The sequence below is a fragment of the Aegilops tauschii genome, chromosome 7 (assembly GCF_002575655.3).
Source record: "Aegilops tauschii subsp. strangulata cultivar AL8/78 chromosome 7, Aet v6.0, whole genome shotgun sequence".
Lineage (NCBI taxonomy): Eukaryota > Viridiplantae > Streptophyta > Magnoliopsida > Poales > Poaceae > Aegilops > Aegilops tauschii.
Window position 1 is genome coordinate 627,818,501 of NC_053041.3, and position 68,563 is coordinate 627,887,063.

The window sequence follows — 68,563 nt, forward strand, 5'->3', positions numbered from 1 at the left end:
CCCCCCTCTCTCTTTGTTCTGGTGGTTTGGCAGCGGGTCTAGTCGAGTGCAACCCGTTTGGCCGCTGTAATATTTACACAGTATTTTCTTAAAAGTCCTAGTAGTAATGCCACTGTAATATTTACACAGTATCAGTGAAGTTCTGTGTAAATACAATCACCGATTATCTATAAGTTCCTGTCATAATGTCACTGTAATGTGCAAACAGTATGTATGTAAGTACTGTGTAAATACACTGTAATTTTTAAGAAGTTTCAGTGCTAATTTTGACTTAAGTTGTGTGTATCTAGATTGTAGCTCTTAGGATACACTGCAAGTAGACTCTAAGTAGACTATAATGACAGTGTAATTATCACTGTAATTTTCTCTCTCTCAAATGACAGTGTAAGTTCCGTGTGAATCCACTGTGATCATTGTTTTCATACTTTCTGTAAGTTCCAGTCATAATGTCACTGTAATAATCACACGGTACGAGTGTAAGTTCTGTGTAAATGCACTGTAATTCTAGAAGTTCCAGTGCTAATTTGACTTGCAAATTTTGTCTATTAAGACTTCAACTCTAAGTAGACTGCAAGTTACCAGCAGATTGTAATGGCGGTCTAATTATCACTGCAATTTTCTCCCAAATGACTGTAAGTGGACTGTATGTTGACGCCACTGATGCCAGACCTACAAACAATAGGTTGATGGATCTGTAGGGCTTTTTTAGGCTCACATTTGTTTGAAACCGGGTCCAGTTCCAACCCGGTTAGGATTGGCCTTTTAGCATTGACATGCACATAGCGGAGATACACAAAAAGGAGACGCACAAATACGTACAAGTGTCGTCCTATTATTGGTTGGAAAACTTGACTGATGCCCAAATGATTTTCAGTCAAACGTCAAATAGACACTCCCTTTTTTTTGCCCTTCTAAACGTTGAGAAATCAACCTCAGATGAAAAAAAAGAAAATTACTAGTTTAACACCATGTTTGTTCAATTTTGCACTCTAATATAACTTTGTACTATACTAGCGACAAGTAATATGAAAAAGAGGGAGTGTATCATCGTAATTTACATCTTAGTTTGTGATGCATTATGCATCTTCATTTTAAGTTTTTGGTGTACTGGCCACAACCCAACAATTTTATTTTTCTTTCAAGCAATTACATATTTTGTCTCCTTTTCTCTCTCTTCCATCACCCACGAGTCTAAAAAATTATGTTTGGCCAGTAAGAAAATAGAAGAGTACACGTATCACACTAGTCCACTGTGTCGTCAGGTGCTAACCAAATTGGCGTCAGGAATATATGTCGTCATTATGTGGCCATTGCCAGCCACAGCCATAGCTCAGTCGGAGCGCAGAGCAGGCGATGTTGTCATCTTGGCAACACCATGATCACCATGTGTTGTTATACCAGCGAAGCCTATTACATGTCGCTTTATCATCCCTCCAGGATGGACGAATGCAAAATTAATCCATGGTGACAGGCATGTGCGACCTCCCAGCGGACTGCCTGGCGCTGGTCGCCTCCCTGACATCCCCCGGGGATGCGTGCAGGTTGGCGGCCACCGCCGTCGCGCTCCGGGCGGCTGCCGACTCCGACCAGGTCTGGGGGAGCTTCCTCCCGGCAGACTGCGCGGACATCCTCGCGCGGTGCAGCACCCCCGGTGATGGGCGCTGCCTCGAAGGCGAAACGAACAAGGAGCTCTTCTCCCGACTCTGCGACTGCCCCGTCCTCCTCGACGGCGGCAAGCTGGTAATTGCTATTGTTACATAATTATTAGCATTCGAAAGTGCATGTGCATATCAAGAGATCTCTTCTGACATTGGCACCAATCGTCCGAGCAAGAAGAGCTTCTCGCTGGAGAGGCATAGCGGCGCCAAGAAGTACATGATAGCTCTGTGGCACGGATTTGGTGGCTACCAGTACTACGGATTGGAGGACTCGTCCAGTCACACTTTCACCTTCACTCCAGGTTTTGCTTTCGTCCTCCCACCTGGCATAATTTTACGGTTAAAAATCCAGTCATTTCTATAAGCCTTGTAATCATTCTCTTCCCCACCTAACATGAAATCAGGTGATTGAGGTCTAGAAAAGTTTCTCCGAACTTAATGTTCGCAAACGGACATTATAATTTAGCTTCTTCGCCGACGAGTCTACTTTTACCTTCTCTTTCGTTTAGATTTGAGATACGGTCTAGGGAACAATTTAGGCTGCGTTTAGCGTTGTGGTGAGTTAAGATTTATGTGAATTTTGTTTGCCGAACTTATATTTGCTTATTGTAGTGCTTATTTGACTTCCTTTTGCCTACCTGTGTGGCTAATTCTACAAAACATATTATTTATAAACACAACACAGTTCAACTGAACCCCTTTGGGTTCTTGGTGTCAGTGTGCAGCTGCGCTCTAGGGAGGTGAGCTTCGAGCCAGGGCGAGGAGTAGGGGGCTCCTTTCGGCGATGGAACTGGATGGGGATGACATAGCTTCCATACACGGCTGGCCTCCCTCGGGAGGTGGCCTCCTTCGCGGCGTCGGTTCTTCAATCATGTTTTAGGGCTCCAATGTCTAGTTGTCTTTGCTTTTTGGGCATTGTTGCTGCTCCTGAGATCCCTTATATAATGCCGGAGTTTCTCTTTTTTTTTCTGTGTCTTTCAGTGTTGTGTTGAACTGAATCGTTGCTTGTAAGGGCTTCATTTTTTAAAGCCGGGCGCCATCCTCTTTTCTAGAAACTGAGCCTTACACTTTCGTCATGTAGATTCCACGAGGTGGCGCCTCACTCGTACCTGTTGTGGGTGACATGGACGTCATCATGAACACCAAGAACCTCTCGGGCGTCGATAGAGGCTATGTTGCCTTTCTCATATACAGGGTGCATTGGTTATACATTTGTACAGACACATCTCAGAACCAAAACCAAGAAGCTGTAGGAGTCCTGCTTCGTCATTTGCAACATGATTGCAACCATCTCATGCCTCATAAGCACTTGTGATCTCTGTTATGGGACTGGGTTGGGAACTCGATGGATGATCATTGGAGAAGAATCAAAGTTTGAAGCAGCAGTTGAGGCCTGATGGAGCGAGCATGAGGAGCGATGGATGATGAGCAAGAGATTAACATAGAGCTGGACGAGCATTGTCTGGAGAGGAAGGGAAAAAAATGTTTCCATTGTGTTTAGAGGGTTCACAAGGTCATGTAGATGCCAGATTACCATAGAAGGGATCGAGATTTTTTTTCTCGAAAAAGAGAACATATTAATATCGCGAAGATACCAATTACACCCGGCAAGGGATCGAAATAAGGCCGAGAGGAATGGAAAGTTGAAATCATGTCTAAATGTATTAGATAGACACAAATTCACCGTATGGTTAGGTCTGTTTACGGGGATATTGCAATTTGCAACTATGGCGTTGTGTTAATTTTGTGCTACTTTCCTAGTTAATTAATTTATCTAGAAATGAAACACGAGGTCTGCTTAGAGGTTTTGCATGAATATTAATTTCCGGAAAGTATTTTGCATGAATATTAAAGCGCATCAATGGCTCTGATTAGAGGTTTTAAATGACCAGCTTAGTGAGAGCAAACGGTAGTTTCGTCCTTTTGTCCCTATCAATATTTAGTTCCAAAAAGGTGGCCCCTTCAGTTTCCAGCGAAGCCACGATCTCTCCTCGACCCCTCCTGTTCCTCGCCGGCAGCCCGGGGTGCTCCCACAACCCCCTCCCTCTGCTCGCGCCTCCCATCCTCTTCCTTCCGCTCGCGCCTCCTTCGTACTCCCTGGAGCCGCAGACCTCAGCCGCCGACGCAACCGTAACCAAGTTTCCTCACCGCGATCCCCTCCACGTCTCTTCCTTGCCGGCAGCCCCGGATCCTCCTGCAGCCCCTTCCGTGGTCTCCACCTCGCACGCCTCCGGCCGGTCTCTCCTCGCCGGCAGCCCGGGGTCCTCCTGCAGCCTCCTCATCTGACGCTGCCGGACGTTCTCTTCCTCGGAGGCCGCCGCCGGTGCGCCTCCGACTTTCGAGCTGCTGGCCCCGTCGCCGGTCTTCCATGGACTCTGACAGGTGCGTTTCTTCTCTCATTTAGAATTTCTGCATTTGGTTAGAGCTTGGAGCGATACTCTGTAATAGAGAAACAGAGTGTTTTCCTCTCTTGTAGGATAAACAACCCTGTAGTGAAAGTAGATGTAGCTAGTAGTACTTGATAAGAATTCGTCCACCAGAATAAAACACAACATTAGTTGTTTCCATCAGTAGTTTTGTATGGCTATTACTGTATTTTTTTTTCCATGAGCAATTTTGTATGGCTCACAAAATCAGCGAGTGGTTAAGACTTGAAATTAAATAGCCTAGATTGATGCTCGACCACCAGAAGGTGTGTGGTACTGGGTTTACAAGAGCTTGAATAAGTTGCACATCAGGCTCTCTTGATAGGAATTCCAGTGAAAAGTTGTTAACAATTTGCACCCTGAAGGCTTAATCTTTCCTCTGTTTACAAGCTCTTTGCAAATCATGAAATAACTCTTGGTAGGGACGGTTTCAACTTTACAATTACATGAAGTGCAAAATTTGACAATTATAAAAGCTGATGGAAACAACTAATGGAAACAAAATTTCATGTTGGGAAATGAACGAACATTCGAAACCTTGATGTCATTGCACAGCAGATTTGAGTGTACCCTTTCTATGAGCTATACATCCTTTGCATTATGTAGTTCTTTGTTGTCTTTTTCATATTTTCATTTTTGCTGCTATTAGTGAAGATGTGATGGATGATTTGCATGGTGATTTATTTGGATACAATACGTCTGACGGCCACTACATGGAGGTTAGATTGTTATGTTATAATTGGTTTACTTATGTTGAAGTTTATGTGTGATAGGGATAGAAATCATTATGAACCACTAGTAGAAAAAGGGCCTTTAGTCGGGACTAAAGGCCCTCCACGTGGCCGCTGCCTAGAGGTCCACCTTTAGAGGTTGGTAACACGAACCGGTACTAAAGGAAATTTTTTGAATTTTTTTTATTTTCAAATTTCTAAATTATTTTAACCTCTAATCTCTAATCACCCCTCATCACTGCTCAATTTAACCTCTAATCTCTAATCACCCCTCATCATTCCAAATCATCTAACTTCCCGGACGGTCACCCATCCTCTCACTACTCCAGCCTGAGCACGCTTAACTTCCGGGTTCTATTCTCCCTCGTTTCCAAGTCTGCACTTGTTGTTTTCCTGACAATAGTAAAATGTCAATCCTATTAACCCTCAGGAATTTAGTTTGAGCATGAAGTCACACATTTCACTGTTTGAGTTTGAAACTATTGTTCTAAAAAACAATAATTATTTAGTAACACTAGTATTTCTTGAATAAGTAGTTTGACCATAGTTTGACCACAGTTTGACCAGATTTGACCAAAATTGAAAAAACTGAAATAATTATTTCGTAACACTAATATTTCTTGAGTAATTAGTTTGACCATTGTTTGACCACAATTTCACCAGATTTGACCAAAATTCAAAAAAACTGAAATAATTATTTAGTAACACTAATATTCTTGAATAATTATTTAGTAACACTAATACTTCTTGAATAAGTAGTTTGACCATAGTTTGGCTAGATTTAACAAAAATTAAAAAAACTGAAATTTGAGCATAACTTTTTTCCCTTTTAGAATTTGAGGACTCTAAAAGTTTGCAAACAGGCCGTAGGCGGTCAAAATCGGATGCGGATTTTCGTGCTGAACATTTTGATATATTATACGTTTGCCGTTTTACATTTTGCCTACACTTTTTGCAAAACATGTCCAAATTTAAGTTTTTAAATTTTCCTAACTAGTACATGTAGTAACATAACTACATCTGGAAAGGTTTTAATTTTTGAAGTTTTTATCATTTTCTTTTGCTTTTTACAAAACTGAAAAGGCGATCGGGGGGGGGGGGTAGAGTTTGAAAATGGGACCTTTAGTACCGGTTCGTTCCACGAACCGGTACTAATGCCTCAAACCCCATTAGTACCGGTTGGTGGCTCGAACCGGGACTAATGGTCTAACCTTTAGTATCGGTTGGTGCCACGAACCGGTACTAATGGGCATCGCACCCTTTAGTCCCGGTTCGTGGCACAAACCGGGACTAAAGGTCCCATTTGAACCGGGACTAATGCCTGTACGGTGCCCTAGCCGCTCGAACCGGGACTAATGCTCACATTAGTCCCGGTTCGTAATGCAACCGAGATTAATGCTCTTTTCTGGCCAAACCATAGCCCTGTTTTCTACTAGTAAACTGAACTGATAGGTAAACTGTTTATATTTTATTATAGGAAAATAGCAATGTGATAGGATCTCACGAGTCTGAAGCCATTCATGGCATGTTTAGTAATTTGGGGGCAGAAAATGAGGCTCTAGATGAGTATTGGAAAATTGTCCAGATGACCTTTGAAAGTGAAGAAGACTCCTATAACTTCTATAATGCATACGATAAAAAGAAAGGGTTCAATGTTAGGAAGGATATTGTGAGGCGGGAGAAAAAAATAGGAGATATTTTCTATAGGAGATTTGTTTGCTCAAAGGAAGGGATTCGTGATCCAGCCACAAGGGACATCAAGGACCGAAAAAGAAGGGAAAGAGTTGAGACTCGAGAGTATTGTGGGGCTGAACTGAGCATTAGACTTGATAAGCAGCGTGGAATCTGGTTTGTGGACAATTTTGTAGATGACCATAACCACATATTAACAACTCCAGATGAATCCCAATTTCTTCGTTCCCATGGGAAAATCAAAGACCATCAGAAATTAGAAATAGTAAGGATGGAATCGATGGGCCTCCGTAAGCATCACATAATGGATGTCTTTCAGTGCATGAGTAGTGACAGAGCGGACGCTGGATTTATCGATAAGGACCTGTACAATTTCTCATCTAGGTGCAAGAGGTCCGGTATTGTAGATGGAGATGCAAATGCTACAATACGGGCGTTGAAGGCTAGGAAGGATAAGAATCCAGAGTTCTTTCTTGAGTTCCGAGTTGACAAAGAAGGTCATCTGAAGGACCTGTTTTGGTGTGACGGGCAGTCCCAGATGGATTACCGGTCATTTGATGATGTTGTCGTGTTCGACAATACATACCGGATGAACAGGTACAAGATGCCTTTTGTTCCATTTGTGGGACTTAACCACCATCGCCAAACCACCATATTAATTTGGATGTTTGTGTCTGATGAGTGTGCTGACTCGTACATTTGGGAGCATCATACTTTTTTGAGGGCGATGTGTTAGGTGAAACCAAAGTCGATAATAACAGACAGTGACAATGCAATGATCAAAGCGATCCGTCAGGTACTTCGAGGAACAAATACTGGTTGAATAGAATGTATAGAAATACGAGGTTGTGGGATGCGGCCTTTTGTGCGACAAGTATCTCATGTCCATGAAAACTAACCAACAGAGCGAGAATCTGAATTCGGTTTGCATCTACATCTCAATGGTTACATGTCCTTGTTTATATGCTAGAACACTATAAGGTACGTGTTTCGAACATGCGTCGTACAGAGGCACAATCTGATTTTGTTGCATCATAATCTTGGGCTGTTGCTGTTACGGATAGTTGTGCACTTGAAGAGGCTGCAGCACGTATTTTCACATTTGCTAATTTTCAGCTAGTTCAAGAACAGCTACAGAAGGTACACATGTTTGATGTTGGTGAGATAATTCTTGAGGGAAACTATACGAGATATAATTTGATTTCTAACATTGTACCTGGATGGACATTCTCAGTTGAGTACACATGTCTTGGGGATGATTCCGACATCAAATGCAGCTGCTGAAGGATAGAGCATGATGGCTTACCTTGCAAGCATATTTTCCATGTGCTAAAGCATGTTGGGATGCCACATATACCCAAGTGTTGTGTGTTGCAGCGGATGTCCAGAAAGGCAAAAGGTGGCCTTCCTTAGCTTAAGCATAGTGATTTGCATATTTGGACACAGAAGCAAGTACAGTATAATGAGTTGAGATCACTAGGGTCTGAGTTGTTTGACATGGTATCCAACAGTGATGATGACTTTGTGGAGGTGAAGGACTATCTTAGTCAGTTGTTGAAGAAGAAAAGCTGTTCCAAACCAGCCAATGATGCCCGAGCACATGGCAATAAGAATACTGGAAGTGGAGTTGTTCCCGAGCCTGGAGGTTCGGTCCTAGATCCCTTATGTGTAGTCACCAAGGGCACACCTAAAGGAAGAATAAAATGATTTGATGAAGGCCCAAAACCAAGACTATGCGATCGATGTCTCAAACCTAGTCATGATATCCGTACGTGCCCTGATGCAATGTAGCAACGGTAAGTTGTTGCTGCAGATTGAGTTATATCAGGTACGAATTTGTATTTGCAATTTTTTTAATTTATTTGTTGCGCAAACATTGTGTAGCCTGAAGTCTCATAACTTGCATATTTCATTTTTTTGCCTTCTTGAAAGATCACTTGATAAAAATAACTGAACATGTGGGAGAAAGGCCATCATTTTTTACCGATACAACAGAATATATTCATTCTGTCCAAGCGGTAATTGGTAATGGCATCAGGGACAACATTTCTGTAAGTGCTGGGCTCTGACTATGCTATCATTATATTATGTTTTTCTCTAGATGTTTTGAACATGAATGCACCTGTGACTCTGACTTTGCTATCGTTATCTTTCTTGTTTCGATGTTGTAAACATGACTGCATGTGTGACCTGGAAGAAACAGAATGGTGGCTTCCCAATCTGGGCTCTTGATAGACTAGTAAGAAATGTACTTTTGTGGCAAGATGTCTCCCTTTTGATCTTTGGTAATAATGCAGATGCGGGTCTTGAAATCTGTTTTTTTTTAGGACAAGGTTTGCTTGACCTGACGGATGAGAGAGCAGAGTTGCGTACCATTAGGCTGTGCAAACGAACATGGCAGTGTGTTGTGCAGGTGCGGACGTGCGGCATTCGGCGTGCCGGCTGGAATGGCTGGATACACCTAACGAACGCTATCTTTTTTTCAATTCTGGGAGGTAGGCTTGAGCATGTTCAAGCATGTCCCCATCCAGTAGATTCACGTTGCCAGCATAATTTTTTAAAGTACCACCGTACCACAACAGAATTTTTTAAAGTACCACCATACAACCCTTTATTTTCTGGGAGCAAATCACAGTCCATATCCACCACATCACATTGCTAACAGAATTTTTTAAAGTACCATCGTACCACCGTTTTTTACTACGAGCAAGCACAGTCCTTATCCACCACATCCCGTTGTTGTTGCTAACTAACTAACAAATTGAAGATAAATACACTATCCAAAAATCTATAACAGAATTTAGAGGTTGTTATATATTGCTACACCCCGCGCCATTATCTCATATTTCAGGGCATTTAGGAGTCCTATCAACTTTGTGGTTCGGCGAAATCCTCAGCAGAACCTCGGACGCCGAGCAACTTCCCATATATGCACTGTAAGTTGTCTTGAACTTCCCTCCCTTTTATCATTTTCACCTCGTCCATCTCCTTCTACCCGATGGAGTACATGTTTGTGACAGACGAGAGTAGGAAAGTATGTTAGCGATCGATGTGTCTTTGCTAATAGTTAACAGACTGATGTCATATTTCTCTTTCAGTCCAATTTCTGATGATATGGAGTTTGCTTGTTCATCGAAATCTCTATGTGAACTCATCAAAAAATTGACCGATTCTCAAATTAAAGTTGTTAAAAATCTAGGTTTTGGATGCATTTTAAAAATTAGAGAAATTAAACTGCGGCCATGTTTGTTGAAGTTTATTATCACTTCGTACAATCCAGCAACTTCAACTTCCAAAATTGGGGATGCGAGTTTAGAAACAAACAACAATGATGTTTACTGTATCCTAGGTCTCCCTTTTGCTGGAACGGTAGTAAATAATATTAAACCACTACCCGCTGATAGTGCTATGGTCGAGAAGTACATGAATAGAAAAATAAAAAATAATGATAAAATATCTGGTGAAAGAAATATTAGACAATAAATGTGCAGACGAGCACTTCATCAGGATGTTCATGTTAGTATTGATGGGAACAGTTTTGGCACCTACATCCCACGAAGAAGTGCCGGCGTTGTATTTGAGTCTCCTAGAGAATACAGCAAACATAAAAAACATTAATTGGAACGAGTTCACACTTAGATTTCTGATGGACAACATCAATAGTCTGGCTACTGGACATGGGAGTGATAATGTACTTCTCGACCATAGCACTATCAGCGGGTAGTGGTTTAATATTATTCACTACCATTCCAGCAAAAGGGAGACCGAGGATACAGTAAACACCATTGTTGTTTATTCCTAAATCCGCATCCCCAATTTTGAAAGTTGAAGTTGTTGGGTTGTACGAAGTGATAATAAACTTCAACAAACATGCCGCAGTTTAATTTCTCTAATTTTAAAAATGCATCCAAAACCTTGATTTTTAACAACATTCATTTGAGAATCGGTCAATTTTTTGACGAGTTCACATAGAGATTTCGCTGAACAAGCAAACTCCATATCATCAGAAATTGGACTGAAAGAGAAGTATGATATTGATCCGTTAACTATTAGCAAAGAGACATCGATCGCTAACATATACTTTCCTACTATCGTCCGTCACAAACATGTACTCCATCGGATAGAATCGAGATGGACGAGGTGAAAATGATAAAAGCGAGGGTAGTTCAAGACAACTTACAGTGCATATATGGGAAGCTGCTCGGTGTCCGAGGTTCTGCTGAGGATTTCGCCGAACCACAAACTTGACAGGACTCCTGCGTGCCTTTGAAATATGAGATAATGGCGTGGGGTGTAGCAATATATGACAACCTCTAAATTATGTTATAGATTTTCAGATAGTGGATTTATCTTCAATTTCTTAGTTAGTTAGCAACAACAACAGGATATGGTGGATAAGGATTGTGCTTGCTCCCAGTAAAAAACGGTGGTACTTTTAAAAATTCCGCTGGAAACGTGATGTGGTGGATAAGGAATGTGCTTGTCTCCCAAAAAAAAGAATGATAGCTGGTACTTAAAAAATCCTGTTGGCAACGTGAATCTACCGGACGGGGACGAGCTTGAACAGGCTCAAGCCTAACTTCCAGAATAGAAAAAAATAGCGTTCATCCTATTATCTAGCTTGTTGCATGCCGGTTCCTTAGCCCTTATGCGCGTTAGGCATAGCCAGCCGGCACGCCGAATGCCGCACGTCCGCACCTGCACAGCCTAATGGTACGCAACTCGCCTCTCTCATCCGTCAGGTCAAGAAGATTTCTAAACCCTGCCTTGAAAAATGTTACCTCTCTTACTAGGCTAGCAACAGCCCAGGTTGGGAAGCCACCATTCTATTTCTTCCAGGTCACACTTGCAGTCATGTTTACAACATCTAAACAAGAAAGATAACGATAGCAAAGTCAGAGTCATAGGTGCATTCATGTTTGTTCAAAACGTCTAAACAAAAGCATAAGATAATGATAGCATAGTCAAAGCCCAACACTTACAAAAACATTGTCTCCCTAATGCCATTACCAATTATCACTTGGATAGAATGAACATATTCTATGGTATCGGTAAACATTGATGGCCTTCCTTCCACATGTTCAATTATTTTTGTCAAGTGATCCTTCAAGAAGGCAAAAAAATGAAATATGCAAGTTATGAGACTTCGAGCTACACAATGTTAGCGCAACAAAGAAATTACAAAATGAAAATACAAATTCGTACTGTTGACCTGCAGCAACAACTTACTGTTGCTGCATTGCATCAGGGCAGATACGGATATCATGACCAGGTTTGCGACATCGACCGCATAGTCTTGGTTTTGGGCCTTCATCAAATGATTTCAATCTTCCTTTAGGTGCGCCCTTGGTGATTACACATAAGGGATCTAGGACTGAACCTCTAGGCTCGGGAACAGCTCCACTTCCAATATTCTTATTGCCATGTCCTTGGGCATCATTGACTGGTTTGGAACAACTTCTCTTCTTCGGCAACTGACTAAGAAGATAGTCCTTCACCTCCAATAAGTCATCATCACTGTTGAATACCATATCAAACAACTCAGACCTAGTGAACTCAACTCATTATACCGTGCTTGCTTCTGTGTCCAAATATTCAAATCACTATGCCTAAGCGAAGGAAGGCCACCCTTCACCTTTTTGGACATCCGCTGCAACACACCACACTTGGGTATATGTGGCATCCCAACATGCTTTAGCACAAAGAAATATGCTTGCAAGGTAAGCCATCACGCTCTATCTTTCAGCATCTACATTTGATGTCGGATCAGCCCCAAAACATGTGTACTCAACTGAGAATGTCCGTCCACGTACCATGTTAGAAATTAAATTTTATCTCGTACAGTTTCCCTCAAGAATTACCTCGCCAACATCAAACATGTGTACCTTCTGTAGCTGTTCTTGAACTAGCTGAAAATTAGCAAATGTGAAAATACGTGCTGCAACATGCCAAGATTGTGATGCCACAAAATCAGATTGTGCCTCTCTACGACGCATGGTGCAAACACATACCTCATGGTGTTCTAGCATATCAAACAAGGCCATGCAACATTAAGATGTAGCTGCAAAAGTAAATTCAGACTCCCACTCCGTTGGTTAGTTTTCAAGGACATGAAATACTCGTCGCACAAAAAAACCGCAGCCCACAACCTCCTCTTTCTATACATTCTATTCAACCAGTCTGGGTTCCTACTAGTTCGGTACTTCCCAACAAATGTGTTCCACTTGTCCTCAAAGACATCAGGTGAGCAAACCTCGTATATGAATGACCTAAATAAGTCGAGGTATGAAAAGTGAAGATGCTTCTTGATTCCCTTCTCGATATGCCAAGAGCATACACGATGATTTGTTCCTGAAAGTACCTGACAGATTGCTTTGATCATTGCATTGCACTGTCTGTTATTACCGACTTTGGTTTTACCTGAAACATCGCCCTCAAAAAGGTACGAAGCACCCAAATGTACGAGTCAGCACACTCATCAGACACAATACCACATCGAAATATGGTGGTTTGGCAATGGTGGTTAAGTCCCACAAATGGAACAAAAGGCATCTTGTACTTGGTTCATCCACAAATGGAACACGACAACATCACCAAATGACCGGTAATCCATACGGGACTGCCCATCACACCAAAACAGGTCCTTCAGATGACCTTCTTTGTCAACTTGGTACTCAAAAAAGAACTCTGGATCCTTATCCTTCGCAGCCTTCAACGCCCATATTGTAGCATTTGCATCTCCATCCACAATTCTGGACCTCTTGTACCTAGATGAGAAATTGTACAGGTCCTTATCGATAAATCCAGCGCCCACTTCATCACTACTCGTGCACTGAAAGACATCCATTATGTGATGCTTACGGAGGACCATCAATTCCATTATGTGAAAGACATCCATTTCTGATTTCTGATGGCTTTGATTTTCTTATGGGAACGAAGAAATTGGGTTCCATCTGGAGTTGTTAATATGTGGTTATGGCCATCTACAAAATTGTCCACAAACCAGATTCCATGCTAGTTATTAAGTCCAATGCTCAGTTCAGCCCCACAATACTCTCGAGTCTCAGCTCTTTCCCTTCATTTTCAGTCCTTGATGTCCCTCGTGGCTGGATCACGAATCCCTTCCTTTGAGCAAACAAATCTCCTATAGAAAATCTCTCCTATTTTTTTCTCACACCTCACGATATCCTTCCTAACACTGAACCCTTTATTTTTAGGTATGCACTATAGAAGTTATAGGAGTCTTCTTCACTTTCAAAGGTCATCTGTACAATTTTCCAATACTCATCTAGAGCCTCATTTTCTGCCCCCAAATTACTAAACATGCCACGAATGGCTTCAAAATCATGAGATCCTGCTACATTGCCATTTTCCTACCATAATATAAAGATATTTGGATGCAAATTAGGAAATGGTGGAGTGTTGAGTGAATTTGTTGAGCCGCTGGTTAACTCATTAGACGGCTGGCTCAATCGTTCCAATAAGAACACCATACTTCATTGATACTTAAGATAATTTAGAAAAGAATGTCCTCATATCATATATAGATGCGCATAATATGGGATGTATTTTATCATAATAAATCATATAGCCAGCTCAGCCTAGTTGTTCATGGGCCAGTAATGGAGGCGCTTCTATGTGTGTTTGAGCCTACGGTTTCTCTCCTATCAAATACTCCTGCCAGTCCAAAATATAAGGTGCATTAGCTTTTGAAAAGTCAAACTTCTCCATGTTTGATTGAGTTTATGTAGAGAAATGTCAATATACAAGATACCACATCAGTACCATTAGATACATCATGGAATATATTTTCATAATTTGTTTATTTTATGTTGTAAATGTTAACTTTTCTACAAACTTGGTCAAACATTGAAATGTTTGACTTTTGAAAAAAAATAGACCTTGTATTTTGAGGAGTGATTACAACTAAATAATGTAGCATTTTCTGGATTTTATGTCCAAATGGTATATTAATCAGGGTCCATATTAATCAAGATGAGCAGTTCTACCCTATCAGATACAACTCAGAAATTCTTTGAAAAACAAAAAGGCAACTCAGTAAGCTTTTTCACCGAAATAATATGAGTTTTCCAAACAGCTGCTTTTGCACCCAGTGGGAATTTTCTCCTTACCAAGTTTGTACTATATTTGTAATCAAATCTTAATTTGTAATGGATTATGTATCTTCATTTTAATGTTTTGGTTTAGAAGGTAGTTATGATCCAGCAATTATACTTTTCTTTCAATCTAGTTTTATATTTTGTCACTTTTTTCTCTCTTTCTCTTCAACCATGGGGCCAAAAATTATGTTTGCCCAATCAGAGAATAGAAGAGTACGTATTACACTAGTCCACTAATTACGTGGGCTACCAAAATTAGCTTCAGGAATGTCGTCATTATGTGGCCACAGCCAGCCATAGACATAGGTCAGTCGCAGAGCAGAGCAGGAGATGTTGTCATCTTGGCAACACCGTGATCACCATGTGCAAGCATCCTTGTGTAAGTCTTTATCACCGCCTCCAGAGGCAAACGATTAATCAACGCGTACGCATGGAGACGGAGACGGGCATCTGCGACCTCCCGGCGGACTGCCTGGCCCTCGTCGCCTCCCTGACCTCCCCCGGCGACGTGTGCAGGCTGGCGGCCACCGCCCATGCTCTCCGGGCGGCTGCCGACTTCGACGAGGTCTGGGGGAGCTTCCTCCCGGCGGACTGCACCGACATCCTCGCGCGGTGTAGTACTGCCGGTGATGAGCGCCACCGGGAAGGCGAAACAAAGAAGGAGCTCTTCTCCCGACTCTGCGACTGCCCCGTCCTCCTCGATGGCGGCAAGCTGGTAAGAGCTGTTCTTAAGTTGTTATGATTTGCGTATCAAGAGATCTCGTCTGACAATGGCATCAATCGGCTGGGCAAGAAGAGCTTCTCCTTGGACAGGCGTAGCGGGGCCAGGAAGTACATGATACCAGCGAAAGCTCTGTGGTACGGGTGGAGTGGCTACCACTACGGAGGACTCGTCTGGTCGCGCTGCCACCCACACTCCAGGTTTTGCTTTCGTGGAAATACCTCAGGCTGCATTATTTAGGCCGCAGCACAGTGTTTCAATTGAGCCTTACTATTTCGTCCTGTAGATTCCGCGAGGTGGCGGTTCTCTCGTACCTGTGCTGGGTGGACGTGGACGTCATATTGAACACCAAGAACCTCTCGGGCATCGGTAGAGGCTATGCGGCCTATCTCGTATACAGGGTGCATTGGTTGCACGCAGACACGGCTCAGAACCAAAACAAAGAAGATTTAGGGTCCTCGTCCGCGGCCATTTGCTATCATGAGTGCAACCATCTCGTGCCTCAGAAGCACTCGCGATCTCTGTTATGGGACTGGGGCTGGGAACTCGATGGATCACCATCGTCATCATCATCGATGTCGGCAGATACAACGGAGAAACATCGAAGTAAGAAGCAGCGGCTGACACCTGATGGTGTGGGCATGAGGAGCGATGGACAATGGATAGAGCAAGAGATTAACATAGAGTTGGACGAGCAGTGTCTGGAGGGGAAGGAGAAAAATGTTTCCATTGAGTTTAGAGGGTTCACAAGGTCACATAGGTGCCAGATTATCATAGAAGGGATCGAGATAAGGCCGAGAGGAATGGAAAAGTTCAAATCACGACTAAATTCATTAGATAGATAAATTCACCGCATGGTTAAGCCTATTTTTGGCAATATTGCAATTTGCAACTATGATGTTGTGTTAATTTTGTGCCTTGTAGTTATTTATTGTTTTAACAAAAAAATAATCGAGAACAGAGCTCTCATTGCATCTTCCACTCACAGAATTATCGAAGAGCATAATTCTTAATTTTTTTCCCTAAGGTTTGAAGGCCAAACACTTTCCAAATTCATCTGTCTAGAAATAAAATACTTTTCTCTTGCTACACTCTGACCTTTTGGTTTTTTCTTCTTTATCTGCGAAAAAATTCTGATCTACTCATCTTCAGACATGGCAGTACAACGAATAGCAGAAATAATAAAAATTACATCCAGGAAGCCGTTGTGCTAAGACCCCATAGGACCAGTGCACCTGACCAGCAACCGCCGCCGATGAAAAGTAGCGTAGGTCGAAAGAATCCAACGTGAAGACACACGATCGTAGACGAACAACGAACATATCCGAACAAATCCACAAAAGATGGATTAGCCGGAGACACACCTCCACACGCCTACCGATGGTGTTAGATGCATCACCAGGACAGGGGCTAGGGGGGACCTTATTCCATCTTCAGGGAGCCGCCGCCGTCTCGTCTTCCTGAGCATGACACAAACCCTAACAAAACTCGAAGGAACATAAAAAAACAGAGACCTCCTGCCGGCAAAAGCCGGGATCCACCGCGCCCCCATGGCCCTAAGGCCATCAGAGACGAGACTGACCGGTGGCGGTGCCGGCGGGAGGCAGAAAGACCATATGTCCTTTTTTGGAGCCGAGGGGACGCGTGCTCTACTCCTATCAGGTTTTTTCTTCTTAAAGTGCTGCCTCGTGGTTAAACCTTGTCATTTGGAAATTGCTACTGCTAACTCTAGCATTTGGAAATCCGATACACTAGGACATGCAAAAAAACTTTAACTCTTTTGATTGGTCTTCTTCAAATCAAGTTATGCAGATTCCTATTGTTAATGCGGAGTTTGATGAAGTTTGTTGAAGCATGCTCCTAATGCATAAGTTCTCCCAAAAATATGGGTACAATGTATTTTGCAGGAATCGGCTGCTCGTTCTAGCCATATGATCAAGAAAAATAACTTTGCACCGCTTGAGAAGACCAGATCATGCTAAACCATTAAAACATTCACATGGAGGCTTCACACCCATTGTCGCCTTTTGCTGCCTCTAAGTGTATAGAGGCAGCCTAACAAAAAATGTTTGGCATCGCTCCAAAGGCAGCTGAAGCTGAATGCACACAAGAGGACCGTCGGGACGTTCAACAGTGAAACTGGAAAGAGCAAAACTTTCTCTGCATCTGACGTACACAGCATTCACATACAAATACAACCGTTGCTTCTGAAGAAATAATAAATAATTGCCATGACCGTTGCAGCCAGTGTGCACCCAGCCACACATAAACACATATGTATACCAGTGCTTTGAAAAACAAACTTCACACAAGTGTAGCAATCATCAAGGTGTCCTTAACAAATTGTATGCTACTTCGGCGATGATCATTCACACATGCATAGGTTTTTTTTTTCTCTCGGTCCGAAATTTGACCGCTTACTGAAATTTTCGATGACCTCTGAATTTTTTTGTTACCAACCAATTTTTTTAAATTTAAACAACAGACTAACGTCAACTAGTATTTTTGCCATACAGTACAACAACTAAACTCTTGGCTAAGCGGTAAGGCGCGTGAGTTACTGTTGTTGCGTCGGCTTAGCGGTAGGGCGCGCAAACTACTATTCTCGCATCGCAAGTTCGAACCCCATTTAGCGGAATAATCAATTTTGTGTGTTATTCAAGCATTTAAAAAATATTGTTCGTAGTGCGGACTCTCAACCTTCAAAAAAATAAGACCAACCCAAGGGATAACCCTTGTTGGCATTTTTTTTATATAGGAGAAACTCCGCGAGCACCGTGTGTCAGAGCCGGGGCTCGAACTCTGGTGGGCTGGCAGCTACCCCAGCTACTCACCCAACGGGTCGACGCCCCATCCTCCGGACTCTCAACCTTCAAGCGGTAACTATGGACCTAACCACTACAACAAGAAGCACTTCCTGTACACAAAGGGTTAAACTCAATACATTTTGACATTAAAAAATTTTGAATTCAAAATCCATTTGAAAAATCGGGCGAAGAAAATCTGAATTCCTGAGATTTATGAATGCGAAGAAGCTCGTTGTGCAGGCTACTAGAGGAGCTCTCCGAGGGAGATAAGGAGGACAGTAGTGTGGGACAGACAGAAATAAGTGGAGGCATGAGACAGGTCTTGTTACAGCGCTTGCTCATTTGTGCTAATTTAGATATAGAAGATTTGGATCGATATCAGTTTTCTCAAATAGAAAATATATAGAAGGGTTGTTATCACACTAGGCCACCAATCACGAGTGCTAACCAAATTGTCTCGAGGGATGTCGTCATTATGTGAAGAGATGTTGTCATGTTTTTTTATTCTTGTTTTAGGGAAGAGATGTCGTCATGTTGGCAACACCATGATCACCATGTGTTGTTACCAGCAAAGCGTACTACTAGTCTACTAGCATCGCTCCAGGTCCAGGATCGACCAAAGCAAATTAATCAACGAGTACTCATGGAGGTGGAGACGGGAATCTGCGACCTCCCAGCGGACTGCCTGGCCCGCGTCGCCTCCCTGACCTCCCCCGGCGACGCGTGCAGGCTGGCGGCCACCGCTGCCGTGCTCTGGGAAGCCGCTGACTCTGATGAGGTCTGGGGCAGCTTCGTCCCGGCAGACTGCGCCCACATCCTAGCACGGTGGAGCACGAGTGATGAGCGCCGCCGGGAGGGAGAAACAAACAAGGGGTTCTTCTCCCGACTCTGCGACTCCCCGGTTCTCCTCGATGGTGGCAAGCTGGTATATATGCTGCTGCATTACTAGTATACCATGTACATGTGTGTATCAGGAGATCACGTCTGACATTGCATCTATCGACGGGGCAAGAAGAGCTTCTCGCTGGACAGGCATAGCGGCGCGAAAAAGTACATGATACCGGCGAAAGCTCTGTGCTACGGGTGGAGTGGCTACCCCTACGGAGGCCTCGTCTGGTCACACTGCCACCCTCACTCCAGGTTTTGTGTTCGTCCAATCTCGCATAATCTATTTAATTTCTGGTCAAATTTCAATCATTTCTGTGCTCCTTCTGCTCATTAGCTCACTTTGTGTAGTCACTGGATTGTTCCTTTCCTCCACACAACAAAATGCACGCTTCCATGCTGCCATTTTAATATAAGTAATGGGGAAATTAGGTGAGTGAAATCCACAATTAAATTCACTCAGCAGCTATGTTAGCAAAGTAACATTATGATATAGCCTCTCGGATGCTGAAGATAGGGAAGTACTCAAGCCCATAGTATAAGCTGCGTTTAGTGTTGCGACGGCTTATATGAGAATCCCTATTGCCCAACCCATTTTTTTTCTTATTTGAGTGTTTGTGTGACCCAGTTTTGCTTACTTGTGTGGGTAAATTTGCACCACAAGTTATAAAATAAGCGCAACACAACACGGTTCAACCACCGCAAACTGAGGCTAACTCTTTCGACATGTAGATTCAGCGAGGTGGCCGTTCTTTCATACATATGCTGGCTGGACGTGAACGGCATCTTAAACACGAAGAACCTCTCGGGCATTGGTAGAGGCTGCATGGCCTATCTCATATACAGGGTGCATCAGCTGCACACAGACACAGCTCAGAACAAAGACCAAGAAGCTGAAGTGTTGTCCTCTTCTACCAGCAGCAATCATGAGTGCAACCATCTCGTCCCTCAGAAGCACTCGCGATCTCTTTTATGGGACTGGGGCTGGGAACTCGATGGATCATCATCGTTGGCATCAGTAGACACGGAAGAGAAGAATCAAAGTCTGAAGCAGCGGCTAAAATCTGATGGTGTGAGCGTGAGAAGCGATGGACGATGGATAGAGCAAGAGATCAACATAGAACTGGACAAACCGTGTCTGGACGGGGAGGAGAGGAATGTTTCCATTGAGTTTAGAGGGTTCACAGGGTCGCATAGTTGTCAAATTATCATAGAAGGGATCGAGATACGGCCGAGAGCAATGGAAAGTTAAAAGCATGGCCAAATTTCTTAGATAGATGAATTCAACAATATGGTTAAGTTTATTTGCAGCAATATTGCAATTTTCAAGTATGTCGCTGTGTAAATTTTGTGCCTTGCATTCCATTGGTATTTAAATTTTGTGCCATGCATTCCATTGGTAACATATGAGGCATGTATATCTTAGCCTTTTTTATTCACCCATAGACCAATGGTGAAACTTGAAACCTAGCATATTGAAGGTGTGCCTAGCTTTGGTTGTAAGTGTTGTGGAATAAGTGGAATTCCGTAACTCATGCAACCAAAGCTGGCATACCTTCTATATATAACATAAGATTCATGTTACATCACGGTGCATGGACAATATTTTTTGGTTTGCCTCATGTATTTTCTCGATCTCAGTTAGCAACCTATTTTATGAACTCAATGATCGCGGTTAAGTTGTTACTGGAAGATAGATATTTGTTTCCTCTAACCACTAATTTGTACTTAAGCTCTTTGTCCTCATTGGTCAAAACTTGATCAGAGTTGTTATTTTGAAAAGAATAACTAATTTTAGTCGTAGTACACAAAAAAAACTTGTGATGGATTTGGCTCATGATAGAGCTTTGGGCATATGAAGAGCATCGACATAAGTAACAAGATATGCTTTGTTTTTCAACACTACCTTATTCTTGGAGACGATGGGAGAGTCATCATAATGAATTCCCTTTCTTGAAGAAGCTGGGAGGGCTGGGTTTCTGAACTTCTTGGTAAAGTTAAGTGTTGTCTTCAATGAAGTTGCCTCATTTTTTAGGAGAGTGTTTTGTGCTGTCCGGCCAAATTTTCACAACAGTGACGTTGCTCGATTTTTGCTGGCACCGCACAAAAAAAGAACGGGTGGTTGAGCCTCTAGTTGGTACAATGTAAAGGTTTATAGATCAGATCGAAGAAACTTAAAGTGGTGCTGTAGTCTGCTTTAACTTCCTTAGATCCTCTCTTAAGCCCTTTGCACATGTGATTGCCTCGGTTGCCTCATAAAGCTGGGTAGAGAGTGCTGAGATAAATATTATTGCCATTTCTCTCATGACATATCCTCTACAATGCTAAGGTATAAACATTCTGAACTAGCTTCATTCATTTTAGATAAATTCATGTTTATATATTAATTCAAAAGTATCTTTAGTAGCATTGAGCTGAGATTCTCATAGTCAAGAATATATCTTATACTCGATTCGATAATAAGAGCTAACATGTAGATGTGAGATTGATAGACACTTCTACTAGACGACGGCAATGACACAATTATATTTCTAAAAGAATCTACTGTTATGTTCTCTTTGTCTCTTTGCTTATGATCACCTCTAATATTGCTCCCAAAGAATAATATTATATAGCCAGCTCAGCTTAGTTGGTCATGGGTCAGTAATGGAGGTGCTTCTGTGTGTGCTTGAGTCTACGGTTCTGCCCCTACCAAATACTCTTGCCATTTCAACAATATAAGATAAGAGATCATTATCATTAGATTCATCACGGAATATATTTTTGTATTTTATTTATTTCGTGTTGTATATGTTCCTGTAAACCTGGTCAAACATTGAAATGTTTGAATTTTGGATTAATTAATACACCTTGTATTTTGAGGAGGGGTTACAACTAAATAGTGTGGCATTTTCCGGATATTATGTCCAAATGGTATATCAATCAAGATGAATGGTCTCAATGGTAATTGTTGTTGTTATAATTCGAAAATGCATGTGTGTATCATGGTAATTGATGTAGTTATAATTCAAAAATGCATGTGTTTATCACGAGATCTCGTCTAACTCTGACACTGGCATCAATCAGCCGGCAAGAACAGCTTCTCGCTGGACAGGCGTAGCGGGGCCAAGAAGGACATGACACCAGGGAAAGCTCTGTGGTACGAGTGGAGTGGCTACCACTATGGAGGACTCGTCTGGTCAATCTGCCACCCTCACTTAAGGTTTTGCTTTCCTAGCAATAACGTACGATTGTTATGTTGTGATCCAAATTCAAATATCATTAGTGTAGAATCGGTCATTAGTCCTGGTTCGTAAGGGCCTTTAGTCCCGGTTCACCAACCGGGACTAATAAGTCGGGATTAAAGACCCACCACGTGGCACGAGCGCACGTCGGGGACTGGGGGTTCTTTAGTCCCAGTTGGTGACACCAACCGAGACTAAAAGGTTTAGGGGTTTATGGTTTATTTTTTCTTTTAATTTTTTGTTTTTCATTTAATTCTTTTTCATTTCAAACATATTTTACGCTACTACATATTGTACACGTTATGCATATATAAATAGAATTTCTCGTAGAACCAATCATATATAATAAAATTTCTCACACGACCAGGCACACACACACACACACGCACACACACACACACACACAATTTGGTATATACAATTTCTCCTACAAATGGTATTCTCCTTCGGATCTATGACCTGGTCAAGCAAAAATCCCGTCATTTTCTCTTGAAGTGCTCGTATGCGGTCGGTTGGTAGGAGCTGATCCCACATGTGCATCTTTATTAAAGAAGGAGATCAATATGATATATTAGTTGTGTGTATATATATTAGATCATGATAAAAAGAATTGTGAATTGTGTTTACGTACCAAAAGATTTCTTGCATTTTTGCTCCTTTCTGTCATAAAGCGAATGCTCTCGCAAACATAATATGCACATAAATTATTCCCCGATGTCTGCCTCATACACTTTACGAGAATAGAATTCAGTCAGATAATAATTAATGAAGCATGATAATGGCATTAAAACAAGAATTAAAGAGATGTGCAGACGTAGGTAGTACTACTTAATTACCCTGGGTCGCCACCATTTCAGCTCTGGTTTCCATGGGTCGATAACCTCTTTGATGAACTTTTGTCAAACCCTGCCCGACAAACAAAATGAATAAATGAGTTATTAATTAGTTTATATCAGGAAATGAACTAAAGAGGCCGACATAGTGCGATAATGATTGAAATTACCTGTCGAGCATCAACTTCACGTTGTGGTATTCTTTAGTTTATTTAAGTAGTGAGTCCAGTACTTGAATTTTCCCCTCGTCAACTTCAATGATTAGCAGGATCCAGTGGAAACTGCATACGCACACGTTTGTATAAGCGAGCATGTGCATAACTCATCAACTACACTTATTAATATCTAGTAAGCAAAATAGAATTTGTAGTACAAGACAGTAACACTCACTCTAAGTTACAAGGAAGTAGTATTTTTGGTTGCGTATTTAGTCGCTCCAAAAACTCTAGCAAGCTACTCCCTGTGTCTTTTGCGTTGATTTTCCACACACCTTCATTAACAGTATTTGGGTCAATGAACCCAATGCCATAGACTCCATCTCTTTACATTTCATAAATCTTCATTCTGCATAATACCACAGAAAAGAATATAGTGAGGATAATTACAGGCAATGAACGAACACAGCTAGAGACTTAAATTACAGAAAGAAATCACTTACAGACAATAGCAACTAATGAGAGATTTGTCGAGTGCATCTTGATTGAATAACTGAAACATTTCTTGAAACTCAACCCACAAATCTTTTTTATGGAAGTAATGCTCTGCCTTGACTTTCACCATGAGGCTCTCTCACCCGTTCTTCATTTCTCTCAGGTACCAGTCATGCAATCTACGCATTTTCGTTGATAAAAAGAGACCTCCTCAGGCCTGACCAGAGGTTGGACGGGGACATATTTCCATGCTACTTCCTCCTCTTGAATCATGGGAATAACCATCTGGCGATAGCAGACGGCTACAATCGGCGACCAAGGAAGATGCAACCTGCAGGCCAAAATGCTACAACCGGCAAACAGAACAAGCTATGGCGCACGGAACTGATATGCTGCAATCGGCGAGCTGCGATGGTCACTGCACCGAGCTGCTGGGGTCACCACGGCGTTTGGGACCATGGCCGTGGCGAGCTGCGGTAGTCACCACCGAGCTGGAACCGTGGTTGCGTTTTGCTGCATCCACATACTCGGTTTCTTTTTCTGGAACTGTGGCTGCTCCAAGAGCGAGGATGGAGAGCGTGAACCATTCCTGGGCGAACGAGCGACCCTATGATTCCTTTTGGACCGGCCCATTTCGGACTCAACGGTCTTTTGTTTTTCCCGACCTTTCTTTTCTTTTTCTTTTAAGCTATTTTTTCTATTTTCATTGTTCCTTCTTTTCTTATTTTCCCTTTCTTTCCTATTTCTTATTCTCTATTATTTTTCGTTTTGTGATCATCTTTTAAATTTGTGAACACATTTTCTCAAATGGTGAACACTTTTTGAAAATCATAAACATTTTTTGAACTCTTGAATTTTTTTTGAAATCATGAACATTTTTCAAATTCGTTAATGTTTTCCACAAAATTGTGATTATTTTTTAAAATCATATACATTTTTTCAATTGACGAACATATTTTTAGAAATCACAAATTTGCAAACATTTTTAGAAATTGTGAACATGTGTTTTAAGCCTCTGAACATTTTTCGGATCTGCAAACATTTTTCAAACGACGAAATTTTTTCAGAAATGGGGAAAAAATTTTGCAATTCACTTTTTTTTGACAAACATCTTTCCAATGCATGAACAGTTTTTGAATACATGAATATTTTTTGAATCAGCGAACATTTTCCAAATCAATGAAGATTTTTGTAATTCATGAACATTTTTTGAATTTTGTGAACATTTTTGAAAAATCATGAATACATTTTTAGTTGACGAACAAGTGTGCAATTTGAAGACATGAATATTTTCAAAATTATGAACATTTTTTGAATATGCGAACAGTTTTTGAATCTGCAAACATTTTATGGTTTCTTGAACATTTCCAAAATGCACAATTTTTTAAAATTTTGGAATGTTTTGAAATCCCAATTTATTTAACATAGACAAAAATAAAACCGTACTAGAAAAGAGAAAAGGGAAAAAGAGAAAGAGAAAACAAAGTTAAGAAATTGACAGCCGCGCACATGGGCTGACCCAAAAACGCACGGTTGGGGAGCTAGGAGTGTGCGCTATGTCTCCTCCCAGTGCTCAGCGCGCGGTATAGGAGGTCCCCTGTCAGCATGTGCGCATGGTGTGTGTTTTGCTTGATTCGTTTGTCGGCCGGCTAGACGCTAGCCGTTGCAGCTTGCAGCCCAATAAGGCAGCTGCTCATGGCCCAACATCAAGGACATCACCAGGCCTTTTCACTTTTCCTTTTTGAGTGATTTTTTCACCTTTCCTTTTTCAAGCGATTTTCCCATCGGTCGGCGATACCTATGCATGTGTATACCTGTATCTGTGCAAAAACATCACATGAATCAAGGTAGGGTGGCCACCCTACCTTGCCCTACAGAGAGCTACGCCAGTGGTGTAAACTTGAAATTGGCTGAAATCAAATAAAAAGGGCAAATCATCAATGTGCCCACAAAGGTTTGTGCCCAAATGTAAACCCCCCCCCCCCACCCTCGCCCAATGGAAAATGGACTAAACTACCTCGGCCTTCCGTCAATGCGGAGGGTATCGATGGCCAGAACAGGAGAAGAGGAAGTAGTACCTCCTCCTCCCCCTCTAGATCTACGGGTAAGCGGCGATATCATCCTCCACCTTATCCCTCCTCCGTAGGTGTTTCCGCTAGATCGATCGATTTGGAATCCCTTTCTCCATTGACCTCTGATTTGTCCTTCCTTGCAGCAACTCATGGAAGAGGCGGCGGCGGGCAAGCTGCGTAGATCTGACCATTACCACCGCGTCACTGATACGCCCAGCTTGCCGCCGCCATTCCGGTTGGAGGACCTTCCTACCATAACTTCCATTTCATTTGTTTTGTATTTCATTTTTCCTTATACTGAAAGCAACTGAAATTAAGTATTTACTAAAATATTCCCATACATATATGCTTCATATTTTTTTATGAGTGAGGCCCAATGTTTATGTTGTCTTGCATAATTTGTTTCCTCCTGAGTAGGGCATCAACTTGTTTTAAAATATTATTAAATGCTCGGTGAAACTACAAGAAAAAAATATTGCATCTGCTCAAATTTCTCTTTCAAATATATGCACTTTCACCTCATTGTGTCTACCAATGGCAATTAGTTCTAGTCAAAATTCAACTCACATGAACAGTTTCATCATTTCTTGTCGCAGGAGATTCAACCTGTTATAATGTCACTGCTACCACTTAAAGAGGCTGTGAGGGCCAGCATTGTTTCAAAAGGTTGGAGAATGCTCTGGAGATTCCATAGTAACCTATGTTTTGACAGCCGCAATGATATGGATTCTGACACTGATGATGAGTTTACTCATCGGGATAGTACAAAAATAAAACAAGCAAAGTTCATTGAGACTGTAAATTATGTTATTCAACATCATAGTGGGCTAGGAATCAATCAGTTCAGCATTAGGTGTGGCCTGCACAAAGAGGACTCTGACCATCTTAACGGATGGGTTAGCTTTGCTGCTTCATCAAAGGCAAAGATAATAGATTTTAATCTGAAGATAATTGATTGCCCATTCGACATAGTTCATCACTTTCCTCTTGAGGTCTTAGATGCTCAAGGTAGCTCATTTGTGCAGTCATTGTTTCTTGTTGATGTTGCTATAAACCCACACTCGGGCATACGTGGCTTCATAGTACTCAGAAGACTTGTTCTAAAATATGTTGAGATATTTGGAGACTTCCCAGGCTTTTTAGCAAATTTGCTAGCACTCGAGGACCTAGAGATGATCAAGTGCTCCGGTGTAACAACTTTGAGCATACCACGCCAACTTGATAAGCTCAAGCATTTGCTAGTTGATATAATGGATGTTGAGATGGTTGAGTTTCATGCTGGTGATCTAACTCATTTTGAGTACCAAGGGCCAGTGATCCCTATAGTGCATCATGGTTGCTCAAAATTAGAGAAGGCAACAATAATGTTTGAAGGTAGTAAAGGACTGAGCCATGTGTTCAATGATGTTCCAATCATTTTGGGAGTGAATACACTAAGTGTGCAAGCTCATGTACTTGCATGAACAGGTTACCTGGTGTCTATTTATCTATTCTTGTTTGATTACCTCATTGTTCTTGAAACTGTGTTCTAATATTATCGTATTTCCCTATCATGTTTCAGTTGGAGAAGGTGGCACCAAGACCACATGGCATGTTTATGCATTTGCGGCACATGACTTGCGGATTAACTATCATCTCTAGCGTACCAAAGGCTGACAATGGAGTTCTTCAGCTGGCTTGTTGTCTAAATCTCACACCACAACTGGAGACGTTGCACTTGGATGTGAGTGGCATTTTGTTGGCATAGTTAAGACCCGTACTTGGATTGTTTCTGACTGAGTGGTTGCTAACATCCAAATGCAGATGACGTATTCACACTGTAATGTTTCGGTGCCTGATGATTTCGTGGAGGAGGAAGGTCCCCACATGCATCGCCACGATCATCTCAAGAATGTCTACATGAGCGGGTTCCGGTGTTACACTGCTCAGACCACACTTGCGTGTTGTATCCTGGAAAATGCTTGTGTTCTTGAGCACATGAGATTACAACCCTGGATCGCGACCTGGATATGCCCTGATCCTGGCCTGGAGAATATCGGCGTCGAAGGAAGATTTCTGCCGAGGGTTCGTGAGTGGGCACGACTCACCTCTGAGTACTTCGGTAAGGCGGTGACCGTCTTAGATGGCCCTTCAGAGTGAGTAAGCATGTATCATTTCCTCATCTGTGAACCATCAAACCATGTTGTCATTCATTTTTAAGGTTAATGTTGGCTGGTGCCGCTTATGTGTGTGCGCTTGTTTTCTACATTTCTTCAGGCTATAGCCGGTGTGTTGTGTTATTGGCTTGGATGGATGGATGTTCTTATGTTGAACTGGCTACTTCCAGTAGATATCCATAAATCATGACCATCATAGTCTTTCTCTACAAAATAGCAAAACTATCTCTAGGTTTGTATCTTCAGTGAAAATGGAACGTATCTTCTAAGGATGCGCTAGGCTGCCATAAACATGTACACAAATTTTATTGCATGTCATTTTACTTGGCTGGCACCCGTATGAACATGCATGCTCTAAAATTGTGCTCGTTTGCTAGCCCAACCTCAAATGAACATGGTTTTCTATAGCGTGTTTTAGGGGCGAAGAACGGCTCCTGGAGGGGGTTTTCGCTGCAGCGGTTTGACATGGAGATAGATTTTTGGTTTGCCTGGGTGGAATGCCACCCAATCACACATATTGTTGCCGAAAATTGGAGATGGCATGTTCACCACATCGACATCACGAGAAAGATGGTCAGGGGGAGAAGGGTTGAGGATGCACATGCACGCGGAGAGGAACATAGAATGTGTTTGATTGACTAACCGTAATAAAAACGTAAACATGTGATCCGATAAAGATGAGCAAAACTCCATTTTTGTTTGGTTGCTGCAAGTACTGGTATGTACATAAAAAAGGGTGAACAGCCACCCTTCTCCATGGAAGAAAAATCATAAGAAAAGGATGTTGAAGAATGGACGCAAAACACGGATAATTAACTGAATAATCTGGGACAAAAGAAGAGGAGGAATTTGCTTGCAATCGCCACCACCTGATCGTTGTCCAGCCATGGAACACAATGTGACCCATCGAATTTGGGAGAGATGACGTCGTAAGTGTCACGACCTTCTTCCTCCTCCTCCAAATCAAATAAGTGGAGAGGAACTGGAAGTGCAAAGAGGCAAAAAAGGAAGTGGTATGAAGGTGGCTGGATTGACCCAAGCACCACCACAAGAATAAATCATGGGTCTCTGACCAACATATGGTGTTATGCTATCTTGTTGAATATGGGCGTTAGAGGAAGATTTTTACCGGAGGTCCATGAATCGGCACGGCTCACCTCGGAGCGCTTCGGTAAGGCGATCACTGTCTTAGATGCCCCTTCAGAGTGAGTAAGGTGTATATCATTTTCCTTGTCTGTGTATCGTCAAATGATCATTTCATCACCAATGCCTTATTAAACTTGGAACGAGAGGTTATTTTGTTTCGGCCTGTGTAGTAGCATAAAAGCTCGAACAGGATTGCAACTTTCTTTTTGTTCATTTGCATTTGCCGACTCTTGTGAAAGAAGTAAAACTATTTGTCTCTCGGTTGGTCATGAAATATCTCTTCAAAACATACTTGATTGTCTTGCCTGAGCATGTACACAAAATAAAATTTACTTGGAGCGATTTTTAGTACGTTTTACATGACATGCATGTACGAGCGTAATCATCCTAGGCAGCTAAAAGGTAAGTGTCACGACCTTCTTCCTCCTCCTCCAAATCAAATAAGTGGAGAGGAACTGGAAGTGCAAAGAGGCAAACAAGAATATAAGGGCAAAGAGGCAAAAAAGGAAGTGGTATGATTGTCCAGCCACCAGATCCTTTTCTACCTCTTTACCCTTCTATTCTTCCCCAATCTTCTTCTCCCAGACCGATGGTGGAGAAGTTGCCGCTTGCCGCGCGCAGCTGTTACCACATGAGGTTCTAATCACGGTAGAGGAAACTAAAATCAATACAAGAAATTAAATTAGAAACGGAAAAGGTGAAAAATTACGAAAAAACTAACGCCCACACGTGTGGCATCTTGCACATCGCCCACATGCTTTCTTTACCACTCATTTTGTCACATGTGAACAGATCACATCAGCAGAAATCTTTTTGGTTTTTTGGCTTAAAAATGTTTTATCTCCTAATTAAAAAGTTGAATTAAAAATCTGTTTTCATCATTAAATCCGCCTCGACGAGATCTTTAAAATTAGACCCCATGTTGATATGTTTCGACGAAAAAAATTTTGCCCAAAAATTGCCATGATGTTTACACTGTAGTGCTTAAACTAAAGTTGCCATGTGGCAATTTCAGTTTGTAGAGCATGACAATTTTAGTATTTTGATGATAGCAACTCCGGTACTTTGACCATGAAAATTATTTTTTGTATGAACCATGGCAATTTTAAGTGCACGTATCATGGCAATTTTAGTTTATGGTTCATGGCAAGTCTAGTTTCTTAATTCCCCATTTTATAAATGTCAAATTTTACTTTTAAATATAGAAGAAAATAGCTGAAATATATCATGGCAACTTCAGTGTAAACATCATGGCAATTCATATGCAATAGACATGGCAATTTTTAACCCCCAAAAAAAATTCGTCGAAATATATTGATATGAGATCTAGTTTCGAAGATCTCGTCGCGAGGGATTTAATGGTGAAAACGGATCTTCAATCGGATTTTTTATGTAAGAGATAAAACATTTTAAAAACTGAAAATTCAAAAAGATTGCCACATGCATGCATGCGGTGACGTGGCACAGTCTGTGTGTTATAGGGCGTGTGGGCGGATTTCGCTCCCATCACACGTGTGGCCGTTAGCGATGTCCAAAAATTAAGCAACTTAACAGTACCTAACCTCAGTTTCCCCTTCTGAAGTGTATAAACCGACCATGCCCAAAAAATACAAGAGATTCTAATCCTGCAAAACAAACAAGCCGCTTAGGAAAATTTTCCAAAGATTCTTTTTGACCATACAAAGTTCTTTCGAAAACTTAAAAAATCCATTAGAATAAACTATTTATATTTACATACATGATGCTTGGTTGAATATTTCAGGGTTAGATGTGCAGGTCCTTACTTTTTTTAGTATATAAAAAGCAATGCAACCAACTAGACTCCATAACTCAACAAAAGCGACTCAGAGACACATCAGCACAAGAAGAATAAACTTAGATGGCCTTGAACGAACTAACGTTTTACTTTTAAGTTGATGCATGTTATCAATAATAAGAAAAATAATGACCACACTGATTTCTTAGATGTTCTCACTGCTCTACCACCATTTTCCCTATGCTTCGACCTCCCTTCAACAAGATTCCACTTGGAAACACATCGGTACAAGGAAATCATCATGGTGGCAAGCTGCTCTTGGTTTCTAGCACACATAGCTGGAGCGCGTCAACTGGGGCTAACTTCAGACTCTTACGCTTCGCTCGGAGGTCAGCCGCGGCGGCCTTGATGGTGAGGAACCTGGCGAGCAATGCATCCTCCTCGTTCCCTGCAATTCCATAGCGTCGCAAGTGTATCGTGCTTGTTGAATCCAGTACAAGATACACAAGCGGGATGATTTAAAATCGAATACCCCAACAAAGTAAGTAGTTCCCCTGTTACAGGGTTAAAGAATGGTGTTCAGGCACATAGAGGACACACCTGACGGCGAGACACAGCAGAGCAGATCATGAGATGCATTATTTGGTATGAGACTATTTGACAACAACAGCAAGTGCATAACACAATGTGCTCCCAGGACAACGTATTTTGGTTGAGTCTGCCATATTGAGGTAGGGTCAACCAGCATGCCAAGTAAACAATAACCATTTTCACTCTTCGGAGCTTGATGGCATCACATGGTGGCGAGCGCCCATCGGCCGCCTGTACTATATACTCCCTCCATTTACTTATACAAGGCCACTATGGAATATACGTTTTATATCAATATAAGGCCACCAACAGTAATCGAGGAAAGAATTAATGATACTATTTCCTTGTACAAGCAACTTGTTTAATACTTGCATGCATGTAGTCATAATGACACTAGGTACTTCCTCCATTCCGTTTCCTTGCATGCATGTTGCGTATTAATGATCCCGATAAACGAAAAGAAAAGTTGGCTTGTCAATTATGCATTAAATTTTACCTTGGTACCTGTAATTTGAGTTTGTGGCCTTGTATATAAAAATGAAGGGAGTACAAACTGCGATAGCTGCAAGTTCATTATGCATATCAGATATCAGCATATGACTGCAGTAGTTGATAGTTGGACTGACATGACTACCTTATATGAGGAGAAGCAGCAGTAACTATTATTTTTAGTGTAGACCTCAAGTATGACATAAAAAGGGGACCACGTACCAAATCCATCAAAAGAAGCAAGAACAATCTCTTCAGGCAATGAGCTGGAAACCTCTCGCCAGCCTTTTGAGTTAGCTGTTGAGCTTGTAAATAGTCACCACACTCTTCACAAGTCCAAATAAAAGTACACGGTTTTAAGCCTGCCAGCAACAACAAAACTAATATTATGATCAAGATTATGTACATAAAAATTGTGTAAATAAGCTCATGGAAAACAAAATTCAATATTCTCATCAAGACAACAACTCAAAAAATGAGACATCGGAATTTGTTGGACCAATAAGCACAAACTGCATAAAACATGTGGTGCTAGGTACTTGGAGACCGTTGATGAACAGTACGACAGTACCTGCAAGGCACACTGTTTAGACTCCATGTTCATTCACATGCATCTTTATGCTCAAATGATATATGATATACTATATAGCAGCTCGCGACTATATCAACATAATGTACTTAGCAGTAAAACAGGCTTAAAAAACAAATTCGTCGTTACAAATATATACATTCCACAGTGAAAATCCAGTCAAAATGCAAATATCCACAATAACGGGCCATTTTGATACTAATGCTTGGGATTCTACCTATATGACATAAGGGTCGAACCAAGGCAACAAGCCATAGCTGCGATTCAATAGAGCAAGAACACAAGTCACATAGCACCAGGGATGGCAAACAATAGAACTGGTAAAACGCATGTAAGTGCCATCATGATTACAGGAACGATTTAAAGAGATTGCCCCTACCGATCATAAGATTTTCTGACTCAACTAAAAGTCTGAAATACCCTTAAACAAGAGTGAAATGCATTGTAGGTCCCTAAACTATTTCAGGGTTGTCAATGTAGGTCCTCAAACTATGAAAATCGGCATCCAGGTTCTCGAAGTGCAGTAAGTGTGCCATTCAGGCCCAAAATCTGCCTGACCCCACCTGGCCGGCCGGCTGGCGCCGTTGACCCGTGGCATGTTAGAAGGGGGGCCCACAATGTAACGGCCGTTGACGGGAATATGCGAATAAATTCAAATTCATAGTTTCAAAAAATGTTCGTGAATATGGAAAATGTTCATGACTTTAATAAAATTTTCATTAGTTTATAAAAATGTTTGAATATGGAAAAATGTTCGAGACTTTATAAAATGTTTGCGATCGATGAATTTGAAAAAATGTGAACAATGAATTTGGAAAAAAATTCGCGACCTTAAGAAAATGTTTGTGAACGATAAATTTTATTAGAAAAGAAAATATGTTCATGAACAATAAATTTGAAAATATGTTCACGAATAACAAAAAAGTTCACGAATATGAAATATATGTTCGCAACTTAAAAAAAACTATTCACGAACAATAAATTTGAAAATATGTTGTGCAACCACAAATATTGTTTGCGAACATGGAAAAAAATTCGCCAATTTTAAAAATATTCGCAAACGGTGAATTTGAAATAAGTTCGCAAACAATGAATTTGGAAAAATATTCACGATTTTAAAAGAATGTTTGCGAACCATAAATTTTAAAAGAAAAGAAAATATGTTTGCAAACCACCCATATTGTTCGCGAATGATAAATTTCAAAATATGTTCATGAACTACAAAAGATGTTCGCGAATATGTAAAAAATGTTCACGAATGACGAACTGGAAAAAAACTTTGCACAAAATTTCATAAATGTTCATTATTTTTTTCTCAATAGTGATTTTAAAAATTTTATGAATTTAAAAATGTTCACGGGTTTACAAAAACGTTCTGAGTTAAAAATGTTCGTTAATTTGATAATATGTTTGTGAATTTACAAAATTTCCGTTAATCTAAATGATCAAGGTTTCAAAAACTGTTCGCAAATAGTGAAAAAAAGTTCACGAACGAGAATTTTGAAAATGTGTTCGCGAACCACAAACTAATGAACATTTAAAGTCACGCACTAGAATTTTGAAAATGTGTTCCTTGGAATTTATTTGAATTTATTTGCATATTTCCGTCATCGGCCATTACCTTGTGGGCCCCTATCCGACGTGCCACGGGTCAACAGCAACAGCTGGCCGGTCAGGCAGGGTTGGACAGATTTTGGACCCAAATAACACACTTACTGCACTTCGAGGACCTAGATGCCGATTTTCATAGTTTGAAAACCTACATGACACTCATGAAATAGTTTAGGGACCAACAAATGCACTTCACTCCTTAAACAGTAATGAGATACTAATCTAACTATGAATTATGAAGTTCCAAAAGCCATAGACAGTCCCAGTTCCTTAAACTCCACCACTTTAACCTTTTTTTAAGATGAGTTGAGTAACTTCTAAAAGAATTCAAATGATTGTTGGACTAAGTCAGAGTCAGACCCATAGTGTGCAAATGTGAACGTCCATCTCTATGGTCAACAAAATCTTGCTTCTGACTTACTTCTGAAATATGTTAAGATTTGTTATGCAACTCCAATATTATCCTTTTGACTTTCTTGTGGGCTATAAATAACCAATTTGGAAACGGTGAAATTCTTATGAGAGAAATGTTTCTAGGTGGTAGAATTTCAGCATTTCTGGGAGGAAACTTGTACAAGATAACCAAACAGTTAGAAATATAGTAGTACAGTTCAGTTCATAACTGATAACTATTAACATCAGATCTGATTACCATGCATCATTGATCAATCCATCCATGGAAATAAAACAGTTTTGCAAGCTATTTTTCAGCTCAATTCTAACGGGAAACCAAAACTCCACCAGTCATCAACTCATCATCCTGCCTAAACAAGCAAAAAATAATGGAAGTCCTGACTTTGCAAATGCAAGGACTAATAAATCATCTCTCATTACAATGAACCCTTCATCAGTGCTCATCGGTGCAGCGCCGGGCTACGTCTGCTGCTGCTGCTGCTGCCTGCCACCGCCACACATCCTGAAGAAGCCGCAGGCGCCTCCACCAGTCACCACGGTCTCCTTGTCGTCCTGGAGCTGCTCCAGCACCGCCACCACCTGCTCCATGCTTGGCCGGGCTTTCGGGTCGACAGAGATGCACTTGAGCGCCAGCGCAGCAGCCTTCTGCGCGCTGCCAAGGGGGTACTGCCCGCCCAGCCGCGCGTCCAGGATTTGAGAGATGCGGCGCTTGCTTGTCAGGTACGGCGATGCCCACTCCACCAGCTTGTGCTCGCCGGCTGGCCGGTTCTTGTCCAGGGCGCGCCGGCCGGACAACATCTCCAGCAGCACAACGCCGAAGCTGTACACGTCGCACTTTGTCGTCAGATGCCCTGTTAAACCAAAGGTTCAGAAAGGACTAGCAGATAAGCAGTCCAACTAGATACTCCACCAAGGGTTCAGTTTCGATAGACATCAAGATCATTTTTTTCCTTGTTCGTAGTCAGATGTTGCAGAGGAGAAGACAACGAACCACCTTGGATTGACCCAACATGGATTAGTGTATGCATTAGCAGGATTATATGGGTATTACACTATACAGCTCATCAACTAAAAGAACAAGTAATGGCCGCCATTGACCTGTTGGTACAAAGTACATGGACTCCATTATGGATCAATCACCTGCTACTCCCTTAAATTAAAGTGCATATACCTATGTAGATGGTTGTGATACTTAATTAATCAAAACGTTTAGCGCATGTGGTGAAGGGGCCCAGTCAGGTCTGAAGCCATAATTTTTTTCAAAAAGTTGTGCTGCACCTAACTAATATGAGTATATGGCGTCCTCAGCACCAACTCAAGAATTTTAATAGTGTTTTTGTCTCATAGTGGTTCATATACCATACCTACTGCTTAACAACATCACCATCATTCAACCCTGACAAGCAAACTATCATGCTCAAAGCTTTAACAGAAGAAAATAAAACCGTTTCAGCGATACCAAGCATGCTACATCTGATCATGGCTTCGAAGACAAATTAAGCTCTGTGTTCATTTAATTTACTTTAATTTAAATATTTTACCTGTATCAAGGTATTCAGGGGCTGCATATCCATATGTGCCCATGACCCTTGTAGAGACATGACTCTTATCATCAGCTCGCCCATCCCTCGCCAACCCAAAATCAGACAGCTTTGCGTTGTAGTTCTGAAATCAGTCAGTCAACACAGTTAGCATTAATAAGGTACTGAACAAATTGTTCATTCATCAAATTAGAAGGAAAGAACAGAAACATACCGAGTCAAGAAGAACATTTCCCATCTTGAAATCACGGTAGATGACATTGGCCTTGTCGCTATGTAGGAATGCGAGCCCCTTGGCTGCCCCAAGAGCAACATTCATCCTCAGATTCCATGACAGTGGCTTGAAATGTGAGCCCCCTACATCATAATTCAACCAAACTTGTTATTATATCCCACTAACTAATCTTTCATCCTCGGTAGTAACTAATTTGGGAGGTGTTAGCTGATCAATGGAACGCTAGAATAAGGCTAGTTAGTAATTACTCCTGAACATATGGTTCTCTAAGCTTCCGCGTGGCATGAACTCATAGACGAGTAGGTGCTGCACGTCTTCGAGACAGTACCCTAGGAGCTTCACCAGATTGGGGTGCGACAATTGTCCAAGGTAATTCACTTCAGCCTGCACATAAGATTCAGAAACTAAGAACATATTATTCGATAATAATGTATTCGGAAATTTGGAGAACTGAAGAGATGAATGAATTGGTATTGATTGGTAGTGAGCACTGACCAGCCATTCCCTGTGGCCCTGGATGCCTTCCTGGTTGAGCTTCTTAACAGCAATTGGCATGCCAGTCTTGTCGCCGCTGGGCGGGGCAAAGGTGGTCTCGTCGACCCACCCCTTGAATACCACCCCGAAGCCACCTTCACCGAGCACACTGTCCGGACGGAAGTTCCTAGTGGCCGCCCTGAGCTCCCTGTAGGCGAGGTTGGCCGACTGGAGGATCTCGCCCTCGCTCCGAGAGGTCGGCTTCACAAAGCAGTTACTCATGGCCAGCGATATATCAGATCAACCAAACTCCACGAAGCAGCAGATGGATCGACCCCCAAACTGAAGCAGGGGAGAAATTAGAAGTTGAGACCTTTCGCCTCTGATGGCGGATGGATTTATTATAGCCATCTGAACGCGTAAGACTGATGGTTGACTACTGAGTACTGACTAAACATGCACAAAGAGGTGCCCAGCTGAGCTTAATTATTAACTCCTCAACTACTACAACAAGCCAACAACTGCCACCACTAATCTTATATTCAAGAATTAATGTGTTAGGAATAAGCAACTTGTATTCCCATGAGGCCATAGACCGATATATATACATGTACAGGTGTGGAACATATGCAGGAAACCCCTTATACAACGGGATAAATACAAAGGGGTACATGACCTATATTATAACTCTAACACCCCCCCTCAAACTCATGGTGGAGGAACAACACTGAGTTTGGAGAGATAAAAGCCATGTTGTGCTCTAGTCTGGGCCTTCGTCGGGAAATCCGCCAATTGTAACTCGGAAGGCACATACTGAAGAGCAATAACCTGATCCTGCACAGCAGCGCGCACATAGAAAGCATCAACACCAGTATGCTTGGTGAGCTCATGCTTCACAGGATCGCGCGCAATGCTAATAACACATGTACTGTCAGATAAGAGCAGAGTCGGTGTAGTGACAGAAACACCAAAATCCTGAAGTAACCACCGTAACCAAGTCACCTCTGCCGTCAAAAGAGCCATGGCTCGCAACTCAGCCTCAGCACTCGAACGGGAAACTGCAATCTGTTTCTTCGTCTTCCAGGTAATGAGAGAACCGCCAAGAAAAACACAGTAAGCAGAAAGTGAACGGCGATCAGAAGGATCACTAGCCCACGTAGCATCCGCATAGGCCTGAAGCTGTAAAGAACTGGAGCTAGGAAAGAATAGACGGTGAGAGATCGTGCCCCGAAGATATCGGAGAACACGAAGGAGATGACTATAGTGAACCGATGTGGGAGCAGAGACAAACTGACTCAGAATATGAACCGGATAAGAGATGTCCGGATGAGTGATAGCTAGATAGACAAGACTGCCAACGAGATGACGATAACGCGTCGGGTCAGGGAGAGGATCACCATCAGTAGCACGGAGGTGAACATTGAGCTCCATAGGAGTCTCAACAATGCGCTCGTCAGTAAGAGCAGCACGAGCAAGAAGATCCTGGATATACTTTTCCTGGGATATAAAAAAGCCATCAGAGGTAGAAGAGACTTCAATCCCAAGAAAGTAGCGAAGAGGTCCAAGATCAGATATAAGAAACTGCTCACTAAGACGGGCCTTTACAAAGGCAATATACTCGGGGTCATCCCCAGTGATGACCATATCATCAACATAGAGAAGAAGAAGAGTCCGGCCACGAGGAGAAAGGTGAATAAACAATGCTGGATCATGAGCACTTGCTGAAAAACCAGCAGTAGTGACCACAGAGGCAAAACGCTCAAACCAGGCGCGAGGGGCTTGCTTAAGGCCATAGAGAGAGCGACGAAGACGACACACCATGCCATCAGGAACAGAATACCCAGGTGGTGGCTGCATGTACACCTCCTCACGCAGCTCACCATTAAGAAAGGCATTCTTAACATCAAGCTGAGATATAGACCAGTGGCGTGCAGAGGCAACGGCAAGAAGTGTATGAATAGTGGTCATATGGGCCACAGGAGCAAAAGTCTCGTCGTAATCACGACCATGCTCCTGCTGAAAACCACGAGCCACGAGACGAGCTTTGTGACGCTCAAGAGAACCATCGGAGCAAGTAATAACCTTGTAGACCCACTTACAAGTGATGGGACGGACTCCGGGAGGAAGAGAAACAAGATCCCAGGTACCAGTGCGTTCAAGAGCAGCAATCTCCTCTGCCATCGCAAACTGCCATTCAGGATGAACAACAGCCTGACAGTAAGAAGTCGGCTCAAGAACAGCAGCACCAGCGGTGGGAAATCCAAAGCGATCAATAGGCGGACGAGGACGAGAACGCAAGCCATAAGTAGGCTGAGAGGAAGAGGACGACTCATCCAAGGAAGCATCCACAGGTCGTGAACGACGAGTGTAATGCTGAGGAAAAGATGGAACAAGAGAAGGAGGAATCGCCAAGGTAGAGTCGGGGGGTGGCGACGAAGAAGGCACAGGAGAGGAAGGTGTAGAATCCGGTGACATGCTAGGTGAGGAGACCGGGGAAGATGGTGGCGGCGAATCGACGAGGTGTGGAGAAGCAGAGGGAGTAGAACGAATAGGCACAGGCGCGCCGGGGGTGATAGGTGAGTCAGGAAAAGTGAGGAAAGAGATATCCTCCACTGAAAAAAAGAGGAAGATGGGCGTGGGTAGAAAGGACGAGACTCATCAAAAGTCACGTCTCGAGATATACGCATCCGACGATCGATAGGATCCCAACAACGATAGCCCTTATGCTCATCATTGTAGCCTAAGAAGACACACTCAACAGACTGAGCGGTCAGTTTGGTGCGTTCACGAGGGGCAAGACGAACATAGCAAACACAACCAAACAAGCGAAGCATCGAATAATCGGGAGAACGATCAAAAAGACGCTCAAAAGGAACACCACCCTGCAAAGCAGCGGACGGCTGAAGGTTGATGAGATAAGCGGAAGTGGAGATAGCCTCGGCCCAAAAATGAGGCGGAAGAGAGGCGGCGATCATCATAGCACGAGCCGTCTCAAGAAGGTGACGATGCTTGCGCTCAGACACGCCATTCTGAGCATGAGCACCAGGACAAGAGAACTGGGCAAGAGTACCCTGCTCAGCAAGGACACCACGCAACATCTTAGAGATATACTCGCCAGCGGAGTCAGCACGAAAAACACGAATGGGTGAAGAGAACTGAGTATGAACCATGGCAGCAAAACGCTTATAAATAGACAACACCTCACTACGAGAAGTCATGAAATAAAGCCATGTGTAACGAGAAAAATCATCGATGAAAATAATATAGTATTTATGACCACCTTTCGAAGCGAAAGGAGCCGGACCCCATACATCAGAATGGACTAAATCAAAAGGATGCGTAGACACTGACTCACTATGTGAATATGGTAACTGAATCTGCTTGCCAAGACGACAACCCTGACACTCTAAAGAGACATCTCCTGAGACAGACCCCAGAAGACCGCGACGAACTAAAGACGACAACCGAGAACCACACAGATGACCAAGTCGATGATGCCACTGCTTGAAGGAACCAGTAACAGAGGCGACAGTAGCGGAGGGACTGGCGATGGTGGTGGCAGCAGAAGGAACATGAAGCCAGTCCAACTCCCAAAGACCCTGAGAATCACGGCGGCGAGGGCCAGCCCCAACCAGAGTGTGCGTGCGACGATCCTGGACAGAACAAGAGTCAACATCAAGGATGACATGACAACCAGAATCAGTAAGTTGACCGGCAGAAAACAGATTCATGGTAAGGCGAGGAACATGAGCAACATCAGGAACAGAATAAGAAGGAGTGAAAAGATGGCCTCTACTAGCAACAGAAAGTGGAGTACCATCAGCAGTGAAGACATGAACAGGAGAATCCAGCGATCGAAGAGAGGACAAAGCGGAAGAATGAGAAGACATATGAAAAGAAGCTCCAGAGTCCAGAACCCATGGGGATGTACCTGACTGTGTAGAGGGCGGGTGCTCAGTGCGGGAAGCATCAGTCACAGAACCAGCAGTACCCGTCGAGGAAGAACCTGAAGCCGCGAGCAGACGCTTAAGTCTCAGAATATCCTGCTCAGACAAAGCAATGGCTGAAGCTGTCGAGGGAGATGACGAAGTCCCCGAGGAGGATGATCGCGCCTTGCGCAGGTGTTTCCGCTTTGTGTAGCACTGGGACTCAATATGACCATCATTGTTGCAGTAGTCACAATGTGGACGGGGGCGACCGGAGCCTCCAGAAGGAGTGGGCAAGAGCGGCGGAGCACTCGAGCGAGAATGGGGCGGTGCAGCAGGTGGAGTGGAAGAAGCCCGAGTAGCGAGCGCGGAAGGAACCTCCAGCAAACCAGCACCACGTAAGCGAGTCTCCTCATCACGAATCTCTGAAAGCGCCTCCATGAGAGAAATACGGCCACGAGCAAACAACTAAGCACGCCGGGGCTCAAACTCCTTACGGAGCCGAGACAGGAACTCGTAGACGCGATGAAACTCCAAGTTGGCCTGGACAGCCTGGCAGCAGGGGCAAGTACGACAACCAGCACTGCGGAGAGAATCAAGCTGGCGCCAGATAGCAGAACTCTGTGCATAAAAGTCATCAACAGTAGAGTCACCCTACTGAAGAGCATGCTCCTGACGAACCACAGAAAGGTATAAGGCATCACCAGAGGGCTCATAGCGCTGACGAAGACAGGTCCACATCTGAAAGACAGTAGGAAGACCCAGAAACTCAGAAGCAAACTGAGGCAGAACACTAGCAGTGAGAACAGCTGCAGCACGAGCATCATCATCAAGCCACTGGGTGTAAACAGACAAAGCACCATGATACGTCTGAAGAGCCTCCTCATAAGCCAAAACCCTCTCATCATAAGCACGATCAGCAGTCTCATCAGCAAGCTTAGCCGCATCCTTGGCGGCCTGAGTAGCGTCCGTAGGAAGAACCAGTGGAGTCGGCGGAGTAGGGGCCACCGAAGGGACCGGACGTGGCGGACAGCAGACCTCGCCAGAAAGAACACCCCAGAGACGAATGCCACGCATGTGAATGCGCATGAAGCCAGCGAACTCGGTGTAGTTGGTACCATCGAAGATCACTGGACAGCGAGGGACAGCAACATAGCCTGATGCAGCAGACATTTTTATTTGCAAAGATCCGAAATTAGCAGAAGCCGGACGAGGACGGTGGCTGGGAGCGGGATCCGGCGCAGCAGACCTCAGACGGCAGCAGGGGACGATCGGAAGGAGAGGGACAGCAGCCCAGCCGATCAGGAGGAGAGGAGCCTGGCGATCCACCCGGCGGGAGGGCGATCCACACGGCCCAGTCGATCGGGAGGAGAGGAGCCTGGTGGCGGCCGATCGGGAGCCGCCCTGGCACCTGGAGCAGGAGGCGGGAGCAACGCCTGGCGGGAGGGGGGAGCGGCGGGAGAGACGCAGCAGCGCAAGAGGCGGGAGCGACGGATGGGAGAGACGCAGCAGCGGCGCCGAGGCGAAGAGAAGACGCGGCGGCGGCGGGATTGGATCGTAGCACGAGTTGCGCGTGCGAAAAAAGAGACCTAAAGCTCCAATACCATGTTAGGAATAAGCAACTTGTATTCCCGTGAGGCCATAGGCCGATACATATACATGTACAGGTGTGGAACATATGCAGGAAACCCCTTATACAACGGGATAAATACAAAGGGGTACATGACCTATATTATAACTCTAACATAATGGACACAAAAAGGAGAAGATTAATTAATTTAACTACATTATGTTAAAGCAGCAGGCACCGACTGGTATGTTAGATAACCATATAGCAGTGTAGTACTATACTGCGATCACATTAGCATGGACTCTTCACCACTGTACCGTACGTGAAGGGCCTCATCCATGATCCACCTAACTCTTTGTTAAGCAACTAATGACCTATCTGCAGTTCTGTGTTGCACTACACAAAAAGGAGCCCATGTGTACACCCATCGTAGCTAGTTGACCTTTGTTAATTCCGGCACGTGTCTGCCTTGGAAGCTTCTACATGGTGGCTGGCTCCATCGCCACAAGTTGTAGCACATTGCTAGCAGTACTGCATGCAATGCATCCATCCATTCATTCGATGTGACCACCAGTGTAAGCTCTTCGGCGCATACATAGTACAATGTACAAGTGGCACCAACATCGTGTTCAACATAGGCCGCAATGAAATGGAGTGATGGCCGAAGAACGGAAGAACCTATGCAAGAAAGGAGTCAGCTGACAGAGTTAGGCTTCCACATACCACAAAATCATGTTGTTGAACTTCAGCAATGCACCCAACATTTTTCATGAACCACCACCAAAACAATATGGAAAGGCTAGGCTGCAAGAGAACATATTGGTTTATATAGCACTAGTACGTGAATAATCTTGGTTTCATCTAAATTTGTCTGTGTTTATGCATATGACTGCAGTAGCTGATAGCTCGACTATCATGACAGCCTTCTATGATGAGAAGCAACAGTAATAACTATTTTTAGTTTAGGCCTTAAGTATGGCATAAAAAGGGGATCACATACCAAACCTGTCAAGAGAAACAACAACAATCTCTCCAGGTAATAGGCTGAAACCTCTCGCCAGCCTTTTGATTAGCTGATGAGCTTGTAAAATATCCATTACTCTTCACAACTCAAAATAACAGTATTCCAGCTGCCACTTTCTCAGACATTCTGGTGGTCACCTTCTTAACCCTGCCAGAAACCACATGCAGTCACTCATTCAGAGTTTCAGATCAACAACAAAACTAATATTCGATCGAGATCATCTGCGACTGTGTAATTAAGCTTAAGGAAGACAAAATTCAATATTCCCATCATAACAACTAATCACACAATGAGACATCAGGATTAGTTGGACCAATCAGCACAAGCTACATAAAGCATGTGGTGCTATGTGCCTCGAGTTCGCTGATGAACAATGTGTACTCACACGGCACATGGGTTAGACTCCTTAGTCCTTACTCATCTGAATGTATCTTTATGCTCAAATGATATATGATATACTCCCTCCGTTCCCAAATATAAGTCTTTTTAGACATTTCAAATGGACTAGAACATACGGATGTATGTAGACATATTTTAGAGTGTAGATTCACTCATTTTGCTCCCTATGTAGTCAATTGTTGGAATCTCTAAAAAGACTTATATTTAGGAACGGAGGGAGTATTTAGCACCTCGAGATTATATCAACATAACGTACTTAGCAGTAAAGCAAGCTTAAAACATCAATGCGTCATCACAAATAAACAATAAATACACCCCCACCCCCACCCCCCAGTCTAAACCTTAAAAAAATGCAGATATGCACAATCACGGGGCATTCGACGCGACCACTCGGTACTATTACATGGCATAAAGATCAAACCAAGGCATCAAGCTATAGCTACAATTCAACGGGGCAAGACCAAAAGCTACATAGCACCAGGGATAGCAAACAACAGAACTAGTAAAAGGCATGTAAGTTCCTCCATGATAATATGAATAATTTAAAGAGATTGTCCCTACCTATCATAAGATTTGTAACTCAACTGAAGTACTCTTAAAGAACAATGAGATACTCATGTTGGCAACTGTACCAGGGTATGAATTATGAAGTGCCAAAAGGAAGAGACAATCCCAGTTCCTTACAGTCCACCACTTTAGCCTTTTGGGTTTTGTAAGATGAGTTGCATTTCTTCTAAAAAGAATTCAAATGATTTGTTGGACGAAGTCAGACTCATATTGTGCAAATGTGACAAGTCCATGCCTATGGAGACTTGGAAGAATATCAAGATTTGTTGTGCACTCGAACATTTTGACATTGCCCTTTGACTTTCTTGTGGAAAAATGTTGTTTTCCTTCTGAAAAATGTTGCCGCTGACATCTATTTGAAAACTGAGAAATTCTCTTCAGAAAAATGTTGTTTCCCTTCTGTATCATAAATTTGACAATCACATTGATTTCAGCCTTGAATCACCAGTAGTCATTGCAAGAACATGACCCCAACTTGAAGTGATGGAATCTATTCAGATCCCTCACAACGAACTCGCGCTCCATAATGTCACTTATGAGCTTGAAAGCGTCGTGACAGTCACAGCACATCCTCAGGTTCTTCATCACCCTGATGGTCATCCCCTTGGGGATAACCAGCAAACCAAACCCCAAAGCCAATACCTCACTGTGCACTCCAACCATCTCGCCTTTCCCGTCCTCTCCATCCTCCTCATGAGCATCAAAGACTCTGGTACTACCTAGTCCACCCTTGTAACCCTTCTCCCGCATCTTACCCTCTAACTCATCAAGCAACATCATCACTTCACCTGCCCTTGCACCGGCGGGTGATACCAATCCGGCGTAGAACACGTAGGGTATGTCCTTTATCTCAATCCAGCTGCACCCAGGATCTTTCTGTATGCCACGTCGCCTCATGTTCGACCATACAGCAGCAGCATTTTCAGTCTGGCCGGCTGAAGTGTATGCATTTGACATCACTACCAGTGCACCTGCTACATCTTGGTTGAACTCTGACACTCTGTGGGCAGCCATGGTGGCTAGATCTAAGCGCCTATGTGTCCGGCAAGCGGACAGCAATGAGCTCCACAGCATGAGGGCATCACGGCCTTCAACCTGCGCTTCGTTGGCCAGCTCAAATGCCTCCTCGAGCCGTCCTGCTCGGCCGAGCATGTCAACCGCACAAGCGTAGTGGCTGGCGCATGGATGGATGCCATATTTGCTCTGCATGGACTGGAAGAGATGGAGGCCAGTGTCAACAAGACCTGAATGGCTGCAAGCATGCATGACGCCAAGCAGTGTAACACTGTTCGGTTGCACATGTCGATCGATCATCTCACTAAAAAAAGTGAGTGCGCACCTCCCAAGACCATACTTTGCTGCTGCCACGATGATGGAGGTATAGCAGATGACCGATGGATGCTCAATCCTGTCAAACACCTTTCTTGAGTACTCGTAGAATCCACACTTGGAGTACATGTCAACCAAGGCCACAACAATCACGCCATTGCATCCATGCCCAAACCGAAGGACTGTTCCATGTACAGACTTGCCAACCCCAAGCCGCCCAACGCCTGCACACGCATTCACAACGCTTGACAGCATGAAGTGGTTGGGAGCCATGAAATTACCTTTGGTTCTGAACTCAGCGAAAAGTTGGATGGCTTCACGCCCAAGCGCATTCTGCGCGTATACAGACAGCATCGAGCCCCATGAAACTGCATTCCTCGCCGGAGCAGCCATACCATCAAACACTGCACGTGCACCCTCCACATCTCCGGCCTTGCCATACATGTCAACGAGTGCAGTGGCAACAACAGCATCAGACGCGTAGCCCTCAACCTCAGCACGGGCATGCACTTTCCGCCCAAGTCTGACATCAGCAAGGCGTGCGCATGCGCTGGCAGCAGTCGAGAAGGTGAAGGCATTCGGTGGCACACCGCTGTGAGACATGTCACGGAGGAGGGAAACAGCCAGGCAGGGTCGGCCAGAGCTAGAGTACCCAGACATGAGGGCTGTCCAGGAGATGACGTCCCGCTCAGGCATTCCATCGAACAGGTCACGGGCGCAGGCAGTGACGCCGCATCGACAGTAAGCAGCGATGATGTGGTTGCAAGAAGAGATGGCGCAGGCTGTGCCGACCTTGAGCAGCTTCGCATGGGTGGCGGCCACGGACGCGTGGTCGGTGGCTGCACGTAGCAGGTGGATTAACAGCGGTGTGACCGTGGCTGTGGTTGATGATGCCGCCATGGGAGTGGATTGTCATCCAAAGGTTATTGCCTTCCATTCTCCCTGAGGATCAGCCCGCCCCTAATACCTCCTATTAATACCATGTATAAATGTAGAATTTGGCACAACTGCTACTTCTGCATGCAATCCCACACAAAAAATAATTAGAAGGACTATTGGACAGTCACTTGATACAAATTGAACATTTGAGAACTTGTATACTAAACAATGTACAGATCTGCCGGTAAATATACAGATTACCCTTTAATCAAAATCACCTATAATGCAATCAGTTGAAGCCGCATTTGTTTTCCTAACATTCGAAAGCCCACTATCCAATGTTTCTAATTTCATCAGCCTGCGGCAAATTTACGATGCCGTGGTAAACTAATCTGGTTAGCAAGTCGCGGCAACACATGGCACTGAGTTGATATGCACGAGCTAGACAGGCATGGAAACAGAAGGGGAAAATCGAGTTACCAAGGCGTGCGGCGCGGCGTCGCTGGGCAGCTCCGTGGACAATCAATCCTGCTCGGCCTGTCGGGTCCGCGCCGGATTGGGAGTGGACGCGCCTCACGGGCGCCACCGGAGGAGGAGGAGGAGATGTGAGGCGCCGCCGGCACGGTCTGTGGCCCGCTGCCGCGACGCAGCGACGGTCTGTGAGGTGCGGCGGAGGCCTGCTGGGGCTGGGGAGCGCCGGGGCCGGGGCCTGGGCGACGGCAAGCGGCGCCTCCCCTTGGGACTGGACGAGCAGGCGATGGGGTCGGCGGCGCGTGGCGGCGGGAGGAGATAGTGGCAGGGGCGGATGGCTGCTACTGTCGTTCTTCGGTCGACAGTTCAACACCCCCCTTCAGGTAACGAACGGCCGTGATTGAACAAGGAGAAGAGGCATGGATGGCCCAGATCAACTTAGTTACGTTGGGGGGGTTTTAATTTTCTGTTATTTACGTTGGGGGTAACTAGGAATTGTCCGATCGAAAATGCCAAATGAAGACGGAGCTTCATGGAGGCCTTTATTCGATAACTTCAAAATTCAAACTTTTCAGTTTTAAAAAATTCTGAAAATAAATACACATATGCCTAGATACATAATGTATGTGTGTGCAAATTTTTAGGTCGAAATACAATAAAATGTGAGCTACAAAAAAAGACAAATCTGGGGCTTTTTAGCATATGTATTGTTCATCTTTAAAGTCCATGATTTTGTTTTTTTATGCAGCTCGCAATTTAAGGTATTTCATCCTGAATTTTTTTCACACATACACTTTACATCCTTGCATACATGTGCAATTTTTTTCAGATTTTTTCTAAACTGAAATTTATGAATTTTAAAATTTTCAAAATAAAGGGCTCCATGGAGCTCGGTCTCCAAAATGCCCTACTCCCAATTACTAATATCGTTTATGCTAGAGAAAAGTCCACATTTTAACCTTCAACTAACAACACGGTTTAATTTACAACCCTCGACTCCGGAACCAGTCAAAATGCACCCTCAGCTAACCATGAGGTTTAAAAATCAAACCTCATCTCGGTTTTGACCAAGTCAAGTGGTTTTGTCCGCGTTGACTGGTTTTGACTACTGATTGGGTAATGCCATGTCAGCATTATACTGGTCAAATTATTTGACTGGTTAGCAGAAGGGGCCACATGTCATAGTCTAAGTATTTTCTAAACAGATTTGACTGCACTTAAAATAAATGAATTGACACATGGTCAGTGGCTGATTAGGAGGGGGGCTAACGGGCGATTAGCCCTAACCAACCATCTCCCACCGACAAGTTTCAACGCCAGCGGGAGTGGGTGCATGGTGGCGGAAGTGCGGCAACTCATGGGAGTGGACCAAAGGAGGTGCGCGTACGTGCGCGAACTAGAGGGGAAGGTCGCACACGAGTGAGGAGCACGGGCCCCTACGATCACCGGAGCGGCGCCGGCATCAACAGACCGGCAACTATGTGGAACTAGGCTAGAGGAAGAGGATGAGTGAGGGGAGCAGCGACGCAGGATTGTTGCTCACCTTGAACATGTAGGCACGTTCGGGGAAGCAGACGAGGGCACGGGGCATGGCGGCGGTCGCCGGAACGTGGCAATGCGAGGATGGCGCTCAGGGTAGAAGAACTTGGCAGGGAGGCGCCAGGAGCTGCGTGAAGATGCCATGGAGGCAAGGAGGCCAGAAGAGGCGCTAGAGCTTCGCCGAAGGTGGAGATCTGGGCGGCGACGACCTTCACCGAAGGCGGAGAAGACGTTGGCCGGGGCGACGATTCCGGCCGCCTCAGATCAATTCCTTTCATGCATGGGGAAGCTCCAAATGACGAGGCGGGGCGAAATGGCAACTCATGATGACGTGTTCACGTGCAGCTGGATATCTATGTGTAGGACGTCCTCTCTCTTCAACGGGAGACTACATTTGTGTCTGCAGCAAGATGTTTGTGTGACGACTCCAGCGATCTTGATAATCTGTTAGTACATTCTTCAGTAGACATATTATGAATGTGCACGTATTGGTAATTTGGTATGGTGCCTGTATATCCATGTTGTAATCGGTATTTTCAAAGAGGAAAAACCAACATTTTTGTTTATCTCAATGTTTTAAGGCATGTTGGTTCCTGGACATTTTGGCCCTAAAAGAAGCAACACTCTCGGTTTGTGGCTTTGTGCACTCCAGCGAAGAAAATCGTTCCAAACGAGAGTGACGTTTTGGCACATGGGAGCATATGCTCCTGGATTTTAAAATATGTTTTAAACACATTTTGAAATGTCACAAAATTCTGACAAAATGATTCTCGCGTACATCTCGACATTCTGTGACAAAATGATTCTCGCGTAGATCTCGACATTCTACGTGCATACAAACTCGTTCGGTCGAAAACCGATAACATTTGTGTCACATGCAAAAAAGACAAAATTTAGTGTTAAAAAAGGCTTTTCATGAAAAAAAATTGTCTTTTTTACACAAGGCGTATAAAAAAATCGGGTTTTCATGAAACTTGGCGTGCGTACATACAATATTGAGATGTGCGCGTCAAATTTGTGTTCGGGTTTTTTTTAACATTTTGAAATATATTTTTTGATGGTAGGAGCATATGCTCCTATGTGCCAAAGCGAATTTCCGGTTCCAAAACTTCTTCTAAAAAACAAACTCTCAAGGTTGCTCTCTCAAAAGAAAAGGAAAAACTCTCGGTTTGTGGTACACAGCGCTGGCCGCTGGTTGCTGTTACAGGGAAAGCGGCAGACTGGAGCAGCAACAGCGATGTGGCCGGAGCCGGCGAAGACGAAGCAGCCCCTGCTCCTCCTCCTCCTCCTCCTCCTCCTCTAGATCAGGAAGTAAGCTGCGCTATCATCCTCTCTCCTCTCCTCTCCCGCAGGGGTTTCTGACAGATCGATCGATTGCTGACGCGGGGTTCCTGTCGCCATTAACTAACCTGTGGGTCCTCCCTCACTGCAGCAGCCCATGGAAGAGGCCGCGGTGGCGGGCAAGCTGAGTAGGTTGGAGCTCCAGCGCGGCGCCGCCGACGCGCCGTCCTTCCGGATGGAGGACCTGCCCGTGGTAAGTGGCTGGTAACTTCCATTCCGTCAGCTCAGTTACTCTGTTTCCCCCCTACCATTACAGCAAGGGAAATAAAGTGTTTACTGAAAATTTTGATCTTTGGTGTGATGCCTGCTGTGTTCTCCACGGATCTGAACCTGTAGAGGGGAAATATTTGGTGTTCTGTTTGAGTCGTTGCCTCGGGGCTTCAACTACTGACCACTTCATGATTTTCCTGCCTCATGTTTTAGGGCATCTTGCTTTTAACTTGTTAATCAGGATGAATATGAATCAACTTTCTAAAAAGATCATCAAGGACTGAGTGAGACTACAGCAAAACAATTGCAGTTTGCATCGGATTTCTCTTTTCAAATATATACACTTTCATCCTCATTTTGTCTACCGGTGGCAGTGAGTTCTAGTCAAAATTCAACCCACCTATAGTTCATATCCTTTCTTGTCGCAGGAGGTTCAACCTGTTATAATGTCACTGCTGCCACTGGAAGAGGCCGTGAGGACAAGCATTGTTTCAAGAAGTTGGAAAATGCTCTGGAGATTCCACTGCGACCTATGTTTTGATGATCCCAGTGATCCCGATTCTGACACCAATGACGAGTTCGCTGCTCAGGATAGTACCAAAATAAAGCAAGCAAAGTTCATTGAGACTGTAGATTCGGTTATTCAACAACATAGTGGGATAGGAGTCAACAAGTTCAGCATCAGGTGTGGCCTGCACGAAGAAGACTCTAATCATCTTGACAGGTGGATTTCCTTTGCCATTTCATCAAAGGCGAAGATAATACATTTTGATCTGCTAATAATTGATGGTCCATTATATGGAGTTCACCACTTCCCTCTTGAGGCCTTAGATGCTCAAGATAGCTCATTTGTGCAGTCATTGTTTCTCGCTGCTGTTTCTATAAAGCCACACTCAGGAATATGTGGCTTTACAATACTCAGAAATCTTGTTCTGAAATCTGTTCAGATATTTGGGGATTTTCCTGGCTTGCTTGCAAAGTGTTCAGCACTTGAGGACTTGCAGACCATCGGCTGCTCTCGTGTTACTAGTTTAAGTGTACCACACAAACTCGATAAACTTCAACATTTGCTAATTGATAGTACAAGGGATATCAAGACGGTTGAGTTTCATGCTGTTGATCTTGCTCATTTTGAGTACAGAGGGGAAGTGATCTCTATAGTGCTTCATGGTTGCTCAAAATTAGAGAAGGCAACAATAATGTTTATGGCCACTAAAGCAGTGACCCACACATTCACTGCAGTTCCAAGCATTTTGCCAGTAAAGATATTACATATGCAAGCTGTTATATCAAAATATCCACAGGTTGCCAAGTTTTTTTTTTTTTTGCTTACCTCATATATAGTTCTTCAAAATTGGTGTTACAGTTATGTCATCTTTTTTGTCCGGGTCATGTTTCAGTTGCAGAAGCTGCCAGCAAGACCACAGGGCATGTTTATGCATTTGAGGCATATGACTTGCCAACTAAGAGTAAATTGTAGAGAAGCAAATTACGATAATGAAGTTCTTCAACTGGCCCATTGTTGGATGCTGCACCCGGACTGGAGACATTGCACTTGCATGTGAGTGCAATTTTATTTATTTAGAAAGATTAATATATGGACCTTCAGAAAAGAACTGTACTTGGATTAGTTTGACCAAATGATTGCAATCTTCCAATGCAGATGTTCTATATGATATCCAGTGGTGTCTCCAGTGCTGAGGTGGCGGGTATGCGCCGCCATGATCATCTCAAGACGGTCTTCATGAGCGGATTTCGCTGTTACAAGGCTCAGATTGAGCTGGCGTGTTGTATCTTGGGAAATGCTTGTGTTCTTGAGCAGCTGACGATAGAACCAAAGGTCACAAACACAATATGGGCGGGTAATTATGTGGAATAAAGGTCTCAAAAGAATTTTACCGAGGGTCTGTGAGTGGGCACAGATCACCTCGGAGCGCTTCAGTAAGGTGATCACCGTGTTAGGTGCGCCCCTTCACAGTGAGTAAACTATCCTTTCCCATATATGTACTACGTGCTATTGAATAATCTTTGGTAGGCAGTCTTGAGCATCTCAGTGTAACTGGGAGAAGTTTATTCGTTCATGTAATGCTTCTGTAGTGACTGTTTGGTTACTATTTGTGTGTCCCTCTTATCTTAGGGAGTAAAAAGAACAATTTACCTGTAAGATGGTTATTTGTCCTGGTATGCTATCTTTGGAGCTACTGAAAGAACCTGAGTCGTGAAAATTCAAACAAACTTGCATCTCTATATGTACATTTGCCAACTCTTGAAAGAAGTGAAGCTGTAATGGGAGCTCACTGGTAACAAAACTTATACCACAAAATTTATGTATCGTTGGCTTTCCTATCAGGGAGTCCAAACCCCATATTTGGTCAAATCTGGAAGCTAAAAATTCCTTTGTAGATTTTGGTTTTAACATGGCAGGTTCTCCATGATAGAATAGAATCCCTACAAAAGAACAAGTACTAAATAGACATGGGCCTACTGATAGCACTTTGCTTTCTCATTGCTGTCTTTGTCTGCCCCTTCTATTCGGGAGGTTTTGGGTTGGAATTGGCACTCTGTATCAGTCCAAGACATGCTTACATGGCTCAAATCTGAGCCGACTTGGAGCATCGAGTATCTTTGGTTTGGGATTACAGCGGGTTTGGTGGGCTCTTTGGAACATCCAACTTTTTTTTTCCAACCGGGCTCGCACCCCTTTCCATTAATTTTGCAATCAACGGAAATACAATGTTCCAGTAGTTTTCCAAGACAACAAACCCAAAATAAGACTGAAAGGGGAGGAGCGAGCTGGAGCATCGACAGAAAACCCACCGCAAGAAGACCCTAAAACGGATCAACCGCCATGGGACGAAAACCTAACGACACTGACTAGCCACTACCCTAACCACAAAAGATAATAGTGCGAAACCTGAGAGGCTACATAGCCTACTCAGGGCATAAAGAGATAATCCTCCAAAATCACATATCACTCCAGGACGGGCATCAAACCCCAGTGGACTGGAAAACGAGCAGGTTAGCCGATCTGGATCCCATCTCCATCCTTCAAAAGCATCACACCTCACAAGTGAGACCTGTCCGCCAGAGTTGCTGCCGCATAAGCCAATCTCTTCACGCCCGCCTGAAACTTCGACCTATCTTCTTCTTTCAGCAGTCCTGCCCAATACAACATAAAAGAGCATGCACTGAAAACAGCCTCCAGTGGAGAACGAGCATTATATTTGTCAAAAGTGACTTTATTTCGAAGACATCAGATCCCCCAACACAAAGCAGCAATAATCATCATGTAGAACTTTTTTCCACCTGGGAAAAATTTATATAACCACGCCCAACTTTGCCATAGAGACCGTGGGCAACAGGATGCTCCAGCCGTGAGCCCCAGGGTCCCCCAGACTGTTCGAGCAAGAGGACATGTAAAAAATAGATGGTTTGCAGTTTCTATGTTAGTGCAGAAAGAGCAAACAGGATTCCCGGGCCAATTCCTCTTCCGCAAATTATCCCGCGTAAGCACAGCATTTTGAAATAGCTGCCACAGAAATATTTTGATTTTCAATGGGATACTAGCTTTCCGGATCCACTTATAGTTAGGACCAGCTAAATCCCTCTCCAACCATTCATACACAGATTTAGTGGTAAATCTTTTGTTCTTGCAGAGATTCCAAAACACAGTGTCAGGGGTAGTGTTTAAAGCATATTTTTTTGCCTCAGATATCACCCACTCCCACTGTTCATTAACCTCCCCAAACAGCCTGCGCCTGAAGCCCAGCTTGTAGTTTTTTGCCACAAAATCAGCAATAGTCCCATCCTGGTCCTGACACATGCTGAACAGGGTAGGGAATTTTTCACACAAGGGCGCAACATCTAACCATGGGTCATGCCAAACCCTAGCCAAGTTACCACTATTAATCTTGACAGCCCTTCCTGCCATATATGTCTCCTTAACTTTCATAATCGCTTTCCAGCAAGGGGAATCCGAAAAACGACTACGAATATTAGCCACAGTTTTGTTTTTGAAATATCTGGCCCGAATAATTTGCTGCCACAACCCATCTTTAGTTTCAAGCTTCCACCACCACTTAGTTAACAGACTAATGTGCTGCTTATGGAGGTCCTTGATCCCCAACCCACCTTTTCTTTTGGACCGGCAAACCCTAGCCCATTTCACCATATGATAAGCACGTTTTTTGTTCTTTCTTTTCCAGAAAAATCTTCTCCGGTGTTTATCCAGTTTATCAATAAAAGTCTTGTTGAACAAGAACATACACATAAGACAAGAAGGGATCCCATCCAAGCTCGAACCTAACAAGGTGAGCCTAGCTCCAGATGAAGCAGCATAGGCTATCCAGGCATCTAGTTTTTTTATCATCTTAGCATCCAGGAAATCCAACTCTATATTCTTCAAAGTGGAGTAGGAGATCGATGTACCCAAGTATTTCATAGGTAAAGAACCCACCTGACACCCAAACATCTCAGCATATACTGCATCAGTCTCATTATCCCCTCCTATAACAATAATTTCGCTCTTGTCGAAATTAATTTTCAATCCGGACATGAGTTCAAACAAATAAAGCAATAGTTTCACATTAACAACTTTATCTATATCATGCTCGAAGCAAATGACAGTATCATCTGCATATTGCAAAATCCCCACTCCATCCTTTATAAGATCAGAAGCCAACCCTTTGACGAGGCCATTTTTCTGGGCCGAAGTCATCATCTTAGTTAGGCATTCTGCCACAAGATTAAACAGGAACGGAGAGTGTGGATCACCTTGCCTGATCCCTTTAGCACTCTGTATATATGGTCCTAACTCATCATTGATCTTAACACTAACCATCCCATTCCTTAGGATCTGATTTACCCATCCACACCATTTTTGGTTAAAACCACGTTTAACATGACATTCTAGCAAAAAGTCCCAATTGACTTTGTCATAGGCTTTCTCAAAGTCAAGTTTGAGAATCACTCCTTTTTGTTTTTTGATATGAGTGTAGTGCATAATCTCATGTAGGGATAAAATGCCATCTACTATATGCCTCCCCTTGATAAAAGCATTTTGTTGTATGCTAAACAGTTTATGTGCATATTTTCCAGCCCTAAGGTCCATGACCTTGGTAATAAGTTTGTACGGACAACGCAATAAACAAATTGGTCTGTATTGCTGTATTCTACTAGCATTAGTTGACTTAGGCAATAAGGTAATAATGCCATAGTTCAACCTTTGCACATCCAGTTTCCCCTCATAGAACCATTCAAACAGAGCAAATAGGTCCGGAGCTACGACCTCCCAGCAATGTTGATAAAATTCAACCGGAATATTATCGGGCCCAGGTGCCCAGTTAGATTTCATGTCGAATAGGGCTTTTTTAATTTCCTCAATAGAGAAGGGTTTAGTCAGTTCATCATTGTCTTCAGAAGATATCCTTTCCTCATGGGACCAAAGATTTTCATCAATACGACAAAGGTTACCAGTGGTTGGTCCGAAGAGATTCTTATAATATTCAGTAGCATGCGCCAGGAGGTTCTTAGTCCCTTCAACAATGATCGCACCATACTCCAGTGAAATCATGGAATTTTTCCTTCGGCGGCCATTTGCTACCTTATGAAAAAAATTAGTATTGTTATCTCCTTTCAGGAGCCATCTCTGAGTAGAGAATTGATGCCAATACAGCTCTTCCTCCACATACATGTTACTGAGCTCTAGCAAAATTTCCAGTTTCTAGTATAGGCCTATCCACATAACCCAACAGTCTCCTCAAGCCCTTCCAGCTCTTGCAGTTCGAGCTTAATGATGTTTCTTCTGATCTTGTTATGCCCAAAAATATTGGAGCCCCACCCTTTAAAGAATTTTTTAATTCTCTTCAGTTTTATGTTCAGAGTGTCAATAGGGTCCTCGGTATATACAGGTCTCAACCAAATTTCAGCAACCAGAGGCAAAAACTCTGGGTTATTAAGCCAATTGTTGTCAAACTTAAAGCACCTATTACTTGGTGCTCTAGAGGAGGCCAAACCCCCATTCAACAACAAAGGGTTATGGTCAGATAACTCCCTCACTAGCTTACTAACTGAAACAAGAGGATACAAGTCCTCGGAGTCAGATGACATTAGTATCCTATCCAACTTCTCTAGGGTAGGATTCTCCTGCTTGTTAGACCAAGTATAACACCCTCCTGACATACTGATTTCTCTAAGCCCCAGAAGGTGGATGACTGAATTGAACACCTCAGAAAAATGGGACATGGGGGTTTTCTTGTTCTTCTCTCCACTGTGCCTAAGGATATTAAAGTCTCCTCCCACCAAATAAGGAATGTGGGTACTATTGCACATACTAGACAGTTCTGCAATGAATTCTGGTTTATTTTCATCCTGAGCTGCTCCATACACCACTAGCAGGGCCCAGTTGCATTTCTTACCTTTATCAAAAAGGTCCATTTGAAGGACATATTTTCCATGTTTAACATTGATAAGATCAAATTTGTCTTTATTGACACCACCCAAAATACCTCCTGATTTACCCCTGGAAGGAATCCCTTCCCATTTAAATTTACCTTCAGGGTCCAATTTCCTAAAATAGGAAGGATTATATGATTTTTTTTCATAGTCTCTTGCAGACAATAAAATCCACATCATTGGCATTAATGATATCAGTGAGGCAGGTAGACATGCCTTTCTTGCCTGCCCCCCTACAGTTCCATAATAGTCCTATCATTTATATCTTGCAGGTTTCCCCCTCTCCCTAGTAGGTCTGCCAGGATTCAGGGCAGACTTACCATCTTTATTTTTTATCTGACTCCTCGTTACAGGTTTGTCCATATCATGAGGGGACAGGACCTTCACTTTTTTCCTCTGTTGAGCATGTTTCCTTTTTTGTCTAGACTGTACCAGGATATAAGGCTCATCATCGTCTACATTTTCATTATCCCAAGTTAATAATAAGGGGATATCATTACCCAGCCAATCATTAATAGTAATAGGAGGAGTGTTAGTTTCAACCCTCTTATCATGTAACAAGTTTCTAGATACTTCTAATTCACGCAAAATATCTATCGTGTCAAAGCTATCATCAGGAATATGCACCCCCATCATAGCAGCCCGAGCAACAATAGCACTATCATCCAACACAGAGAATTGATTATTCAAGTGGGATATTTTTTTACCTTCAGCATCGCGCTTCTTTAGTCTGTTGGTGGCCGTCTCCTCCACGCGCTCCAGTTTCTGAAACTGTCTGCACGAAGCCCGCCCTTTAGGAGCCATATTTTCATGCATTGGCGATCCAGAAGGCGATTCAACAGTGTAAACACTGTGACTATCCCCCCCTTCAGTGGACCCTTCATCAAGAGGCACAATATGAGGCAGAGATGGCCACACCACATAATCTGACAAGGGAGGAAATTTTTCTCCATAAGAGTCATCAACATATTGCATAAACATCGGAGATGGAGGAATAGGAGTTTGGATAATATCCCAAGCACCTTTTTTCATATTGCCAGCAATATTAGGAGACCTTTCCATCTCATCCCCTGATATCTCATCAGTTTTTTCCTCATAAGATTTTTCAGCTGGTGATTCAGGATAAGACATTTTCTCAGCTGCATATTCTCTGGCCATAGATTCGAGCAAAAGCTCAGTATGATTTCCCTCATCGCTTTCCCCCTCCTCCTCACTTTCAGCTACTGCAGATAATCTTTGTGACCCCTTATCATAATTTTGAGAAGAGAAATTCCCATCACAGATGCACCGGTTTCCCCTTGCCCATCAGAAGAAGCAGGATATGAAATCATCCTGGCTTTCTTTGGGAAAGAGGGTGATGCACTGCTGTCCACAGTGACAGAGGCCTGATTTTTCTCTCCTCCAGCTGTCACAATTTTTTCAACCTCATAATAAAAGTCATAGAATTGTTCCCCCAACATGCCCTCAGCAGTGGGGGGGATTTTTTTCAGCTCTCTACATCCAAGAAGAATTCTAACGTACTCAGGTTTATGCAGAGTAGATTCATCCACCTCAAGAGTGATACCTACTAACCCTCCTGCATATGCAACATGTTTAGAACATCTTTTCTCTAAAGGAATATTACTAACTCTAACCCATGCTTTTTCCATTTCCCCTTTAGCACCAACAGAAGCTGACCAGGGCTTTAAGTTGACCACAGCAGCCCCATCTTTCACAGGTAGGCGTTTCCCATAGCAACAGGCCCTCTCCACCTCACTAGCATTAGGAAATTTCATCACAAATTGATTATGACCAATGGGACGAGCTGTACAGCTCCATTTTTTTACCAGGCTTATGAGCAAAGAAGCCATTAAACTCATATTCAATTTCTTTAGCTGTGGCACTCCCCTCCACAATAGAAATCACTACATTGTTCGTTTTTTCATTCTTCTTAGCAACACACAAATCAGGGATATAGAAAAAGCTCTGCCCAGAGGATTGGAAACCACACAACAAAGGTACGCATTCCCACGGCCTCAGAGTCTGACACAACTGCGCCATATGCCCAAGCTTATTGCATTTCTCACAACGAACAGTAGGGCAGCGAGGAGCAAAGTGACCTGGGAGGTTGCAGTTGAGGCAGAGCTTGTCGTTGACCTTGGCAGTTGGATCTGGAGCATCCACCGCTGCCGATGAAGCTGTCTGAGCCGTCGACGTCGTCGTATTCGCCCGCGCCTTGGCGTCTCCACCCATCGCCCTTGCCGCAGCCTCCCATCGATCTTCAGTACCTCCGCCAGATCTGGCCCCTCCAGATGGTGGCGACGGCGGATCTGGGCGTTGTCACACCATGTGGCGAGAGGGATTCACCTACGCCGTCTTGCGTCCACCGCCGAATCCACCGCGCGTCGAGGAGTCGCGCCATCTGCCAGATCTGCCTCCCCCATGCTCCCCCATCGATGCGGATGAAGCACCGCGCCCGCGCGCGCGAGCACCCGCCACCTGAGCGAACGAACGCTCGTCGCCGCCCACCTTGCCACGCCACCACCCGAAGGAATCTCGCGAGGGGGGAGAAGAGGAATGGCAAACCCTAGTTTTCTCCCATAGGTGCCCGAAGAGCGGAGCGAGATGAGAGTCGCGGCTCTCAATAATGGAGGTAGGTGGGAGGGATATGATGCGTCTGCTCCCTCTCCGCGCCCCGCGGTCTCCCCCTGGTCAGATCTGGGCCCGCTGTGGCGGTGAGACCGCCATGGATCCACCTCTCTCGTGGTGTCAGATGTACCACATCCGACCGCTGCATGGCACCTCCCCTCCCCCACCGGCATGCATGTCCCCACCTCCCGCGTCTCCGTGCATGGCGCACTGTCAACCCTAGCCCGGTGACACGGGAAGGAAATGATCTGATCCGGCTCGATGCACTCCCCCTCGTGTAGATATCGTGCATCCACCGTCACGCCACGCGTGTCAACCAGGACCATACGAAGCGCGCCGTGCCAGAGGACGATCTCGCCGGCGGCGGCGGTGAGGACGCGTGCCGTGACGAGGTCGGCGACGTACGTGACGCGCCAGCGTGTCTCACGAGTCTCGCGTTCCATCTCGTTCAGACAGGAATCTCTCCGGAACATCCAACTGACTGACGTCATCTTTCACACATTACTTTCCTGCAGCAATGGAGGCGTCTTTGGCCCAGCAAGACGCAGGATCTCTTGAGCACCATCATCAGCGAGTGCCGTCATCGCCTTCTGATTATTAGGAATAGATCTTAATTACTGGGATGCTATGTCGCTCAGATTCTGTAATCCCCTGATGTCTGTTTAACCTCAATGTATCCTGATCTTGGAGTGAGTTAGTATTTTTCTCTGTTATAGGAAGTCTTGCACTCCGTTTTCTTCACTGTGATTATTCAGTTGTTATTTCCTCAAATCACGGGATACAGAACCGCCACTCTGAATCCTGCCTCCCCCACACAAGAGGCAACCGCGCGGCCCGCCGCTGCCCAACATGGCCCGGTGAAAAATGAAACACATTTTCAAAGTGCATGCTATCTCAGCCGTGACACGAACGGCGACCTCACGACTCGCGACAGCTTTCGGGTGGAATACTACAGAGTACCTGATGCAACCACTAAGTAGTTCCTAGCTGAAGATCCTGTGGCATTTTGGATCTAGTAAAATATTCTCGACTATTTTCATCGACAACAATAAGACGCCTTTGATAGTTTCATCACCCTTGACAGGACGTGGTGTTTCGGAGCTCAATCTCAAATGAGCTCGGGTGAACAGCAAAACCCGAAAAAACTAAAATAAAATCAAAAAATTCTGAATTTTTTATGACAAACATTGACGGCGCTCACAAAATTTCATATGAAATGGCATTCGTGGAAGTCATGGCAAAAATATAAACGATGCTCCAAAAGTGTTTTTTTTACATTTTGGAGTGCTGATTTTGTGTTTTTTCTCACGACTTCCATGAATTTTATGATGAAACTTTGCAAGCACTCAAAACATCTGTCAACGTTCGCCACAAAACAAATATTTTTTTTGACTTTTCTAATATTTTTGGATTACTGTTCATCACGAACTCAAAATGAGCTCGCGAGCAGAAGATGACTTTCGCCCTCGATGCTGCTTTACTACATTCTTTGGTAGCAATAATAAGTATGTCTTATATGTAAGTATTTATATGGTGTGTGTATCCAGGTTGTAATATTCACTCCCTCTGTCCCATAGCTTGAAAAACGATTTATAGAAAAAACAACTTTTTTTTCACCAAGAATGTTAGAAGCAACACTGTCGTTTTGTTCACTCCAGCAAAGAAAAGGTTCCGAAACTTCCCCCTCCTCCCTCCAAAGGGGGCCATTGTCCCCTACTCTAGAAAAACTACCCCTAATTATAGGTTTGAATATCAATTATTTATTAGAGTTCATGCATAAGCATCAGGGCTCTTCGCGTTTTCGCTCCCCTTGGCGGCAGTACTGTGCAAGCTAGCACACTACATCTACATGCTGGTCCAAGGCGCACCACCACCACCCTTGTTGTCGATGGCACCACCGCGCTCGTCCACCTCGTCGCCGCCACCACGGTTGGCATTGAGGACATTTGTTGCCGGCAACGCCAGCGTCAAGAATCTTAGCACGGCATCTTGGAGCCTTGCCTTCGGGCTTGTTCATGCACTCTTAGAGCGAGCAGCCGGTACCCCTCCTCCGTCGGGGAGCCGCCAGAGCTCCCCCGACGACGGCGAGGAGGGCACCGTGATGGTGCACCTCCCCGTTCGCTGCAGCCGGCACCGTGATGGGCCGATCTAGTGACGTGGGCGTCGAGCGCGGCATCGACGCGACAGGCGCAGCGCTCCTCGCCGAGCAGACTCGGCGAGAGGATGGTACCAAGACTTCAATCTCCTTGTTCTTTCGGTGGTTTTTGCTTCCGGTTCCTCTGTTCGTCATGGGTAGTTCTTCGTGGAGTAGTAGTTTTCGAGCTCATGAAAACCCCCCTTTCTGTACTAGGTAATTTGGAAGTTTTTAGCATAGAGGTCTGTTTAGGGCGCATCTATGCCTCATCTACTCATGTACAAAATTGTGGGCTCGTTTCGCTTTCTTTCTCAGTCCTTTGTTATTGTTTGGGAGCACCTATAGCGGAAAAAAAGTTGACTGACGCAAACTGTTATTGTTTTGGTTTCCACTGATTAGGCCTACTGGACGGAGGTAGAACTAGGCTAAATCTTACAATGTTTGTACGTGTTCATATGCCATTTCTTTTTATAGAGAATAAATAGTGAAAATGTAGTGTAATGTAAAATTAAAATAAACATGTTCATGAATTGAAAATCATTAACTCCTTTATTTTTTATTACATATATATACTTGTCATTTTCATGGTAAAAAAACTAAAACAATTGTTTAGGATAGAAAAACCACTGTTTTAGTATTATTACACCTTCTTTATTTGTAATCGCATTTACATTTATGAAGACATGTCTTGCCCGTGCATGTTTAATAGTAGGTTGAATAAAAGCTCTCATAATTTCCTAAAAAAAGATGAGACGTGCATGCACCTGCGTGCCCTGCACGATCTCCTCCCTCGCTACTTCTCTGTATGGAGGAACGATCCCTCAGCCTACTGCGCGCCCACTAATCATGGTCATGTACTCATGTATACATGGATTCTTACCCCACAAAAATATGTATACATGGATTCACGTTAAATTTCTGTCCACGTACGGTACGTGAGGCGTGGCCCACACTGCCATGAATCGTGCTCATCAGCTCCTAGTAATGTTAAAGATACATAGAGTTACACGGGATTTACAAGCTGGTGAGTTTTGATTAGAACGAAAGAGTTTCTTTCTAACTAACTAACCTCTCTTCCCTGATTTTCAAGAGGGTGGGCCTCTCCTCTCCCTTAGTCTCCAATCAAAACTCATCAATTTTTAAATTCTGTGCAACTCTATGTATCTCTAGCATTACTTCGTCAGCTCACCTCGCTCCTCCCGTCGACCATCCGCTATATACATGCTTGCATAATACTTTTTGCCTCCTCTCCTTCCTCCTCTCACCCGCTAAGTACGAGTTCTCTCCCGCCCTCCGTCCACCACCGACTGCTGAAAAAAATCAGCTCTTCTCCTCTGCATCCATGGTCTCTATCAGTGGCAAAGCTTCATTGGGCCAAAGGGGGCCATTGTCCCCTACTCCAGAAAACTACCCCTAATTATTAGGTTTGAATATCAATTATTTCTTAGAGTTCATGCATAATTGGCGCGCTCGTCCTCCTTGTTGTCGTTGCCACAGTTGGCGTTGAGGACATTCGTCGCCGACAACGCCAACGTCGAGAATCTTAGCACGGCGTGTTGGAGCCCTGCCTTCGGGCTTGTCCATGCGCTCCTGGAGCGAGCAGCCGGTGGCCCTCCTCCGCCGGAGCTCCCCTGGTGACGTGGGGGAGGGCACCGAGATGGTGCACCTCCCCGTTCGCTGCAGCCGGCACCGCGATGGTGCACATCCCCGTTCGCTGCAGCCGGCACCGCGATGGGCCGACCGAGTGACGTGGGCGTCGAGCGCGGCATCGACGCGGCGGGCACAACGCTCCTTGCCGAGCAGACTCGGCGAGAGGATGGTACCAGGTCTTCGATCTCCTTGTTCTTTCGGTGGTTTCTGCTTCCGGTTCCTCTGTTCATCAAGGGTAGTTCTTCATGGAGTATTAGTTTTCGAGCTCATGAAAGCCCCTCTGCCTGTACTAGGTAATTTGGAAGTTTCTAGCATATGGGTCTGTTTAGGACGCATCTATGCCATATCTACTCATGTACTCCCTCCATAAAGAAATATATAAAAGCATTTAGATCATTATTTTAATAATCTAACACTCTTATATTTCTTTACAGAGTACAAGATTGTGGGCTCGTTTCGTTTTCTTTCTCTCAGTCCTTTGTTATTGTTTGGGAGCACCTATAGCTCAGCGGAAAAAAAAATTGACTGACGCAAATTGTCATTGTTTTGGTTTCCACTGATTAGCCCTACTGGTTGTATTGTGGTTATCCAGTTGCTGCTGTGTAGTGAGAAGCGAAAATAAAAATCTTGTGTTCTGCCGCAACAGAGTAAAAACAAAAAGTATATCAGGGCGGCTTGTTCCCAGCAGGGCTCCGTCAATGCATTGAGCACTGTTGCTCTGTATGATTAGAGATAAATCTTATTCCTATTTTAGTTGCAAGAAAAAGGAGCAGACATGGTACGAGCTCTAGGACAAGTATACAAACGTGACATGCTTGGTTACTTTGTCAACATTCCAGCCCACCAGGGTTCAAGTCCTGGTGTTCGCATTTATTTCAGAATTTCCGGCGATGCGCATTCAGTGGGAGAAGACGTTCCTATCGATGACGAGGTGCCTACGGTGACTTCGTAAATTTCAAGATGATATGCAGGCTATGTCTTTCGGAGGTGCTCATAGGGCATGGTGTGCGTGTGTGCGTTCATATATAGAGGGTGAGTGTATGCGCGTGTATTGTGTTCAAAAAAACATTCCAGTGTATAAAAAAGAAAAATGGAGGAAATGGAACATGACTAAGGTGGTGTTTGGTTCTCTAGTCCTAGGACTTTTTCTAGTCCCTAGGACTTTTTGAAGAAGACTCTCAAGGAGGTGCTTCTAAAGACTTTTAGCAAAAAGTCTCAAAAAAGTTCCTCCCTGTTTGGTTTGCTAGGGACTTTTTTTAGTCCCAATACAAAAAAGTCCCTGGAACCAAACACCCCCTAAAAACCGATGAAAACACATTTAAATGAGATAAAAAATGTAACTAGTTAGAATGAAAAAACTGAGTTAAGACATGAAAATATGCTTTAAACTGATACATGAACAATGAACTGGCAGAGTGGACGGTAAAATCTTCTAAAAATGTATACCGTTCTTTTTATTCCATTGTACAACGAATTGTCTGAATGTTGTACAGTGTGTACGTGCTTCGTTTGTGCACTGATGCCCTGTGTTTTGTTGAACCTATAGCTTGATGCATGATTGGTCGCTCAAGCTCGCTTGTGTTCCGTTGTTATTCCACTAAGGCTGATCGACGTAGAACTTTTCTTCACACAAAGTTGTTAATTGCCATGCAGCTGGAACATGGCGTGAAAAGGCTCATCTCATTCTCCTTTTGAAATGCTTTGTGTGTTAAAGCACAGGAAAAAAAATACATGATGAACATTTTATAAACAATTTCAAAATGTTCATTCGGGTGTTGAAAACAATTTTTAAAATGTTCATGAATTAGAAAAGCATTTTCAACAAACGAGACAAAACATTTTATAAAAAAGCGATGAAATTTTTGGAAATACGTGATGGATTTATTTTAAAATGAAGCAAACATTTTATAAGTCACACGATAGAGAAAAAACCAAAAAGGGAAAAAGTAAAAATATACATTAAAAAGATTCGTTACTGCTGGAAATTTTACAGAAAAGCCCGTGAGTAGAATAACAGATGTGAGCACCTAGGAAAAAGAGCAAAAATGGGGTCTGATTTGGATAAATGTTAAGTTGTTCCAGAAAAAACTGGGATAAATATTAACTGGATTAAAAGCCGTGTGTTGTTGCTAAACTTGTGAAAGGATGAGGACCACTTGATTTGAACACACAAAAAAGACCGTTTGTGTGTCAAGGCCAAATGCATGACAAGGGTGGACTTGGAAAAAAAAAAGACAAAAGGGTCAGGGCCTGTTGTGTGTCGAGTATGAGCTTGCAACTGGTACAAAAGGGTGTAGCCATTTGCGTGTCAGTAATGAACATGGAACTGTGCTAAGGCGGTCGAGGACAAAAGTTCCTTATCAATGGTGAACTTACAACTAGGACAAAAATGGTTGACCCCCAGTTGCGTGTTGATGGTGGACTTGCAAACTGGAGTATCGCCGTCATTGCCCCTCCCTCACCGGAGTCGGGCAAACCTTGTTGTAGTAGACAGTCGGGAATTCGTCGTGCTAAGGCCCCATTGGACTAGCGCACCAGAGTAGCAACAACCACCGATGAAGAAACTCGTAGATCAGAAGGATCAAACCTGTAAACATCCGAATGAAGAAGAACTAAGACCGGATCCAAACAGATCAACCAAAGACCAGCACCGACCGAATCCCGCGAGATCCGACGGAGACACACCTCTGCACGTCCACCGACAATACTAGACGCACCATCGAGGCGGGGATAGAACGTGGGAGACATTATTCCTACTAAGGGGCATCGCCGCCGCCACACAGCCCCAACTAAGACGTTGAACCTAACAAGAACGAGAACGGGGTCCCTCCCGCCGGCAGGGGGCCGAGATCCTCTGCACCTCCATGGCCTCATGGGGCGGACCAGTGACGGCACCAATGGAGGAGAAGGGCTTTTCTTGTGGAGGAGGAAAGAGATGGTACGTCGTTCGATCCATTGTAGCTGTCTATTTAATAAGCTAGATGATACCCCGCACGTTGTTGCGAAAATATTTTGCAACATATTTTAATGTGATTCGTTGTATGAAACATGAATATTTGAAGTAATAATATAAAAAGCTAAAATTAAAAATACATATAATTTATTATGTTTGATTACTATATATTTGTAAAAACATTATTAAATATATATAGCATAATAGAATGAAAATTCTCATATACGTTTGCATGTTGAGATGGGTCTTTTTTCCATACATGACATGATGAAGTGGGATGCTTGCATGTTGAGAGACATATGATAGTGGGGTGTGCCTTTTCTCATGCATGTTGTGTGATGATGTGGCATGCTTACATGTTAAGAGAAATAGTTAGTGGGGACTAGCTATTTAGATATAGAAGATAAAGGAAGGTCATTTCCAAAAAGAAGTTATGAGCCCTCGTCCACAAAGGTACTAGGTCTTAGTGCAACGCCGAGTCTCCAACGTGTGGATCATCAAATGGACAACACCAGATGTTCATGGACACGTGCGAATGTCTCCCCAGATAGATGGGCAGAAGGCAAATCAACCGGAGTCACCTAATAAAAGCGGACATCGTTTTTTCATTTATTTCTGGATTAATTTTACACAGCAAAAGAACACTAAAAACAGATAAAAATCTTAGTCTACTCCTCCCCTTCGGAGGTGCGGTCGACGGGCCCGCATGGGATGGTTTGGCCCCTTATTGTTAGAGGCCGACACAAATGATGTGTTGTCTATGGAGTCGTGCTACTCGGGCACATCAACGTCCTTCATGTCCAGCCCCTCGAAGAGTCTGTTGCGCTCTGCTTCATTGACGTGGAGCTGCCAACGCTCGTGGCGGATGGTGTAGGTTTTGTGCACGGATGCGAGCACTGCCCGGTTGATGTTGATGATGCACGTGACCGCCGCAACCATGGCCGCTATGATAGCTTCGGATGCATGTTCCGTCTCCAGTTGCTATTCTGCCAGCCGGTGCTCTTCCAGGAGAGACAAAATGTACCGTTTCTCTGCCTGCAACATCCTGAACACAAACATTGGCAGCTCCACCACGAGCGTGGACGCCCGCTCCTCCTCTTCCGCCAGCACCCGGTTGTAGTGTTGCTCCGCTCGTAGCAGGCCAAACCAGGACACTAGTGGCTCCTCCACTGGCGCAGATGTATGCTCCCCGTCCTCCATGGCGATCTCCAACCATCGCCATGGTGTCACCCTCCTCCTCCTCCATCTCCTATGGAGAGCTCGGAGGTTGGCCCGCATCAATGCAGGCCTGGCGTCGGGTCTCCTTCTCGCGGTGTGAGCTGCTTGTATCACATAGCAAAGGACCGCGCCATGGCAAATAATGTATGAGGATGCGAAGGGGTGAAGGTTGGAAGGCGGCTCAGACAATGGGAAGAGCTCGTAGGATAGGGTTTTAGGGTGTGGTCATCTGACTTTAAATAGCCTGGCAGGCGAGGCGGGCTGAATGCGAGCACTGGACGGAGTACGCTTCTTGGTCACAGCTCTGGTTGAATGTCGGGTAGGCAAACAACCGGTTTTGAGCCATCATTTCCGCTATAACTGGCATGAATGCGACACAGAGAGAGGGTTCTTGAGCGAGCGGGCGCTGCAGGAAAGGGGTTTTGCGTGGGTACAAGGCGTCGGAGTCTGATGCGCATGTTGACGCCCAGGATTTCGTCATCGCGTAACACCATGTCCCAAAAATGCGCATCCATCAATCCTCGACTATTGCCGCCAACCGCGCAACGCCTGCTGCCAACAACAATCAATTGACAACCCACTGTGAAGGTGGGTCACAATGTTTCGGAAAGCATAACTGGCGAACATCAAATAAAACGCAATCCCGAGCGAACACGCCTCATGTCATCGGATCTACTCACACGAATCACGACGCATGGGGGATTGCACGTCACCGTCTTCACTTCATTCACTGGGGCGGGTGGGTCGCATAAAAAAAAAACCAGGATCGTAAACCGAAATTTGCGATACTGGCTAAGATTTGCAGGGTCTGCTAGGGATGCTCTTATCCCTTTCCTCTCTCCCACTACACCACACCTTGATCCCGTCCAAACGACGGCAGGGGACTTGTTGCTTGCGATGGCGGCTCGCTCCGTGGTGGATGAGGCCGCTGTGCTGTCCGATTCCACGTGCAGGGCGGGCGCGGCGGAAGAGTGGAGCGGGCGCGAATGGCAGCTGCGCCGATGGGCCATGAATGCAGGCGGAGGCGAAAGGGAATGGCGCTGGCGATGGTTGGCCTACGGGGCCTTGCGGAGTGAGCCGGGGACGAAGACGGTGTGCCGTCTAAGGCCGCACGCAGAGTGGACGTAGCGGCCAGACGGGATAGGAGGAACGGCAGACCGCGGACGCGGGCGACGGCTAAAGGGATTAGCACCAGCACCGGCGGCTTCTCCGCCACCACTACCAGCAGGCATACACATGGCGTAGTGGGAAGGCGGCCTGGCCTCTCCCTACCGACTGCAATAGTTGCAGCTCGTCGAGGTCAACTGCAGCGGCGTGCTCTCCGGCCAGGTAATCCAAAGGAAAAAGACAAAAATTCAGATTTTGCTTTAGTGGCATTGCTACCCCCCTTAGACCTCGGAGCGCCCTAACCCTAGCCAGGTTGACCTGGAGATCTAGCCCTTTGACTTTCA

General features: G+C 44.0%; 8 protein-coding genes and 1 pseudogene across 17 annotated transcripts; 6 read left to right on the forward strand and 3 right to left on the reverse strand.

The window, feature by feature from the left end:
* Positions 1-778: 778 nt before the first annotated feature.
* Positions 779-3,383, forward strand: LOC141027892 (F-box protein PP2-B11-like). Of its 3 annotated transcripts, XR_012189889.1 has the most exons (4): positions 1,282-1,740; positions 1,837-1,960; positions 2,377-2,665; positions 2,740-3,383. XR_012189889.1 is itself a non-coding variant. In XM_073505489.1 (3 exons), exons 1-3 carry the CDS (start codon positions 1,462-1,464, stop codon positions 2,778-2,780), a joined length of 444 nt encoding a protein of 147 aa, XP_073361590.1. In that variant the 5' UTR covers positions 779-1,461; the 3' UTR covers positions 2,781-3,383. The 3 variants fall into 3 exon arrangements, 2 of the variants coding, with proteins under 2 accessions (XP_073361590.1, XP_073361591.1); XM_073505489.1 differs by lacking the exon at positions 2,377-2,665 and having other exon boundaries at positions 779-1,740; XM_073505490.1 differs by having other exon boundaries at positions 2,377-3,383.
* A 3,017-nt stretch (positions 3,384-6,400) lies between these two features.
* Positions 6,401-7,798, forward strand: LOC141027546 (protein FAR1-RELATED SEQUENCE 5-like). Its single transcript, XM_073504615.1, has 3 exons — positions 6,401-7,104; positions 7,572-7,647; positions 7,742-7,798. The coding sequence occupies exons 1-3, from the start codon at positions 6,401-6,403 to the stop codon at positions 7,796-7,798; spliced, it is 837 nt and encodes a 278-aa protein (XP_073360716.1).
* Positions 7,799-14,919: 7,121 nt separating this feature from the next.
* LOC141027893 (F-box protein PP2-B11-like) lies at positions 14,920-16,243 on the forward strand. The gene is made up of 3 exons (XM_073505491.1): positions 14,920-15,342; positions 15,424-15,548; positions 15,635-16,243. Exons 1-3 carry the CDS (start codon positions 14,989-14,991, stop codon positions 16,191-16,193), a joined length of 1,038 nt encoding a protein of 345 aa, XP_073361592.1. The 5' UTR covers positions 14,920-14,988; the 3' UTR covers positions 16,194-16,243.
* A 2,200-nt stretch (positions 16,244-18,443) lies between these two features.
* Positions 18,444-20,372, forward strand: LOC141027896 (putative F-box protein PP2-B12). 2 transcript variants are annotated; one of them, XM_073505500.1, is made up of 3 exons: positions 18,444-19,080; positions 19,168-19,295; positions 19,773-20,372. In XM_073505500.1, exons 1-3 carry the CDS (start codon positions 18,649-18,651, stop codon positions 20,290-20,292), a joined length of 1,080 nt encoding a protein of 359 aa, XP_073361601.1. In that variant the 5' UTR covers positions 18,444-18,648; the 3' UTR covers positions 20,293-20,372. The 2 variants fall into 2 exon arrangements, with proteins under 2 accessions (XP_073361601.1, XP_073361602.1); XM_073505501.1 differs by having other exon boundaries at positions 18,453-19,080; positions 19,171-19,295.
* A 6,624-nt stretch (positions 20,373-26,996) lies between these two features.
* Positions 26,997-28,098, forward strand: LOC141027897 (uncharacterized). The gene is made up of 3 exons (XM_073505502.1): positions 26,997-27,286; positions 27,381-27,542; positions 27,623-28,098. The coding sequence occupies exons 1-3, from the start codon at positions 27,269-27,271 to the stop codon at positions 27,956-27,958; spliced, it is 516 nt and encodes a 171-aa protein (XP_073361603.1). The 5' UTR covers positions 26,997-27,268; the 3' UTR covers positions 27,959-28,098.
* A 3,078-nt stretch (positions 28,099-31,176) lies between these two features.
* LOC141027895 (receptor-like cytoplasmic kinase 176) lies at positions 31,177-47,335 on the reverse strand. 2 transcript variants are annotated; one of them, XM_073505498.1, is made up of 15 exons: positions 46,996-47,335; positions 44,373-46,652; positions 43,318-43,488; positions 42,498-42,995; positions 36,843-37,375; positions 36,596-36,731; positions 36,327-36,469; positions 36,113-36,236; positions 35,071-35,422; positions 34,263-34,305; positions 32,764-32,803; positions 32,180-32,319; positions 31,965-32,030; positions 31,478-31,595; positions 31,177-31,325 (listed from the first exon to the last, which is right to left on the reverse strand). In XM_073505498.1, the coding sequence occupies exons 5-15, from the start codon at positions 37,101-37,103 to the stop codon at positions 31,177-31,179; spliced, it is 1,572 nt and encodes a 523-aa protein (XP_073361599.1). In that variant the 5' UTR covers positions 37,104-37,375; positions 42,498-42,995; positions 43,318-43,488; positions 44,373-46,652; positions 46,996-47,335. The 2 variants fall into 2 exon arrangements, with proteins under 2 accessions (XP_073361599.1, XP_073361600.1); XM_073505499.1 differs by lacking the exons at positions 31,177-31,325; positions 31,478-31,595; positions 31,965-32,030; ... (1 more) ...; positions 32,764-32,803; positions 34,263-34,305 and having other exon boundaries at positions 34,806-35,422; positions 44,302-46,652; positions 46,996-47,326.
* Positions 42,356-46,536, reverse strand: LOC141027894 (pentatricopeptide repeat-containing protein At4g15720). Of its 6 annotated transcripts, none has more exons than XM_073505497.1 (3): positions 44,373-46,536; positions 43,323-43,488; positions 42,356-42,995 (listed from the first exon to the last, which is right to left on the reverse strand). In XM_073505497.1, exon 1 carries the CDS (start codon positions 46,534-46,536, stop codon positions 44,749-44,751), a length of 1,788 nt encoding a protein of 595 aa, XP_073361598.1. In that variant the 3' UTR covers positions 42,356-42,995; positions 43,323-43,488; positions 44,373-44,748. The 6 variants fall into 6 exon arrangements, with proteins under 6 accessions (XP_073361598.1, XP_073361593.1, XP_073361597.1 ...); XM_073505492.1 differs by having other exon boundaries at positions 43,318-43,488; XM_073505496.1 differs by having other exon boundaries at positions 44,302-46,536.
* A 2,350-nt stretch (positions 47,336-49,685) lies between the features above and the next one.
* Positions 49,686-52,240, forward strand: LOC109749895 (F-box protein At3g59000-like; annotated as a pseudogene).
* A 478-nt stretch (positions 52,241-52,718) lies between these two features.
* LOC141027898 (uncharacterized) lies at positions 52,719-59,368 on the reverse strand. Its single transcript, XM_073505503.1, has 3 exons — positions 57,552-59,368; positions 57,237-57,455; positions 52,719-53,235 (listed from the first exon to the last, which is right to left on the reverse strand). The coding sequence occupies exons 1-3, from the start codon at positions 57,685-57,687 to the stop codon at positions 53,141-53,143; spliced, it is 450 nt and encodes a 149-aa protein (XP_073361604.1). The 5' UTR covers positions 57,688-59,368; the 3' UTR covers positions 52,719-53,140.
* Between the last annotated feature and the right edge of the window lie 9,195 nt (positions 59,369-68,563).

What these genes read in the sequence shown, in the direction of transcription:
- LOC141027896 (XM_073505500.1), top strand. Translation starts at nt 18,649, where the DNA reads ATGTTTTTTTATTCTTGTTTTAGGGAAGAGATGTCGTCATGTTGGCAA. An exon ending in TCCTCGATGGTGGCAAGCTG is followed by an intron (nt 19,081 to 19,167) that starts GTATATATGCTG and finishes CGACGGGGCAAG; the next exon opens with AAGAGCTTCTCGCTGGACAG. An exon ending in CACTGCCACCCTCACTCCAG is followed by an intron (nt 19,296 to 19,772) that starts GTTTTGTGTTCG and finishes TTCGACATGTAG; the next exon opens with ATTCAGCGAGGTGGCCGTTC.
- LOC141027898 (XM_073505503.1), bottom strand. Translation starts at nt 57,687, where the DNA reads ATGGCCAGAGAATATGCAGCTGAGAAAATGTCTTATCCTGAATCACCA. An exon ending in TGCTGGCAATATGAAAAAAG is followed by an intron (nt 57,456 to 57,551) that starts GTGCTTGGGATA and finishes CTCCCTTGTCAG; the next exon opens with ATTATGTGGTGTGGCCATCT. An exon ending in AAAGAAGCGCGATGCTGAAG is followed by an intron (nt 53,236 to 57,236) that starts GTAAAAAAATAT and finishes TGTATTGGGCAG; the next exon opens with GACTGCTGAAAGAAGAAGAT.
- LOC141027892 (XM_073505489.1), top strand. Translation starts at nt 1,462, where the DNA reads ATGGTGACAGGCATGTGCGACCTCCCAGCGGACTGCCTGGCGCTGGTC. An exon ending in TCCTCGACGGCGGCAAGCTG is followed by an intron (nt 1,741 to 1,836) that starts GTAATTGCTATT and finishes CCGAGCAAGAAG; the next exon opens with AGCTTCTCGCTGGAGAGGCA. An exon ending in CACTTTCACCTTCACTCCAG is followed by an intron (nt 1,961 to 2,739) that starts GTTTTGCTTTCG and finishes TTCGTCATGTAG; the next exon opens with ATTCCACGAGGTGGCGCCTC.
- LOC141027893 (XM_073505491.1), top strand. Translation starts at nt 14,989, where the DNA reads ATGTGCAAGCATCCTTGTGTAAGTCTTTATCACCGCCTCCAGAGGCAA. An exon ending in TCCTCGATGGCGGCAAGCTG is followed by an intron (nt 15,343 to 15,423) that starts GTAAGAGCTGTT and finishes CTGGGCAAGAAG; the next exon opens with AGCTTCTCCTTGGACAGGCG. An exon ending in CGCTGCCACCCACACTCCAG is followed by an intron (nt 15,549 to 15,634) that starts GTTTTGCTTTCG and finishes TTCGTCCTGTAG; the next exon opens with ATTCCGCGAGGTGGCGGTTC.
- LOC141027897 (XM_073505502.1), top strand. An exon ending in TGGAGACGTTGCACTTGGAT is followed by an intron (nt 27,543 to 27,622) that starts GTGAGTGGCATT and finishes ATCCAAATGCAG; the next exon opens with ATGACGTATTCACACTGTAA.
- LOC141027546 (XM_073504615.1), top strand. Translation starts at nt 6,401, where the DNA reads ATGACCTTTGAAAGTGAAGAAGACTCCTATAACTTCTATAATGCATAC. An exon ending in AATACATACCGGATGAACAG is followed by an intron (nt 7,105 to 7,571) that starts GTACAAGATGCC and finishes TGTTACGGATAG; the next exon opens with TTGTGCACTTGAAGAGGCTG. An exon ending in TTCAAGAACAGCTACAGAAG is followed by an intron (nt 7,648 to 7,741) that starts GTACACATGTTT and finishes GGACATTCTCAG; the next exon opens with TTGAGTACACATGTCTTGGG.
- LOC141027894 (XM_073505497.1), bottom strand. Translation starts at nt 46,536, where the DNA reads ATGGCGGCATCATCAACCACAGCCACGGTCACACCGCTGTTAATCCAC.
- LOC141027895 (XM_073505498.1), bottom strand. Translation starts at nt 37,103, where the DNA reads ATGAGTAACTGCTTTGTGAAGCCGACCTCTCGGAGCGAGGGCGAGATC. An exon ending in GCCTGCGGCTTCTTCAGGAT is followed by an intron (nt 34,306 to 35,070) that starts GTGTGGCGGTGG and finishes AGTGTCATGTAG; the next exon opens with GTTTTCAAACTATGAAAATC. An exon ending in TGCTTCTTTTGATGGATTTG is followed by an intron (nt 32,031 to 32,179) that starts GTACGTGGTCCC and finishes ATGAACTTGCAG; the next exon opens with CTATCGCAGTTTGTACTCCC.